General features: G+C 48.9%; 4 protein-coding genes across 4 annotated transcripts; 3 read left to right on the forward strand and 1 right to left on the reverse strand.

The window, feature by feature from the left end:
- Nucleotides 1-36973: 36973 nt before the first annotated feature.
- On the reverse strand, nucleotides 36974-40172 carry LOC128722156 (sodium channel and clathrin linker 1-like). The gene is made up of 5 exons (XM_053815997.1): nucleotides 39879-40172; nucleotides 39506-39776; nucleotides 38833-39368; nucleotides 38636-38700; nucleotides 36974-37238 (listed from the first exon to the last, which is right to left on the reverse strand). The coding sequence occupies exons 1-5, from the start codon at nucleotides 40170-40172 to the stop codon at nucleotides 36974-36976; spliced, it is 1431 nt and encodes a 476-aa protein (XP_053671972.1).
- Nucleotides 40173-40571: 399 nt separating this feature from the next.
- LOC128720828 (protein chibby homolog 1) lies at nucleotides 40572-40925 on the forward strand. The gene has a single exon (XM_053814525.1). The coding sequence runs from the start codon at nucleotides 40572-40574 to the stop codon at nucleotides 40923-40925; it is 354 nt and encodes a 117-aa protein (XP_053670500.1).
- Nucleotides 40926-53166: 12241 nt separating this feature from the next.
- LOC128722166 (fibroblast growth factor receptor-like 1) lies at nucleotides 53167-54929 on the forward strand. The gene is made up of 4 exons (XM_053816008.1): nucleotides 53167-53281; nucleotides 53381-53490; nucleotides 53555-53786; nucleotides 53852-54929. Exons 1-4 carry the CDS (start codon nucleotides 53167-53169, stop codon nucleotides 54493-54495), a joined length of 1101 nt encoding a protein of 366 aa, XP_053671983.1. The 3' UTR covers nucleotides 54496-54929.
- LOC128722176 (uncharacterized) lies at nucleotides 54908-59868 on the forward strand. Its single transcript, XM_053816020.1, has 6 exons — nucleotides 54908-54928; nucleotides 55783-55875; nucleotides 56334-57276; nucleotides 57448-59186; nucleotides 59271-59495; nucleotides 59566-59868. Exons 1-6 carry the CDS (start codon nucleotides 54908-54910, stop codon nucleotides 59644-59646), a joined length of 3102 nt encoding a protein of 1033 aa, XP_053671995.1. The 3' UTR covers nucleotides 59647-59868.
- The last annotated feature ends 2121 nt before the right edge of the window (nucleotides 59869-61989 follow it).

Consider the following 61989-nt stretch of genomic DNA (forward strand, 5'->3'; position numbering starts at 1 on the left):
GCAAAACACCAGCAAGGTTGCATGTTAGCGAAACTTCCATTCGTCGAAAAGCATTGGAGGTCGTTAGTTATGGCCTTCTGTAATTTTTTTCTTAAGCTTTTTTTGTGCTAATTTTCATCCAAAAGCCGTCCTAGTTTAACGTACGAAAAATATCTCCTCTTCTCCTGCGGCCTAACTCACTCTACGCTGCACTTAGTGCCCTTCAAATGCCCGAATGCAACTGCACAGGCAGGCGTGCTTTTGAATGTGCATTTGGCGCATCTAACCTTCACGAAACCAATCAATACCATATGCCAATTTCGAGCGACCCAAACATGGGCTACTCTCAATTGACCGACCTGCTCATATCAGCTTGCATCGTGACCGACCGGCCTCTGGATCGATGCTTCGCGACCTTTCGGATTTAGGAGAAATTCCCCCATCATCACAAAAAGCAATCCATCGGTGGCAGGTAATTTCGGCAAAAAGTTAAGTAATGAACCAAAATTGGCAATAACAAAACCCGCGAAAAACCGTGGGGTCGCGTCTCCAGCGGCCAGCGGCCGGGGGAAAAAGTTTTTCCGTCACGGTTTTACAAAGCACGCTCCCGACATAGTTTCATTTTCGTGTTTCGAAAGTCATCAAACCGTGCTGTTTTGGTGCCGGAAAAGCATCTGCTATCGCAGGGGAAGCCCGCTTTTCGCACATCGATCCGTGCGATTCCTGGGAGTTCCTGGAGGTCCTTGGAGAGGAAGATTCGTGGGAAACGCAAACAAATGGGCCGACCGTAATGAAGCGAACAACGAGCCCGCGCGTGTGGCCCGAAATGTAATTTATCGCTCGGGAAAACGATTTCGAGCGAATTGTAATTTACGGTGCGGATCGATGATCGTGGCCGCTTCGCCGGTCGGTGCTTTTTGTTTGTGTGTCCGACGCGAGTCCGGAAGTGTACAGCCGATCGAATGGCGTTGTTGAAAATGTGACTGTTTAAAACGGCTCATTCAACTTTGCTTCAACGGCCACTTCCATTAGCTCGCATGGGAATGGGAGCCCAAAAAGGTCCCGCTTCCACAGGATAATCTCCCTAGAAGCGTTTAGCAACAGCTTTAGAAACAATTGCTGGTTTTCCTTTCCTTCGTGCCACAGCTTTTCTCGTAACTCAACGTCCCGGAAAACGTCCCTTGGCGTAATGTTGTAAGGTGCCATTTCCACCACCACAAGAGGAGTAAAAGCAAAAAGAAAAGGCGTTCCGATCCCTGTTGCTGCCAGCATCGCCTTGAAGTGATGTAGCATCGGTAGAAAACTGGCATCGTCATTCGATTCCATCAACCAAATAAAGGCAAACTGGAAACACCATTGCCTAACCACCGGAACGGTGAAAAACCACCACCCGGGGCGAATGAAAATCAATCATTTTCAATTTTCATTTCATTACATTCTCGTGGCCACGAGGCGGACTAATGGAAGGGCGCCCACCTAAGGGACTTCAGGCTTGTTTCACATGTGCGCCTAATGTTTGCCGTCCTGCCCGGACGTGGGGTCCTACTCTGTGGGGTTGGCGCTTTCGGTTTCATCATTGCACCACACAACCCGAACCCAAAAAAGGCACGCTGTGGGTGATTTTTCGAAATCGAACTCCACACAACCGCGCACACAATGACCGCAACGTCCGCATCATCATGTACGATAAATTCCCCTTCGGTTACAGATTGTATTGTTGTCCTTTGGGGCTAGAACGGGAGAGCAGAGAGAGAGAGAGAGAAAATTGTGCCACCAGCTCGGATACATTCCCGTGCCACCGATGTGCCATTCCAGCGAATCCGGCGAAATTAAGTTTGCTGCTTTCGAGCGACCTTTTGGCCACTTTTCCCAGCGATTGCCACAAGCAAAAAGAAAAAAACGATTGCGCCGATGGCATCGAAACCACCGGACACAGTGTACACCGTGGCTTCCCAGATGGCCCGTTATCGGACTCGGTTCGGTTGCAACCGTATGAAAAATGTTGTAAAATGCATAGCCCGGACACCACCACCGAAATGGCACACGGACAATGTACGGCACACCGAACGCGTGGGAGTTTGTGGGCTGTTTCTAGTCGCTGCAAGAACAAAAAATAAGACCGATCACAGAAAGGTACGGATGGCAAACGGCCGAATTATTCCGGTGGTTTTTTTTTTGCTGTTGCTACATCTATTTCCCTTGCTTGCTCTGTCGTTACATGGAAGTGAAAGATTTATCGCTCTAAACGGTATCTTGAAGCCCGATTCGAACCGGTGCAGCTCGCCTCAGCATAAATGGGATAAGAAATGTCCAAAGTACGTCATCTATCTGGCTGTCGCAACCACAGCCAGAGGCTACGGAAGTTGTGGTAGCTGCAGCAAATCCTACGACGTGCGATGCACCAGCAAGATGCATGGGATGCAGGCCATGCACAGATCTGCACAACCGGAACGACGTCATAGGGCTGTGGCTGGGCAAAAAAACATTGAATAATCGTGTTTGAAGCCTGAAGATGAAACACAAATTCACTCCTTTTCGGTTATGGAACAAACAAAAAGGAGCTGGTTCACAAATTTCCATATTTTTAAGGACCGTTAAAGGGTTTATTTTATCGATTTTTACACAACATGTCTATTAGCAAAAATCTTCCAAATAAAATCATTTAAAACCCCGCCTTACGTCAATTAGGTAGCAACCCAAAGGATACCAGGTGTTCCTTTGAAACGAAGCCCATGTGAGCTTTACCTTCTATCCCACACCTCGTTACACACAAGTAGGCTATGGAAAGGGATCGTACGAACGCATGGCTACCCAGAATCAATACCCACCAATCACCAAAGAGCCTTGGCCTGTTGAGGGTGTAGTAGCCTACTCGAATTTCACCAGCCCGTAACGACAGCAAGAGCTTTTAATCAACGCGTTGAATATCAATCACGTCAACACACACACCTCCGTGTGTGGGAAGCGTTGCTAAATTAGCCCACTAGGTGTCGCTAAGCCGACACTAAGCGAAAACCTTCACGCGTTAAACTGCGTGCGTGCGATTTAATTCGGGAGCACAACGTTCCTTTTCGAGCGAGCTCAATGCGGCTTCCTTTCAAGTGGCTGATTAGAGCCTGCACGACCCCCCCACTTGAGATGTGAACTCGCGTAAACAAAATCGTGCCAATTTTACGCGTGGAACATCACCCGCGGGTTTGGTTGGTTCATTCATCAGACCCGCAACGGCACCCGTCGGTCGTAAATGGAAAGTTTTGCGCTCGCTCCGAAATAGGTGCAAAAGTTTTCCCATCCTTCTGCCACCGTGGAAAGCCACCGGAACGCTTTCCACCCGGGCAAACAGCAATCAGTGAACGGAATTCACTGAGCATAATTATACGAGCGGCCAAACTAAATAATACCCATCCCATCCCGTGCCGTTCCGTCCCGACCCGGCTACCATGCGTACGGTAATGGAATAATCAACGGCGAATTAAGCGAGTTTTCTTCATAATCGCTCCCGCTAGCATGCTGCGGCCCGGTCGCGGGCGTAAGAATTAAAATCCCACCGGCAGCCGGGTACTTGCCGGTTGGGAAAAAGCCCAACTCACCGGCGATTGCGTCTAACCTCGGGAATTCGCCGATTAGAGCTTCCTTAGCTCCTGCGAGGGAGCGAACCACGCTTTCCCAGGACGTGCTCGACCAGATTTCTGCGTCCCGAACTCGGACAGTCGTTAATAACTGGTAATGAATTTTCTTACGAAATTAATTAAGATCGTAAAGCGAAGCACCCACTCCGTCCGAGATTGCCTTCCACGGTTGCTGCACTCGCGCGTCGCTAAATGTGCTCTCGTGAAACGTTCCTTGCGTATCCTGGCGGATGACGGTGGCTTTAGAGGATGGACGATGCATCCGAGACCGAAACCGAGTAAATGGGTAAACGGGAAAGTCACCCATTGGGACAAACCCAGGTGCCAGGAACGCTTGGCAAACAACCTGGAAGATTCTGGCCGCACTTGGACTTGGAATGATATTCAAATATTTAATATGCACTTCTGCAGTTTTCATTCTCCACTCAGGGACGGCCAGTGTTTAAGTTAGATTTACGAATTCCGCTCTTCGACTGTGTGTGAGGACCTGTTTTTTTGTTATTTTCGTTCATGACTTTACCCAACCGAATATCAATTTCATGCACATCATCTCCAGTACATGTTTATTCAATGATTTTGCTTAACAAAACCGCGAACAATAAATAAGTAAAAATACAACCACACGGACAATGTTCAGTGATGTTTGCTCGCGCTCCAAATAGTTCGTATCCTCCTGAATATAGTTTTAAACGTTTGTTTTACCTTCTGCAATCAATAGCTTAAAATGGATGATCTTACGAGTAAGCATGTTTTAAATGGAATATGATATTTGATCCTGTGGATGGTAATGTTATGATAAACCAATAAACTCCAAATAGATAAACCTATCAACTCGAATTTACTTTTCAAAACGAAAGTAATGCTCTTATTCCTACGTAAACAGCCGAAGATGAACCATATTTAGATCTACTAAGCAAGGGTTACCATAACGCTAACTGAAAACGATTTAATTTTATGCAATGCAATAAAATTGCGTCGGTTCCAGACGCTGCAGAACCGACGCACCCAACGCGCAATGGTTTGTGGCCGTATGCTTTCGCGCCGTACTAAACGCCATTATCCACTGACTTAACCGAAAACCCAACCCATTTAGCGCAAAGTTCCCGTGCCGCTCGTTACGTCAACCTGGGGTGGGTGGTTGAAGAAAAAAAACCACAATAACCCCTCCCAGACGTTCGCTCGACTTCGAAACGCCATCAAACGATGGCAAAAACAAGCGATGACGGTGATCGCTCCCCTTTTCCCGAGATCATTTCCCGCACTAATTGAAGATGCAAGCACCCGTCCCGGGGATTACCAACCGGGAGGGTTGTTAAACCCTCCGATGGAACGATTATGTGATTTTCTGTTAACGCGATGTTCTGGCGTGGGCTCTCAGGGGGAGAGAGAGAGAGAGAGAGAGAGAAAAACATCGTCCGGTCCGTTTCGAATTCGCCTTCGTTTAATTACTTCGCACATTTAATGTGCACACGAAACCGAAAGCCCACCGTAGCATGCTGACCTTCGGCGTGTCTTGTTCGCGCAAAACTGCTCTCTTAAACGGCCGGTCGACCTTTCACCCGGTTTCAGGTGCTGGTCAGTGGCACAAAACGCCGCGCAAAACGCCCATTAACATTCATGACCTTTTTCGCCTCCCCTTTGGCTCAATGGCTCCCAATGGCATGGATTTGTCGATAACACACTTTTCCCGGCGAGCTTTAGCGACTTGCGAATGGAGTTGCGTACTGTTTACCTTCCCATGCCGCTCAATTATTCTTTCAATAGATCAACAAACCATCCCCATCCGCGGGTGTTGACTTAAAAAAAACCGCCGAAACAAATGCACACCATTTAACAGCGTTTGGGGGTAGTAAACGTGTCCGGTTCCGAGCACGCTAACCCAGCGAATGCGGCTCCGTTAAGCCGGTCTCACTGCCCAACAGCAAAACGGGGCAGCTCGGGATAAGTTTGGCCGCTGGTTTCCGAGTTTGCATGCACCGTTCCATTCCGGCAATGGACCGAGTGTCCTTATTAGGCGGAATTAACTAAGCCGCAACGAGCGACGCGAGCAGCACGCGAACCAACGGCCAACCCGATTTGGCCACGACGACGAGATGGAAAGCCAGTGCAGCATCTAATCTAATATGTGCCCCCACGCCATCCACCCACCCCTGCTTTCCACCCGGACGCCCTCCTCCCAAAAGGGTGGTAAATGCAATTGTAAATCGCTGGCATGCTATGCCGCGTCGATTTGCATACCCGAGCCCCCTCGATGGATGGGCGATGTGGAACGAAAGCGTGTCACGCGAAGGTTGCCACCCCATCCCGTGGCCAACGGGTTGACCGGCCCGGTTAAGGTTGAGTCATTTCACCGGCCAAGAGCCGGAGCCGGAGTCGGAACCGGAGCCGAGAGTGATTGCATTAGCCGGTGGAAGGTGATGGCGCTGCGTCTTAATTTGACTCGAGGCAATTTATCGGACGAATAATTAGTTTTCTTTTCTTTTTTCTCTCTCTCGGGGGTTCCCGGTTACGCTTAAAGCTTCACGTCACCAAAAGGGTGCCTGCCCGTGGTCGACGTCGGTTCAAAAGCCGGTCGCACTCGCTGTTTAATCGATAACGGTTCACGCTGCCAGCTGGGGCCACACAATGAGAGAGAGAGAGAGAGAGAGAGAGAGAGAGAGAGAGAAAGACACCGCTGCCGGATGCGTTCCTGTGGGGCACCCAGTTTGAACCTGGGTCGTGGGGGAGCCTGGTAAAACGGGCAACAGCAAAAAAAGAACCGGAAAAGGAGCCGCGCGGTTGGGCATGTTTTGCATTCTTTTACGGAAACAGCGCCGTGATTCGCGGCACGAGAACGGAGAACGTGTGCGAACGAACGAACGGGTGCAGCTGCAACGAAACGGTCACCGGTCGGGACCGGTGGAGTGCACATTCCTCGCAAGTCGTCTGGAAAGCGAGACAAGCGAGAGGTACGTTGAAAAGTTGCTCGAGGGAAAATGCGAAAATGTGGAACGTTGGAATGGCACCGAGACGCTGGCGAGCTGCGAACTCGATGCAGCTCGGAAGGAAAAGCATAAACGCATTTCAGCGCACAAATTAGAAAATGTTGCATAACACGCTTTTGAGCGATCGTGAAAATGGCAACAACAACAAAAAACCTCCCAGATAGACATCATCCGATAGCTCGAGAAGGCCATCGCGGCTTTTCCAAACACCAACCGAAAGTAGTGCACTCTGAAAAGGGTTAAAATTAGCACATTCCAACCCTCCACCCCGGGGCAGTCCGAGTGGCACACTTCTCTCGACCTGCTGACCCACTTGCTTCCACGCGCCCTTTCGAGAGCACGTGGCCGTTTTTTTTTTCAATTAAACTTTCATCACACCCACGCGCGATGTGGCCATTTCAGCACAAACATCTCTGTGATGCATCTTTCCAACCACCCTCCCCGGGACACATCAACCACAGCGGCGAACGTGCGGCGCCATTCAGCGGGCATCGGGAACAGAATTAAATAAATAATCTGCCACATGAAATCGGCGCGCCGAACGAACTTCCTCCTGTTTATTTATCGATTTTATAGCGCCCTGCAACATCGCCGCGCACCGACGCCATTTCCCGCCGGCTATCCCTTCAAGCGCGCGTTTGACGCACCATTTTCATTGGCTAATTGCGAGGGTGGAAAACTGGGTGAAGAAAAGAAAAACGAAGCGCAAAAAAACCACCGCAAGCTCCGTATCGTGTGTCACGCATCCGGAGCGGCGGTGGATGAAGTTTACATTGCTGGTTGCGTAAACAACCGGCGTGCTTCGATGAGGAAAAGCTGTCCTGACAGCACGAAGTGACAGGCGGTCGGCAACGCGCGATGCCAAGGTCCTAGCAGGCGGCGTCAATGAAACGTACGTGGGTCCAGTACTTTCCGGCGCAACACCCTCAAAGTGGCCGTGCCCTTCGCTTCGCTTGTGGCTTTGTTAGTTTGTGTTATTTTCTGCAGCTTGCTGGTGGAAAAAAAGCCCTATAAAAAGGGTGGCGAGTTATTAGTGACACTCTGTTTCCGAGTTCCCAATTGCGCATCATTACAAACGGGCAAGGCAAAGGCATGCAATCAAGTTTCGTTGGCGTAAAGGTGGCAATCTAAATACTCCTACACAAGAATAATAAGCGAAAAATTCGTAAACTCACCTAACGCAAACCTAACGATCGATATTCATCAGCAAACTAATGGTTACTTACTTCGAAAAGCATAACGAGCGGGAAGCAAAACGAAACGATTCTGCAACTCGAAACCCAGTATTGAAAAGCACCAATAAGTACCACGAATCGAACAATAACGACCGGACGCATTTCAATGGCCGTGAACCACCCACGCAAAACCTGCACCGCTAATAAGATCCACTCGCCGTGAGCCGATTTCGATTGGGTTTTTGGGCACCATAATTCATCGATCCATCATCCGCGCCACGGGTGTAGGCCGTTTATCTCCATTATTGCGATTGCTCGAAACCATCTCATCAGCGGGTGCCACGCTTATTGAGTTCTCTATCTCCGCGTGTCCTCGTAAAAGGATCACACTCGTACGATCGGCAACCGGGCGTTCGACCGGCGCGAAGTTAATTGAATTTATCGGGGCGTCTGGCGCGCAGTTTCGCGATAAAAACAAAATGTACTCCTTCTTTTTTTTTTGATTGGGCAGACTTCTGCTGTGCGGGGATTATCGCGGATGCCACAGCGGATAACGTCGTGTTTCGTTTTTTTTTGTGTGTGTTTTTCCTTTACATTTCCATTTTCCTCTCGCTCTGCACACGCCGCGTGTTATCTTTGTGCAGTCTACCGTGGGATGGAAAATTCGGTGAACATGTTTGCGATATAATTTATGCGAATTCAATTACAAATCGACCAAACCAACAAAAAAAACCCCGAGCTCTGTGGGAGTCTTCTCCGTGCACAGGACAACCATGCTAAATGGGCACCCGGCGATCAAATCCAGTGGCACGAATCGAAAAAGCAACGCTCGATTCACTCGATAAGTACGCCATAACCATCCCGAAGAACCGATTTGTCACACGCCTTTCCATTTCCGCCCGAAAACAGGCCAGCGATACGTCTTGGCCCTTCGATCCATCATCGATCAATCATCTGACAGGGGCGAAAAAGAAAATGCACGCCGGCCGGTTTATAACGCGTGTCCACACGATCAGCCATCGTCGTCAACTGTCGCCGCCATTTTGGCATGCGAGAGAGAGAAAGAGAGCAAGAAACGAATATTGCTCCATTCCGATACGAAACCGAGGTAGCGAGAAAAATGTGCCACTTTGTTTGGGTGTCCACAAAAAGGGGGAAAATTCAATTATGAAGTTGTTTTCCCGGTGTTTGGCGAATTCCACAATGGCCCTTCGTTCGTCCCCAGGCTACGAGCGAAGCTCCGGTTGCCCGTGTGCTGACTGTGGTGAGGTCCCATAAACGGTTTATGCAAATGTACATCACGCGTTTATAGCGTGGTGTTGAATGCGACTCGGAACGGATCATAACTTTAACCACCAAAGGAGCGTACAGTGCCGGTCACATGATGACGGTTCTCGGGCACCCGGAAAAGTCGTCAGTTTCCATAGCAACGTGAAGGATGAGCGAGAAACTTACACAAATCGCCCACTCGACGAACGCTGGCTGTGTTTATTATCTCCCGGTGTATGCGATTCGTAGTGAAAAATGGCCATAAAAACGCGTCTACGCCTTCTTTCACCAGATTTGCTGCGAAAACCCTCGCCAGGAGACGGTTCGTTTGCGCACCACTGTCCGTCCGTGGTACGTCCACGTGGTGCGCACGGAAGCAGTGCGTGCTAAACCCAGCCGATGAATAGGCAATTTGTTGGTTTATGAGAATTTTACCACCTTGTAATGTCATGCAAATCAGAGTTTGAATACATTACAGGGCCCGGTACGGGTGGCCGTTTCGCTCGTGGTGTCGCCGATGGCGCTAGCCCACCCGAAGGCGTCGTACGAAATATGAACATGAGCCAGCTCGGTTGCGCCGGACCCTGATGCCACCGATCCCGAGGGCCAACCCAACCCGGCTGCAATCGAGCCCGATGGCATGGAAACCCTTTTAGCGTCGATACGGTGATGTATGAGGGTACTTCGGTGCGTTACCGGCGAGGATTCAACGAGCAACTTCACGCTGTAACAGGAACAACAAGAACGGTAATACAACGTGAAGGAAGACAGCTCGTGAGTCGAGAAGCTTCTTTGGTTTGAAAAGCGTCCGATTTGTCGTGACACCTCGGAGCTGCAAAGTAGCATTATGTGAGAAAGGAGACTTCCCGCCTTAGCTATAGTTGCTCATAGAAAATCAATACTCACATGCACAAATAAAACGTGTCGAATGTGACGAGCAGTGAGATACACTGAAAGAAGAAAACAAGCTTGATTAATGTTTGCTAGTAACAAAAAAAACCTCTTTTCCACCTTCTACGATAAGAGTAATATGTTAGTAAAATTTGCAATCAGTGCACTGGTGTTGTTTGAAGTAAACTTTTGATCCTATTTTACGTGCAGCTCATAAAGCAACGAAATATTCCCCTGTCGCTCTGCAACAAAATATGAAAATATTACCCACCATCCCCGGGGCAAATCCTTGAAGCCTTGCTCGGAAAGCTCGGCAGGATCACGCAGTCACTCGTAAAATTTCCCCCACCATCGACGCGGCCAGTTTAATTTCTCATTTAGCGGTCGTCATGGGCAGCTAAGCCAAGCGGCTCTAGCACCGAGTTTATGGCTTCCTCGCCATCGCAACCACACACTTTTTATCCGGTCCCCCTTTTGTCCCGTAAAAAGCTTCGCGGTAACAAATTTACAACCGTTTTATCTTTCAATCGGTCTCATTAAAATTAAATCAAAGCCAATCCGTTCAAGCCAACAGGCTCTAATAACCGATGGAACGTGGGGAACGAGCTTAAGCCGTGGGTTCGGGACGGAGATATGACCATAACTTTATTGCAAGGGAGCGAGTGAGCGAGAAATAGATAGAGAGAGAGAGGAAGCGTTTAAAATGTATGCGGGAAATTAAAAGAAAAAAAGGGAGCCCAGCAACACCTAGACGGGGCAGCAGAAAATACCCTCGGATGGACTGTATTACGCCCGGCACGTGTCAATGGCAAATTCATCGCTCCCTCACTGGCTGGTCAACTGGTCGCTTTTTAAGCCCATTTCCACCCACCAAGCCATCTCGTGAAAAGCCTCCTTTCACTGCACATGGCAAGCGAGGGAAAACTTCTCGAATTCCAGTGTGTCTTTCACACCCGCGTTGCTGCGCGATGATGGAGCGAAAGAGAGCGAGTGAGAGAGAGAGAGAAAGAAAAGTGGGAAAAAAAACAGAACCACCGGTGTTGATGTTGAGCACGATTATAAAAATTAATAATCAGCACAAAGCGTGTGCGAAGAAGAGAAGCGCGAAGTGAACGTCCCTGTGCGGACGCAACATCGTTAGGGCACTCGAAGCGGTGTCCTTGGGCCACCTCAAACCCACCCACTGGCATGAAGAAAAAAAAAAGGGACACACTTGAAATAGACACGGAAGCGCACGCGGGAAAGGAAAAGCCCCTTGGGGCGATGGCACCGTGCTAAGGATGGTGGCTTACAGGAGGAAGACAACCGAAAAGAAACGCGAAGGAATGCCTTCCGGTAATAAATTGAAAAACTTTGTCCCCGCCCGGTCCCGTTGTGCAGGAGCGTGGCGCTTTTCCGGCGGTAAGAGCAGGTACGTGCGAAGAAAGCTAATTTTTTTTGCTTCCTTTTCACTCTCTCTCTCTCTCTCTCTTTTTCTCACTATCTCTTTTTTGTTCTCAATCGTCCCTTCGATGTGCGGCACGCTAACGGTGAAAACCAGCCTACTTGGCTCAGCTGCACCCTCAAGCTGGCGGATATTCCTTGAGGGATTAGGTGAAATGAGAAGCCCGCGCGAAAGCGAGAGAGATGAAAAAAAAATGGACGCATCCCCAGTAGGCGCCCCCGGTAAGATGAGCGCATAAATAAAGCATCCCCTTTTGCATCCTTTGCAGGTACGATGGACGTCTTTGCAGCAACACAAATGCGCCCCATCGCTGTCTTTGTCGCACGGGCAAGTTTGACAGCTGTGACAGGGTGCGCTTCATAAATACAACCATGATGAAGATGATGAATATTTATGGGCACCATTTTGGGCGGGAAGGTGATCCTTTGCTGCACAAGTAACCAGTGTGAACAATACCGAGAGTAAGCCAAGTCGGTCCTATTTCAAATCGCCTACAAATGCATACGTTCTGGAGTGCGTGTGTGTGTATGTGTCTGTGTTTGTTTCAACAAACAGGATCAATCGTCTCAGCTTCCAGAGATGTCTCTGGAGCATCTTTTTTTTGTGTAGGTGTTCCATTGCATGTCGTGCTCATTTTCCGGCCCTTCGTGCTGGAATTGTTCCTTCCAGGAGCAATCACAATTCACGATTCATTTATCACTTGCAGAAGCAGTAAGAGAAAAAAGTATGAGGAAATCAGATTGCCTTTGAAAATTTCGAAACCACCACGCGATATTCCGTCACTCCACGAAAACGTACTGCATTTTTAGCTCCAACGGTGCTTACATCTCCCTCCGGTGGGAAAAGCATTAATCACGCTGGATTTATGCTTTGTTGCCGGGTGCTCTCATTTATTTCCTCATCTCATCCGCCCCAGGACTCAAACAAAAAAAAAGGGTGAAAGAAAATGACACACCCCCCCCCCCTCCATCCCTCCGCTTAGCTGCGTCTCGTTTCGTGCTTCGCTCTAATCCGCGTCACTGTTAATCTCTTCCCGTGCGGTTAATGGATGATAATCGCGGGACCTCGCGAATGTCCTCCGCCGATGCTGGTGGCTAATGTGTTGATGGCGTTGATGGGGAGATCTTCTTTTCTCGATTTTTTTATCCGTTTTTCGAAAATGGGTTTTGAGTTTGTTTTATTCGACTGCGACTCGATCTCTCGCGTTCCCCTTTTGTTCGGGGCCCCGTCATTTGCGATTCATCAATCTCGTTTTAAATTCGTCCTTTTAAAAATGCCCCCTACTCGCCCCAGAAACCTCATCGCCTGCCACAATAAAGAATGAAATAAAATTTTATTCGAACAGCGGTTGCGTTATAAAACGTTTCACACGCCCACTCGCTCGCGTTTTGATCGCTTTTCTTTGCGCGACGAAACGCGCACCCTTTTTTTGGGCACTTTTCGAGGGTTGGTTGGGAAAATGTGCAAATAAACACCGCCCGAAACCGGTGCCAGCTGTGAACATCGGTCCGGATCGAGGGCCATGGAATTATAAACTTCGTTGTGGACCGCTCACTCTCTCTCTCTCTCTCTCTCTCTCTCTCTCTCTCTCTCTTGGTTTTTCACTTGCAACCCGGAGATCAACGGACCGGGGAATTAGGCTTCTCGTACAACCGAAAGGATAATCCACCCGGGGCCGGGCATGAATCTAAAGCCGTTCGTCCTAAGCGCGCCCGACCGATTTCCCGGGTTACCCGTTAAAATTTACACCGCACCCGGCCCAAACGTAACCGGGAACTTAATGCGAAATGTGCCACGGTGAATAAAAGCGATAATTTAAAATATGCAAGGGGCTCGGCGTGGGAGGGGGGGGGGGAGGGGGGAGGGAGAAGAAACAAAAAAAACATTAGCACAAACCAAGCGCAATTCGTTTACGCAGGGTGACGAGCGAAATGGTCCAAATGGGGGGCCGGAAAATAAAGGACATCCCGTGTTGGCTCGCTGAAATCGACGAAAGGTTGCTCGCGCGCGAATTAATCGCGAAAGCTATTAATTTCCCTTCTGCTTTCCGTGCGCGTGCAGCTCCCAGCCATGCGGTCGGTGAGTTTTCAGATTAAAAAGCCCCATTTTTGCTCCAGTGCACACGAAAAAAAAAACAGAACGGCCCTTGAGGTTTTTTCGGTGACCGGCAAAACACAAACACGAAAAAACAATGGCACACTCGAACGTAGACATCAAAACGTGCTGTTGTTGGGTGCGAGCATGTGAGGCTTTCTTTTGAATTAAAGCCATTTAAAGCGAAACTCCCAAACCCTGTTTTGAGTGAGACTGTAGAAGAGCATCTTAAAAGCGGAAACTGGCAGCCATGCATGCGAAACAAGGATCATTGTCCAACGTTGACTATTTATAAGGATCTTCTGCCCGTTGGTAGTGAAAAGAAGAGAGAAAAAAACCAAACACCTACCCGCCGATGGATAGATGAATGAAATTTTCTACTTCAAGGAGCGAATTGTGGGGGGCATCTTTTATCCCACCGTAAAGAATGGCCCACAGAATTGCACCCTTTTTACCTGTTCGTCCTTGTGAGACATGAGCTACCTGAGCCCCGGAGGGGGGAAGGCATCCTTCCGAAACGAACCGTTCATTTGCAAGCCCGGTCCCGTGTTCGGGACCATTCCGACCCTTCCTTGGCTTTTTATTCCGTTCGCTTTGAGCCGATTGTGCATTTTTTCATCGAACGGCGAGCCAGTCGATTGACCAACACCGGGTGGCAAGGACGCCCCGTGTCGGACGGTACCGTTTCACGTTTCATATTTTTGCTAGCAAATGCGCAAATGCCATCGATTCACGGCTGCGGAATCCCTTCGCGATGCGTTGGCGTGATAAAAGTTGAAAAGAAAACTTTCGGACGTTCCGGGACGGACCCTCATCCGTGACGGAATCGCCGGCCCGCGGGACAATGGTGAGAGAGCGTGCAAGTGAGAGAGAGAGAGAGAGAGTGTGTGTGTGAGGGAAAAGAAACGAACAGGATTTAGGACTTTTGTCAAACGAAATTTGTCCGTTCGTTCGTGTCCCGTCTAAAGGACCATTCCGCGTAAGCTGCTGCTGTGCTGTGGCATTGCTTGCTCTCTCTTTTTTGCTGTCGTTCTTTGGGTCTTCAGTTTCGAGGTCCTTTTTTCTCCTTTTACCCACGCCGGTGGAGGGCTCAGTCACCAAGTTCTGTCGTTGAGATAACGGCAAACAAACTGGCACTTGCGGAAAGTATGCGAATCGTCGTGTCCTGCCTTATCGCGCTTTGTCACGTGCCAATAGTCATTCGAAGGGTTACGATAACTCGTCACCCTGGAAAAGTTGAACTGATACCCGAAAGGCAGGAATAAGCGCCCGAATGATGAATCTGTTATACTTTCCGAAAAGCATTCGAGGGGCAAAACTCCTCCAAGTCTACTCCACACTCAAAGCTAGCAAAATAAAGCTACACCTTCACAAGCGTAGCTGCAGATCAACTTTCCTCGAGTACTTTCCCCGAAAGGGGTTTTCCTTCAAAACTCGTTCGTTTCGTGGGCTGAAAATGCATGCCCATGCTCAGCAACATCCATCAATTTAGCCCCAATTCGTGCAACTAGCCGTTTTTTGTTCGTTTCCTCGCAAACAAACGCATTCGGCGGTACGATGACCCAAGCGAAACAAACAGTAGCTGATGGACCACGTGTTTCATAGTCTTTGAAATTCTCACCACCACGCGCCCATCGGAAACAACGTAATCGACCGCCCACAATGGGAAAAACCCATCAACGATCCTTGCACCCGTTGCACGAAGCGAACGTGTCGTTGCATATTGCCGCAACCCATTCAAGCCATTCGAGCCTCCAACGATGAAGACCACACCGGACCGATCCAATACATCCGATAAACTCCGTTCCAACGTTCACCCCGGACTCGGTTCCAAGCGAGAGGCACTTTAATGCATCCTTAATTGCATCGTTGTCCCAAAATGCACTCTACAGTGCGCACCCCGCGAATGGGGTGTGACCCAATTCGGGTGGAAAGTTTGTGATGCCCTCCGAAATTGCGCCCAAAATTGCAGCTGCAGTTCCGAGAGGACGTTCGAGTGCTGCGTCCTCGAACCAACCGTTCCCGTTTGGTCGTTGAACTCGTAACCGGGTACGGATGCGTTCCAGCGCCATTTCACATCCGAAAGGGACCCCCAGAAAGGACGAACATGATGCCGGGAGTGCGCCACGTGCCACGTACACAAACAACAACCCCCAGTTCGGTATGGTGCAGAAAATGGATCCACTTTACCTTGGCCCGGGGTGGCTTTGCAGGCGGCAACAACAATTACCGACTGTGACCGACGGTCGCCCATCCGGGCTGGGTTGTGGAAAGCACAAAAACACCCTCACCGCGGTGCCTGGAGGATGAAAATTACACACCATCGTTTGCGTGCGAACGTTCAATTGCACCCGCTAACGTGGGACGCGTGGAACGATGCCAGGGACGTTTCGTGGATCCTTCAGGCAACTACCGGGAATCGTGGCCGTTCGCGTTAACCTGGTCGGTGTTCGGCATGGGTTCAGGACATCGAATGAATGGTGCAGTAAAAACACACGCCTTTCCCGTGTTGTTCCATCGGCAAAGACGCATTACATTGGCCGCATAATTTTCTCACGCTCGGCACCTCGGCATAGGGAAGCAAATTCAATTGTGAACATGGTGTTGCCTGAGACCTGAGTCACGAATGACTTTTCAGAGCAGCAAAGTAAGCGCCATTGCCATTTAATGCCATCGTGTGTATTGAAATCTCACCGCCTGCTAGGATGCAAGGATGCCGCCGTCAGTTGAGGGTTGAATCTCGGAATGAAAATGCCAAGAAAAAAAGAGCCTTTCGCAATTTACAAATCCATTCCCGAGCAGTAGTGTTTGCTGATGAAAGGAAAATAAATCCTCCCAGCGCACAGACACACAGACGCATTCAATCGTTTGGTTGTGTAAACAATCGCTGTGCAGTTTACAGTTAACAACCCGTGAGTGAAACCCATCACGCGGCATGTCGATGGTGATGAAAACAAAAAAAAACAACACGGCAACCTGAATAGAGGGGAAAATTTTGCGTGCAGGTGTCAAGTGCATCGGATCGGCAATTACGACCCACTTCACTAGCTCCTGGAAACCGAAAAGCCCCTCAATTGTGTGCAATTACGTTTGCGTTCGATTGATGTACGTACGCCACGGTGCAGGCCATTTGTGCAAAAGCGAAGCACCTGGCCTTTTTTTCTTTCCTTTTTTTATTGATGCGTCTGTTCCTTATCACCAACTAGATGGGTGGGTTTTGGGTTTGGGCTTATCATAGGGTTCAGCTGAAAGCTGAACCTTTCGCAGGCAGGCGTTTTCGTCGCTGCACGTGCATGGTCATGCAATTGCTCACTGCGGACCGTGCGGATCGTAATCGTTTAATCATACGGCTGCGAACGGTCGTGATGATACGGTAGCGCGGGAATTTCCGGGGCTCATCCAGCGAACAGCCAATCGAGGCTGGACGTATAATTATCTAATCATTTTTCAATCATCTTATTTTCCAACCCGGCTGGCTTGTGGCCGCAGCAACGCACTAACGATGCGGAAGCCAATCGAGAGAGAGAGAGATAGCTGGCCTTAGGAAGAATAAATACCTAATCGTTGGCATCGTACAGCTAAAAAGAATGGTCATCTAGCGTGTTTGTTTTCCAAACAAACAGTACATCAATGGCAGAATGCGGTGGCAGCTCAAAACTGGTGTTGCAATCTCGCCCATGTGCGGAAGCGGAAAACACTTGACTTTTCTATCGCGTTTCATCCACCCCTACTCAATCTGCTCTCGCACAGTGAATTAACTATCATGGCCACGGTACGTCCAGCTGCTTTTCCTGCTCCGATCTAATCGCTGACAGTCATCCGTCACGAAAAGAGTGCTTCAGTTCGCGCGGTGTGTGGAGAATTTACATTTGCATTTGTGAACAAACACATCGAAAAAAAAAACAAAAACATGCATCTCACCCAGCAGAGACATCGAACCCGACTCCGGTACAATGATGTCACCCACGTGATTGATCCACTTCCCCCCATTCCGGACGCTGAAAGCTTCCGCTGCATCCCGCGCACCACAAACAATGGCACATTAATTCAATGGAATGATGCCCACCCCCGGCACACATACGTTCGCACCCGCGGATGCATTTTGGTTGGTGCCGAAGCGAAACAGACCAACGGTGCACCCGGAATGGCGGTTCGCGCGATGGCCTCGTTGGCCATTGTTTGCCGCGCGTTTTCCCGTGGTTTCGCACTTCACGCGCTCGGTGCAGTTTTCACCCACCGAAATGACATTCCCACCAGCCGGGTGGTAGACCCGGGATGCGCGCCTCGGCGGCACTCGACGGGTGCGCTTCAAGTGCCATTCTAATTTTTCCCCCATCGGTTGCGAGCGGATTTTGCATCGCACGGCGCCGATGCAAATGTTCCATTTTCCAATCCAATTATGTTACTCAGCAGCAGTGCAGTTTCTGCATGTCTGTATGTCGTCGGTACCATACGCCCTGGAAAACGGAACGGATGCTGAGATCGTACCCATGCAGGGCACGCGAATGCATCCGCAAATGTTCCGCGGGATTGGAAATGCCGGTATCGTCGTGCTGGTTTTATCGAAATTGCGATACCAAGTGCCTCGGTGGCCTAGTATCGGCCTGGAAATGGGTCAAGAACTCGAAATGCTGTTTTGTTTCCGTTGTGCGGTATAACACAGCACAGCACAAGGCATGCATCGTGTACCCTGCGACATATAAACATATTGCAGGTATATAAATTAAGTTCTTCCCAAAACAAAGACATCATTTTACAGCCAATTTGAACCCAGCTTATCCAAGGCCTGTAGCATAGATGGTTTAATTAAAAACCATTTATCTCAAAAATTGCTAACATTTCACCAAGAATTAATCAAATTGGTAACAAAAAAAAACCATGCAAAGTGCATATTAAATAAATAGCTCATTTCAACTGATCTATGGATGGTGGTGCTCATGATAAAAAAAAACTTACAAGCGATTATAACGCCGCTCAACTCAACGTACGAATTTCTCATTAATCCACCGCTAACAGTCACGAGATCGGCTTTGAGTGTCGATTATGCAACTGGATTTTTGTTACTGCATTTATAAATGGTGACACAGCAAAGCAAAAATCAATTCTCTTTCATCCGTCCACAAACGGGTGCGCAGGTTAAGCAACCCAACAGCGCACAACCCATTGCGATCCGTCCGCAGATGATACCACTTTGCATATAATATTTCATTCCGCTTCCGGCTTTTTGCGCTTTGCCGGCAATTAAGCGCAAAAAAACCCACTGCACGCAGTGCAGCAAATGCACTTCACCACCATCGCCGATGCATGGAAGGGAAAACAAAAACGCACCGAAGCCCTCGTTCAGCGACTGTCGAATCTGAACAAAATACGCTCAATTTGAGCGCAAAAAAAAACAAATGTGCCCGCTAGCTACCGAAGCGATGTTGGGTCGGAAAAGCGACTAAACACACACAGACACACGCTTCTGATGGACCCATTCCGAGGGCAGTGTAAATAAAACAGATTCGTTGATCAGCGGAATCAGAGCAAAAATCCCGTTCAATTGAAGCGAGCAGTTATTTTCGCATAAACCCATCCGCGTTTGAGCGTTGTTGCAAATGTGAGCCGAGTGATTTTTGTTTGTTTGTTACTTACGCCCTCGTTTTTTTTCTGGCTGTTCAATATCGACACAAATGCACCACAAAACGGGCTGCCATTTTTCACCCATTAAGGTCTTCCGCACGAAGTAAAAAAAAAGGCCACCCTGTAAAGGTCCTTATCTTCGAGCGCTTGTCAGCCGCGAGACAGAATCCTGATGATGGCCATTGGCGTCATGTTTTCAGCCATTTTTCCTCACCCACAGGGCCGCAGTCAGAACCGCACCGTCACGAGGGGTTTATCAATTTGAAAATGGGAAATTCGCCCCGCACGCAATCAAATGAGCAGTTTACTTCCGGCAAAGCAATCAATAAAAGTGACCCTCGATATGGTGAGCGACCACTCACGCGACCGCAAATCAATTTTCAATCAACCAGGCCTCGGCAGGGGGGTTCTCCGCGGTAGGGCGCCTCACGCCTCACCACCACGCCAGTGCCAGTGAAAGTGACACCTGCCTGCGACAAAGAGCAAATTATGTGCGCCCATTCCCAAAAGCCGAGGAAAAGCTGGTTCCCGGTAGTAAGTGGATGCGCACGGTGGAAAACCTACCCAGGCCATTGCCAAGGCAATAGTCCAATCATCCAACCATCTTGCGGCCGGTTCTCGGAACGTTTCGGCCATCGTTAAATCAATTCGAAGATCTGCTTCCGCTTCGGTTCCTTTGCGATCGCCGCGAGAAAAAGAAAAAACAGCGCCCCCTACCGTCGGGTCAGCGTACCATTTTGTAATCTACCTTTTGCCAGTTCCAGTGGCAATTTATAAATATACATTTATAATCCTCCCCAACCCCCTGCCACGCTGGCCCGCACGGGGTCAGCGGATTGTGCAGGATTAATGCCATTTTCCACATCGCAATGGTGCGCTGCTCGTAATGGAAAACGATACCGTCCACCGCACCGACAGGCCGCTCGAGCAACGGAAATAATGATGGAAAATGAAATATGAGTTAATTGGGGTTTTTCTCAATTGAAAACCCCCGGTTTTGCCCGGTGAGCGATCGAGCTATGCAAATAAGCGTCGCGTTGACCTGAAGGACGCCGCAAGCCGGCGCGAAGCTGTCGTCATTATCTCGCGTTTCGTTTCCATTTTTGGGAAAACGGTCGCCATTGATCGCCGGGACACATCGCTGGGTTGGCGTAATGTAGCAACCAGACCAACCGGGGGCACACATCGCACATCGAAAGTGGTCGTCTAACTTTTACGTTCACTATCCCGGACGAACGGCAAAGCACCCGACGAGCAAAGTGGGTGACAGCAAATGTTGTAGAATGTCATGTCACCCACGTTTTGGGGTGACGCCAAAAAACACTTGCTTTTAAAATGCAAATTTTGAATATTTACAACAGCTAGCATTCTTAAATATTAAATTCGTGATCAAACAGAAATACGAATGCACGTAAAGAAATAACAAAAAACAAAATTACAATACTTAGAACGTGAAGAATTAGAGTCGGTGCAACCGTGCAAAGTGAGTGGAATTCTGTGGAATTTCATAAAAATTTCACGAAATTGATTGAACCAACCATTTGATGGGCAATTACCGCAGGATATACACGGTTGCACGAAAGCTTCTCTGCGTGCCATTACGCCTATTTAAAGACCACCGCCAACCGCTGCTGATTATGCGGCCAATCGTTGAGCTGAGTGTCGATTACACGCCCCGTGGAGAATCGATAGTTTACTCTCTAAACAGCGTATTGATTAAACTCCCCCCCCCCCGGTGGCATGGTTTTACGCCCATCGTTTACGACGCAATTCGGGAACCCCGTCGGTGGGCAGCATTAAGCAGATGAATTTCAGGCAGATGATATCGACAACCGGAATGGCTTGAATTGGTGTTTAAATTGTGCGCAACCAGCTCAAGGACCAAGCGCATAGTTTGTCCAGCGTGAAGTGATTATTCCACCAAACGCACTTCAAAACGCACCAATGGAGCAAGGGGTTTGCTCATTAGTGGGCAATTTTAGTGCAACCGGAGGGCCATTATAAGCGTAACCGCAAAAGTGCGCCATAGACAACGGTGCTCGGTGAACCGCTCGGTAAGATGTGATGCAGTTTGCTTGCGCAAATCGATTCTCGCCCGAAAACCACCTTCGGAGCGTTCGGAAATCCAAAAAAAACCATAAGGAATCCAAAACCCCCCATTCAGAAACGGCGATAATGACCCGGTTGTGTTTCCGAGCCGCGTCATTATATTTTCGCCTAAAATTGAATAAATCTTGTCCACCCCGGTGCCTACGTCACGCGAAACCACCAGGTGGCCCCCACCCCCCCACCCAAGAAAGGATAACTCCACACCGCCGTTAGGGTGAGTTTCCCCTTGGCCTCAAAACCTCAGCCCGCTAATGGACAGTAACGGTGACGATAATTACTGCCATTAGTGAAAGCCTTTCACTCCGCAACGAATCAGATCTAGTAGCCGGGGGGTTTAGATCCGCTCATTTGATGGAGAAAAAAAGAGAGAGAGAAAAGACACCCGCCTCGCGGTGGCCATTTATCACCCACGGCCGATTTCCGGACCGATTCCCTCGGCCCAGTGACGGTGACAAATCACGGCCCCGCCAATGGTTCCACTTTTCACCGCGCAAAAGCACCGAGTGCGTCCATTTTGTACTCATTCGTTGGGTTCAACCCTGCGTTGCGTTCTTTTATGGGCCACGAAAAATATGATCCTTCACGTTGCCACGGCACGGGTGGGGTGTGATTAGTCCACCTCTCGCGGTGACCTTCGCGCAGGACCTCAGCAGGACCTTCCCGATTTGGGGGAGGGGATTTTATGGTGCCCCCCCCATTTGACGTGCCACAGACGGAAGAGTGGGTGGGACGGGATCGCAATCACCATTACCGGCACCCGGCGTGGTTGGTGTCTTTGCGTTCGCGCAACGCAAGGCGTTTCGGTTTCATCATCATTATCTGCCGGCAGTGGCAGTGCGCCCGCTTTTGTACTCGCGCCATAGGCATCCTTTTTCTTTTCTTTTCGCTCGCTGTTGGTCGAGCTGGTTATTAACGGTGAGTGAAAAATTGCTCCCTTTCATTTCTGGCCTCTATACACGCGCACAAACTCGCTTAGGTTGCCGCAAAAACAACCGTTCCCTTTCGAGCACTATCGATTGCTTTTTGTTTCTTTTTTTTTTTTGGTTCTCAGGCTCTCGGACGTGTCATTGGGCTTTTCACACGCCTAACACGCTTGTGAGACTCATCCACAGCTCATGCTGAACATGACCCAAGCGTCGGTTTGCATTTTCCAACCGTACCAGCGACAGGGCCGGTTGCAATGCGCCGGTTGGACTGGGTCAGTTATTAGCAGGCTCGGTATAAATCCGCACCGTATTGACAGCATAATTACCCACCCGGACCGGGTGTGCTTGCGTGTGTGTATGTGTGTGGAAAATTGACCCAAAAACCAGCGGCAACCCGCTGTGAAATGTGACCCGAGCGACGGGGTTCGCGACGGGGTTGACTTCATCAGCATGGTCCTCGGTCCGGGTGCATATTAATTATGACCGAATTCAACCATTCGTGCATCAATCATTCACGCCACAAACGCAGCGGGACCGCGCACACATGGCGCACGTGCGGTGAAAAATCGATCCAGCTCGTACGGTTCGAACCCTGAAAGGATCTTCCCGAAAGCCCGAAAAATGTTGCGCCAAACTGCAAAACCGCCAAGGCATGGGAGCTTTTCGCGACGTGTTTGCTTTAAATGAAAGTGGGTGAGTTTTGTTTCATTTTCCGGTGCCATGCCACGAGGATGGGAAGATGTAGCACGAGGATAGCAGCTGGCAAGTATCGGCGACGAAAAGGGGACACTTTGAACCCACTGATCCTGTCGAGCTCGAGCTCGTAGCAAGTGTTGGTCTGCGAAAACCCACGCAACCGTTTCGCCTCCGGGTTTGTGTGATGTGCCCCGTTAAAAGCGCTCGTTTACGTTTGTGTGTTCCGCTGTACGATTGTAGCGACTGCTCGCGTCCTTCGGGCGTCCTTAACGAACGGAAAACTTTTGCCCACTGTGAGGCTGTGAGACAAATGCCGGTGATATGCAAGGATACGTGCACGGATTGTTTTTCGGCAGCCACACGGCACAACCAGTTCGAGTTTAATCGCAATTTTCAGCCCGGTTTTCAACCCGTGCGTTATCCCTCACTTCAGCCTCAGTTGCGTTGGAGATTGTTAAAGCTAAAAAAAAATAAAACAACCCGCACAAGCTCACCTGTACGAACGAGCGGTTGCTTCGTGGCGCAACCCAACCGTGGTCAATTAATTCCCATGCCCTGAAGCCAGAACCGAGGGCCACCGTTAATCCTCTCCCGGTCTTAATCCACCCAAAACAGGGCCGTCCTTCGCCGCACCGCAGGCTATTATTAATGAGATGTCATTTTTTTTTGCTGGTGTCTCGGCTCCCACCTTCCCAACTCTTTCCCTTCCACCCGCAAGGATAATGCAGCCGAACATGTAGCAACACGAGCTCCCTGTGTGCTGTGTGCAAACAAGTTGCAATAATTCATTTGAAATTGGATTTCTTTTCTCTTTTTTTTTATTCGTTTTTTCCTCCCAACACCGAGCCATGAATGTGGAACGTGGGAAAGGAAAATCACTCCGGTGGAACACCCGGAAACGCTCCGGTACCGCGGTTCCCGTGCCCCAGGTGGCGTGCAACGTCATCTAGGGTGATGTATTATTACTTCTTTTTCTTTGCTTATTTCCCGCCCCCCCTGATCTTCTTCCGCCCTGATGTCTACGGACCGGTACTAGCTCAAATCGCATGTCCTGCACCAGCACAAACATGCTGAATAATGTCGGCACGTCCGCGCGCGCCCAACCGCACGCCTTGTACTAAGCTCTAAGCGCCTCGGTACTCCAAAATGGATGCAATTTATAAGCGCCCTGATCGTGACACAAACTATTACCCCCCTTTGAGCTGGGCACTTTTGGGGTGGGATTTGGGAACGGCACCAGCTGAGCCACCGCGCGGGCAAAGGGCTGCCTTCGTTAAGCAAATACGGTACCAAAGCGGAACCGGAACACCACAACCGTTATGCTATCATTACGCCGCCGCCGACGCCGCCCCTGAATGGCACACGTGGTTTAGTGGAATCCTTACGGCTGCCCTTTTGGGGCAGGTCCCGAGCCGAAAGGTAAACATTACCCTCGGTGCAACACCGCAAGGACATTCCGGCAATTAGGGTTGGGTGGGTGATGACGATGCGATCGAAGCTCCCCCGAAAGCTCGCCCGGAAAAGTCCTTTTTTTTTTGGGGGTCATTTACCTGGTTCTTGTCCCGCGCGTGGCCGTTACGTCAGCTCGCTTGCTTAAGGACCTGTGGGTGGTGTGAATAATGCGCCTTGCCAATAGCCGCCGGGTACGCTAATTTTTCGCCACAGCACGTGTCCGCATGCGTCCACCATTGTGTCCTTTTCTTCGCACTGTCGTCGAAAATAAACACCACGGACCACGGACAAACACACACACACACACACACACACGCACACTGGTCGTGCACCTGCAAGGGAGCGAATCTCGAATCACCCTCTCGCTGGTTCGTCTTCCCGAGGGACACAATTTTACGTCACGCAAAACAATCTCAAAAATCTCGAACCATCCAAAACCCAGCCCGGTGGGCTTTTCCTTCGCTTTTTCCTTCACCGCACGTGCGTACGCGCTCGTGACTTTTCCATGCTTTCCATGCCCGCGCTCGTACGAGGATGAACGAAATCGATCTCCCCCCGATCGCTGGTTGGCGGGTTTGTTTTCTTTTATTTCATTTCTTTCTTTTATGGGTTTTTTTGTTGGTGTGTTTTCCGCGATTTTTCGCCCTTTTCGCGGCGTTGTGTCCCCCAACACGCGTACGCTTTTGCTGCGAATCGCGAGGTGCGAAAATCCACCCACCAATGCCAATTCAGCGCAGGCACTCCAACCGTGCTTAATCCTATCCACCGGGATATTGCGGATTTGGATCCCTTTCTGCTGCGGATGCTACTCCTCGCACCTTCTCGTGCCTTCTCGCTCACTCACGCGCGCGCACCCGTCCCGTTCACATATGGCATCCTTTGATGGTTTTCAGCCATCGCGAAATTTCTTCACACATGCACATACACACGCACACATACACACACCACTGGGGGTTGGTTTTTGTTTTCACCACCGTTTCTTTTTTTTTGGGCTTTTTCTTTTGTCTCCTGTCATCACCCCCACCACAGGTGGAGAAAGCCACTTTCCACCACCGTTTCGGTGCCTCCACCTCTTAACCCGTGGAGCCGCTGTTGCTGACCTACGCCTAACGCTGACGGTGGGTTCGCGCACGCACGCACCAAACCGCACAGGGAAGCGACTTTCGTCTGGCGACGAGAGCAAACGATAACTGAGATGAAAACCCGCGGTGGGAAAACTCGCTTCGCAACCCGAGACACGAGACACGGGAAAGCTCGTGCTTCCGCAATCGCAACGGTGCGCGCTCGGGCGCTTCTCCTCCCGGGGAAAACCGGGAAAACACCCGCACCCGAACGCGGTCACTCACCACGCATCGTGAGTGACCGGGCCGGGGAGAGGAAATTCCAACCCACCCGGAGGGTTGAATTTGCATGCTCACGCGTGACACTCGTCGTGGCTCATTTTCTCACCACCGGTGGTTCGTGGTGAGCGCGAGAGCGTGAGAGCGTGAGAGTGTGAGAGCGTGAGAGACTACCGCTCCGGTGAGTGTCACTCACAGGCGTGAGCTCACCAAGTGAGCGGTGAGAAACGGCTCGAGAATGAAAGTGCGTGCGTGAAAAATGAATCGCAGATAGCGAGGGAAATTCACGTACCTTCGACAAGAAGAGCCGCTCGCGGACGCATAATTACTAAAGGCTTGTACCACCGACGGAACATGGTATTTTTTTTGTTTCATCGCTCATCGCCAACAAAGCGGCCCATCGAAAGGCGTGCTGTTTAATTAACCCGACCGACGCGGGGCTATAAATAAGCACATCGTTCGCCATTTATTGTCGTTCGTAATCGAACCCCATTTCCCGTAAGTCAGCATATGCAAGTTTTCGCTTGATTTATTGGTCGACCCCCCCGGGGTGGCCAGCTTCTACGGCTGGCCACAGCTGCCCGAAACACCGTACGTTGCGTTGGCCTATGGAAAATCCCCCAACACGAAAACCAGATGCTTCGTTGCGTTCTACCGAAAACAAAAACCCGCTCCGAAAATCAACATGCACTATGTTCTCGAGTGCAAAACACTACTCGGCCAGCTGCCCGAGCCGGTTTCAACGCAACACCAGACGAAACAAGACAAACCCGAATCGATCGAATCCCGGAAAAACGGGCCCTTGGGCCGAGAGGTACTAAAGAAAATAAACGGATGGGCTGAGAAAATATCTTATGCAGCGCTGGCATACCGGACGATGAGGATGCGTGGACGCGGGCAACCGGGACTCCCCTTTTTCCGGCCGTTTTCCCCAGGACCGTACGCAACGATTTATATCCACTATCCGGCCTCCCCTTGCTCGTGTGCCTTTTTTTCTTCTTCTTCTTCTATTCAATCCGTCGATTCAATCCCTCCGAGAGCACGTCTTCATTTCCCATGTGGTGTTCCTTCTGTTTCTTTTTTTGTGCCTCCTGTTTTGTTCACCACGTCTTTTCGGGACACCGGTACCGGCGGGCAAGCACTCCACACCTCCCTCTTTTTCCACCCAAATGACCCCTGGCCCCGGCCGGAGTCGGCTTCAAAGTGAAACATTAATGCGATCGGACCGATTCGGCACCGGTTTCCACCCCTACACCGAGCACAGTAATTCGTTTTAATGGCGAATCGCGATCGAGTGGGAGGCTATTTTTATACCGACACTCGCCAAATTACGTGTACACATTCCCGGGCTCATCGAATCCCGGGGAGAAGAGGTAGCCAGGTGACCCGCGTACGCCACGATCAAACGCGAGCCAGTATAGGGGAAATCGATTTTCCTCGCCACGAGAATAACTTCATCCCGAGCTCGTTATGGAAATGCAAACAGCGCATCCCGCCACGTACGCCACCAATTGCGCACGAACTGGAACGGGGGCCTACTCCGGGGGCCGGGTTGGGTATTTAAAGGGCCCATTTTCCCATGGCCCCTTCGTGGAAAGGAGCTTCAAGCGAAATGCGTCAATATCGATCTGTGTATTGAGCGAGACCACGCACGAGGACCAATTTGTCAGCACTGGCCATGATCTTAACGATCCGTCTTACCGTGGCCAGATTGTGACCAGTCAATTTGTCGCTGTGTCGGTCAATTTTTCTTTCGCTCTCCATTATTTTATTTGCCTTCTCTGCGCGCGACCAGTCGCCCTCAATCGATCGATAGACGTGCCCGGACGATGGCGAATGAAACCACAGCCGTTCCGGGTGGGATAAGGCGTAAGACCGGTATGGTTAGGTTTAATTTAATTATTTATCCACTCCATCGCTCTCCTCCGATGGTTCAATCGGTTCTCGGCTAGTTTCCAGCAATCCGACGTGTGTTTGCCGCTTTCATTCCGATAGACGTACTCGTGCGTCGTGTTTTCCGGCCTCAGCTTCCTGGCTTTGCGCTATTGATTTCCCGTTAATACACCCGCTGCTCGAAGGGTAGAACCACCCCCACGCGATCTTGATATCATTTTTCTTCCGTCGCTTAGCCATCGCTGCTCCCTCAAAGGCTCGGCATAAACACTCGCTAAGCCGATTAGCAGCTGGCGAACCGAGAGACATTGCGTCACACATAAAGCGGGAAAAGATGCGCCCTAATGATGGAACGGAAAAAAAAGCCCAAACAAGTATAAAAGTCCTATCCTATGCGCCGCGCGCAAAGTTTTCTCATATCCGCGGAACCACGCGGGCGACTGACACGGGAGGAAAAAAATCGGCCACGCGGGAAACGCCAGGGGATTCTGCATGCGGCACATGCCTTTGCCTCCGGCGGGACCTGCCGGTATCGATGTTGGGCAAACTTTTTTTGTTCACAACCTCCCCGTTTATTGTTGTAATAAACCCATTCATTGCGCAAGAAAAACAACCCACAACCCACGAGGGCTGGTACGGTTCGGTTGGGTGCCCGTTCGAATCTCTCTCTTCACCGAGGTCACACGGTGAACGGCTGCAAAAGCGCTGCTTTGGGGCGTCTTTTCGTGTTTGAGGTGGAATATTTATGCTGTACACTTATTATCAGTCTTTCGGGCGGGCTTGCACAGAACTGATGCTGCAGGAATAAGCCTGTTTGAATCGATACTTCAAGGTGCATTCGATTTTCATTATATTCAATTCAAATTCTGGTGGTTTTCTTACAGCATAACAAAATGTGTAACTTCCTTTTTCCTTCTTTCATTTGTGCCAAACATCTGAAAAAGAGCAACGATGCATGGTAATTTCTATGACAAATGAAACTGTCGCAAATATATTCCAAGAAACTAATAAATGATTCACATACATACACCCAATAATCGGTAAAAGATAAAAAATAGAAAAGAATAGAAGAAAATGTTACGTTTGATATTTATGGTTAATAATTTTTGGTCCTTTTTTTGCATCGTGTCTCATTTTTCTGTCAAACTAATCCGTCTATGTTAACGTTTCCAATTTTTTCTAATATCAAAAATGATTGTTTGGCTCGCTTGAGATATAGAACTGACCGATCGCTGCATTAACCAACCGATTGAAAGTATCACAAAACAACGTCATTTTATTCGTAGCACTCGTTTAACATAATGTGTCCCCCACGAGCCGCCGTGATGGATGTGGTCAACCCGATCGCTGCTATTCTTCTATCGGGAAGGATTGTCACCAAAATGAAGCACCATACGCGCACATATCCGCTACGAATGTAACAGCGGGATAGACAGCAAAAAAAAGGAGACACACGCACACAAAAATCTCATCAATAATGCATTTAATCTCTTCGCGGTCTCTAATATTGAGCTAGCCCGAATGCTTGGCCCGCTTTGCCCTCTGTTGCTCTCCCCCTCCAAACTGATTGCTTCCATATTTTATTACCATTTTCTTTCCCGTTTTCTTCTTCCTGCTTCGCTCGGCACTCCCATACCCGGCTCTAGGTCAACAATTCTCTTCACTGCCACACCCGTTTGGCGTGGGAGATTTAACAACCAGCTTGCCCGAAGCTTACCATGCGGTTCAACCGACATAACGCTGCTGGCGTCTGTCTTCTCCCGAGCTGGCGGTAAGTGGACGATGACGTACGTTTCTGGCATCTCCCTCCGTCGGTCTCTCTTTGCCTAAGCCGAGGATTTTCACGCACAACCTAGACGCCCCCACTTCCCGGGGGGGTGGGACGCGAGTACGATCCTCCCAGCGTTCGATGGCATCGGTTGATTATGATTGATGGATGGATCACTTTCGCTGTCACTGACGTGTTGTTTCATTTTTTATCAGCCTCCCACCGCCCGCATTCGCTAAAAAACTCTTTACCGCGTGTGTGCGGTTTTTGTTGTTCCCGTCGTTTTTTTTTTCATCGCTTCCTTCCCCCGATCATCCTTACCGGCGCTTTTATTGATCATCCCTCGCTCCAGGAAAAAAACAAAAACCTCCCTTAACAAGCCCACGCGCGGTTTACTCGAGCCAGCTTGGGTGGAAAATGTTTGCGGGATTTAAAAGTCCTTCATCATTGGCGCGCCCGGTGCAGAGCGATCCTTTGTCTGGTGAACTTTCCGCGCGAAGCAACCAAAATTTTTCAACCGACGTAAGCGCGTCCTTCACGATGTAAGAGCGCATTGTTACAACGCGTACCGTTCACGATTCGAGCAACTGTTTTAAGCCCTCAAATAACTATTCATTTCGCTGTTTCCAAGAAGTGGAAAACGGCGCTAGGAACGTTTTCCCCCCATCGTTACTGCAACACAAAAGGCGACGGCTGGTGGCTGTTCGCGCGTACGCGAAACTTCCGTGGAAAACTATGAAGCAGCAGCACTTGCTCCAGGATGCCCCCAAGTCATGCACCCAACCCTACCAGCGCCCGACTGGAACGGCTGGAACGACTAGAACGGTACCTTCGCGGAAAACGCAGTAACACATTCTGCGAACAAAAAGTTTATCAATTTCGCGGTATTTTTGCTTTCCACCGCCTCCCGCCGGGGGTGGTTTTTGCCGTCTTTATGAACGTGTCGTTTATCAAAAAAAAAAGAAGATAAAAACGCCCCATGCACCGATGGCCCCTGCACATTTTAAAATTCATGAAAGCGGCATCCTTTAGCGTTGCTCCGTTTTGCAAGCGCCCAAGGATGGTCGATGGGAGATTCTCCTGCTGTGCCGGTGTTGGTACGGCGTGCATTGCTTTTATCGGGATTTGCGATCGAGTTATGATTCCACCGACGAGCGTTCTCCGAGCAACGATTCTGCAAACACCACGCAGGAGCTATTTAAAATGGTGTAAAGCGATGACGATACTCGTTTTTGTGTTGCATTATATTTTTTCTTGAGCCCCCGTCGTCTGCCTGATTACCCGAAATGCATACACGGGTGAAATGCTTAACTCTTTAGAATGGGAATTATTTTCAGCTCCGTCAAGGTGGCGAACATTTAAACCCGACCTTTTGAATGAAACATAGCCTTGTAACGTACAAAAAGGCCCGAACGTAAAAATTAAACTAATTATAACAGCTCTTTCCTACACATTGGATTTGTGCTTTTGCATTACAGCTTTTGCTGAGCGCGAGAACAATAAACAGCATTCCGCTTGTAATGAGATTAGGCATTTTATTCGCTAATCATGTTCTCGAAGCAATTTATTTTTCCCATTAGTTTGTGAGGCGATACAATTTTGTCGGTACAAAAACATGAATCGATGTATCCGCACTTTGTAAGAGATATTTTAAAGATTTATCAGATTTACCTATGATATTTTAAAGACCCGTTCTCAGATTTACCTTGGTGCAAGCAGCCATTTTTAAACGTGCGATGCACCAGCTCGAGATGAAGCTGTGTGATTGCGGTGTTGCTAGGGTAACGGCTCGAGTTGCAGCGGTCAAAGTGTGCGGTGAGCCAGGGCCACCGCAAATCCTTACTTCTCAAACGATGGTGGTGGTCGAATGCAAAAGCCCTTAAGGATACAAATGCTCAGCAATATGTCTCAAATTAGCCTAGTGAAGCAGAACAAGCAATAAAGTTTCATCGGGGAAGTTCACTTGCACCGTTCTTCCCAAAAAATCACCATGAACAAAGAGCGATGAAGCCCACCGCAAACCGACTCGAGCAGATTTGTATAAATCACGCAGCGTTCAAGCAACATTAACTATGGATCACTATAAAAAAAAAGTTTTCCAAAATACATTCCACACAGCCACCCTTCGGTTGGGTAACATTTCAGCTTAAAGAATCCTCTCCACCAGACGTTGAGGCCAGTTTGATTGCTGCTGGAAGTAATTACTTTTGGGCTTCATCACCCCCAAACACGTGCTCCAACTACGCTTCCATTTGCAGCCTTTGCCGGCCGAACTTTGCCATCATTAAAATCTAATAGCCAATTTAGCTCTCGATCCGAACCCGTTGCCATCCTTTTCGCAGTCTCCCTTCCCGATCGGTTACTCCCCGCAGTGGGTGAAAGCTTATTCCTGGCATCAAGCGTTCGCCTGGTCCTTTACGGAAACTTTCACCCTCAACCACATATTGACCACAAATAGCACCGGCTTCGGGCGCTCTGATGATGTAATATATGAAGCGTTTTTTTCTCGCTCTCTCTTTCTCTCTCTCCCCCTTTCCCTTTTTTACATCAGTTTTCCCCCATGGTATTGGAAAATCGAAGCGGCCGCCGGGAGCGAGAGCGAGCTTCCGTGCAATGATTGTTAATTCAATGCACATAATCTGTAAACTTTCAGTGCGCCATCGTCCCCGCCTCGTGGGAAGGATCTTGATCCGCATCCCGAGTGCACGCGGTGCAGTGTGCATGCATCGTAACCCAACAGCACCAACAGGGGTCCAGAAAAGCAGAAAGGCACTCGTTCCAAAGCGCCGAAGGGGTTGATTGTAAATTCCACGCCGTCGCACGAAAGTTTGACTTCGCAGAAGGATGTCCTTTCTTCCCACCGGAAGTTGCGATCACCTACTCCACCTCGACAATTGGGTTAGCCTGGAAGGCGTCCCGTCCGTTGGTGTTCGCTAGATACCAGTTGATTCACCGTATGAAACGGTATCCTCGGGCTAGGATGGTTTGATCCCCACCGTTTCCCAAATGGGGAAAACCGTGATCCCGCATCGTCGTCGGCTGGTGCCGTGTAATACTAGGGATCCTTTGACGCTTCCCATCGGCATCGGCTGCGAATGTCGAAAGCTGCGACCGCAGCACGGGTGCGGGACCCAAACAAACATAGATTACCTTCGAGTGCAATTCATTCCACTTTCACTCCCGGGAGTGAAGCGGCGAGGCGATGAACAAATATTTACCGGAACCGGAAGTACCGCTCTCGCTCCCCTGGGAAGGCAATTTTCTTTGCATCATCGCATCGAACAGTGGAGATTTTTCACCTCCAGGACCGCTCGGAATGGTGCTTCATATTCGTCTCACCACGCGCCAAGGATGCTCGAATCCAGTTCAGTTACGTTTCAACTAATGGCTTACTATAGATTCAACTAATACGCCGCAAACCGGTTCGGATAGCGAGAGAAAAGAATGACGCATACTAACTCACATTATTGCAATTCCTTTGCCATCAATAAGTGTTTTCCACACAGTCTGTTGTCACGAGCATCTCTCAAAAGGTCGCTAGTAAACATTTCACACGTATATAACAACTAAAACAATCATAAAATCGACACACGGCGTCAAAAAAAGAGCTTACTTTTGTAATTCCGAAACACCTAATCCGCGCTCTCGAATGGGAAGTATCACCATACGAGGTGTTTTCCCTCTTTCTTTTCCTTTCATTTTCTCCAAATAAACCTGCTTTCGTTGTCACTTTATGCCCCACGCCGCCGTGTTTGTCGTCTTCTCTCCTTAACCTAGCGAATGCATTCCCGCAGAAGCGGTGCATTTTCGAAGACGCTGCAAAGAGCTTTGAAAATTGTATTCCTTTCGATTGAGAAACTAATTCGCCATACAACACAAACCAAATCGATTTGTGGCGATTCCACCTGAACCCATCGCATGTTGCACATCCGGTTGCACAATGGTCTCCCGAGCGTATATTTCCCGCTTGGATGCCATCGTCAACGCCGTGCAGCTGCAGGAAAAGCACACACACACACACACCGAAATGGGAATCGATCGAATTTACGGCAGCACGACGGTGGCCCGGTGGTGCATTAAAAGTGCACCGGTTGAAATTTATCAGACCACCAGCTCGCTGTCCCATTTTCCGTCGTTTCGTTCGTTTGTGTCCTTCCGCTTTTCCTGGCAGCTCCCTCGAGGGTTGCCTGAACGTTACATCTAACGTTTCTCGCATCCTTTCTCGCAGCAGGATACGTTTCAACGCGCGATCCTGCGAGATGCGAAAGCACTGACAACTCTTGGGCCGGTTTCCCTTGGCACGATCCGGGCGAAACTCCCATTTTGCCCTACTCGCCAACCGACCGGCTAAACTTCTTGACCCACACGGTTACTACTGGTTTGCCAGTTGCGGTTTTCAGAAAGTGAGCAGATTTTGAGGCATCCGTTCCAAGGACTTCTTCCTCCCCCCGTGTGGCTGAACGTTAGGATGAGTCCCCAAAGGATGAGTCGAGGCATTCATTTCTCACTGTCTGATCGCTCTTAAACCATCCGTCCACCCGATCCATCCACCGGTTGGGATGGGTTTAAACTACACACGCACCGTGTCCTGGGTCCGCAGTTGGTGCCTGGCACCAAATGTCTAAAGTTTTAATTAGTTTCTGTCCTCGATTTATGCGCTCACTGGGACGGTGACCGGTGCGGTCAAGTTCACGAGCCACACGAGCCTCCGGGTCACATTTATGAGTGTTCTTTCTCGGTGCAGTGTCTTTTTCGGGTGTTGGGAGAAGGTTTAAATGTCCGTTCCAGAACGCATCGCACATTTTATTAGCAGTTTAATCGGTGATCCTTCCCTTCATTTTGTGCTTTTTTCTTTGTCGTTTACTACCACCCGAACGTGGGTAGTGAAAAGTGACCGATTCATTGGGTTTTCCTTCAAACAAACTTATCCACTCTCGCAGTCTGATTCCCGTTTACACGCCCAACAGAATTACTCCTCACCAAATGCTTATGCATCGCTTTCAGTAACGTCGTGCAAAATGGGCGAAGCGATCGCCGTTGCGGCACGGAAACATTTGTCCACTTCATGCGATCACACTGGCGGTTTTTCTGTCAGCTTTCAGCCAGTTCTAACGGCACCATCATTTCTCTTGCTCGTAAATTCATTTCACCACGTCCCAATCCAACCGCCCACTTCCTCCATTTTGTTCGCGAAATATTTCATACCATGACACTGTCCGGGTGCCGCCGTTCAACCGTGCCCTGGTTGACCCAAAGATTTGCACCCCCCGAATGCAAGCACGGACGTGAAGCACTTTGTGGAGCAAGTTTTGTGATGCCAAGCGACGTGTAGTATCGTGTTTGCTTCCTTTGGATGCTGCTGCTTGCTTTTTTTTTGCAATGCATTCTGCAAGTTCAATTGCCCTTTCCGGTTCGAAACAACACCGCAGCATCGTGTGGTGAAAGCGAAGACACGATGTGATAAGTTTTCGCCTCCCTTTGCGAAGGCACACGAAAGCGATGGGAATGTTGGAGGCAACAGCAGCACGAGATATTTTCCTTCTCTTTTCGAATTCGCTCGCAGCACGCGATACATTTCGGTGGTACTGACGTGTTTGCAGGTAAAGAGGCGCTCTGTTAAATTGCCGGCTGGCGGGTTGCTTTCTTTTCTTCGCCGGTGTAAAGTTACACGTTCGGACGGTATTGGTTGCGCTTGTTCACTGTGCTTCACCGATTATGCCACAATTACTTTAGTTAGTTAGTTTTTTCTTTACAAAACGTAAAGCAGCGCTTTCGGCAATAGCCAATCAGTAAGTGTGTGTATAAACAAGCCAAAAGTTTAAAGAAATGCACCGTAAAGAGTAACTATAGTTACCGGATGCCCTTGCTGCCGATAGATGGCCCCCTTACCGGTAGAAACTCCCTTTTGTGGTGAGATTATTCCCAGCATCCCCAGTCAACCGTCAGCACACCGGGACTCTGCTGCAGCAGAAACCATTCCCGCGAGAAACCTTACCGTACGTTGGTGCATAGTCAACGTCACGCGCCGTTTCCAGCTCGGGGAGCATCTTGGAAACAATTAAATTGACTGCTCACTAGCACCCAGGATAGTTGACGGGTGGATTAGTGCACGAGTTCCGTGCTGACTGTGGCAAGACGCGACTCTTGACGCTCCAAAAACCATAGCCCCCCATGGGAGCTATTTCCACCGTCGCGTATCCTGGCGGACGAATAAAACCATCTCCCCCACCGGGAGACACTGGGTGAGGTTCCCTTCTAAACCCTTCAAACGCCCCCTTCCTTTTCATCTGCCCTCACTCGATAGGGAAAGTTTTTGCGGGACTGCACCCGAGAAGGTCTGCGCTTGTGCAGCTAACGTTATTATTCAACCTCTTTTACTGGCGGTGCAATGGGCTGCGATTAAGTGATCCTATAAATTGTGCCACCCGCAACGCAAAGTTGGTTGAGAATTAATGTGCAGCGTAGCGCCAGTGGCAATAGGGGCGTGTGCACGAGAAAATGCTGCGATAAACAATTCGAGCACTGGCCGGGAAGCTCGAATCTTCGTCGGCACCAGTCGGTTACGTTGCATCGAGCCATGAGCAAAGTAAGCCATGGCCAAAACGTCATGTAGTCCTTTGCGACGAAACGCGTCAATTTTGAGAGCCTGTTTTACAACTGCTAAAACTCAGATTGTTGTGATCATTTTCAATATCCCGAGTGTCAAAAAAAAACTCCTACACACAAAAAGGTAAGCACATTTCTCCACAATGACGAACACAAGCACCTTTACGAAAGGGATTTACTTTTATTCATCACGATCATAATATAACCTTCTCATATCCGTAAATCATTTCCAGCAGCGCACTCATAAACCCCAAAAGCACCGCTAACGCGTAGGTAAAACTTTTACTTTTACGTCGCAGTTACAACTCGCATGATGGCATCCCAACGGGGGAATATCGGCCGTCCTCTCGACACTAACTTTTCGCAACTTTTATTGATGAATCATCACTCCCTCGCGCTCGAACTCATCTTCTGTCCGTTTTTGGCAGTGGCAGTTTTTTCTTTCCTACTTCCGAACGGTCCCGTTTCCCGTTTAAGCGTATCGTTATCGCGCCGCATCAAAGCGTACGGTTACGGCACCGGAGCGGCCATCGCTTCGATCGGATCGCATTAGCACTCATCATTCCGGAAAGTTCGTCGAGAGTGCTGTTGCTGCTGCTGCTGCGGGAAGCTTTCAGATTCGTCCGTGCCAGAAAATCTCATTACGACGCTGATTACGCTTAATTATGGCCCAGCCGGATCGATCCAGAACCGACCGCCATGGCTTCAGCCTGCGGGGGCATATCTGTGCCCCGGGTTGCTTGAAACAATTCCGCAACAACTTTTCCCGACCGGCTGGGCCGCACCGCCAGCATTGATGGATTCCGGGTGTATCTCCGCATAGGTGGGTTTCGATGTCGTGCTGGGTTTTTGGTTTCTCTCACACGTTAAAGGAAACCCGGCAGCGGATGGAAACATTTCCGTGATGCTGTCGAGAGCCGTTAGTGCCGTAAATTTGGCATCGTTAAAGCTTCCCTGCTGGGAGCCAAGTTTGTCCTAGTTTCCGTGTGTGTGTGCTCACGTTCGCGTTCGGAGCAGCCGCTAGAGGGCACTAATGGAACCCAGCCACCGCACCTTCACCGGGAGCTGCGAGCGGTTGAGCAGAGTATGCTCAGGGTCACGCAGCCAGGTCAGCAGCATCCGACTGGGCGCCTCCATCGGATGCCATTTCCACGCCAGCGACGACCGGAGACGGCGCCATTAATAGCTGATCCTTTAATTGATTGTTTTCCGCCGACAGCTTGCAATTTTCTCGCTGCATCGTTTCGATCTTGCGCCGCAACTCGTCGGTCACCGCGAGCATCTCGCGTTTCCAGCGCTCCTTCAGCTGCTCGTTGTTGGCTAGCAAACGCTGCAGGTCCTCCTCGCGGGCACTGCACGCCCTATCACGCGGACCACATACCGAGCGGCACGGGAACGCGAAGCGATAATTACAAATGAAACAAAAGAAAACAGCGATGTGAAGCGTGTAACGATCAACCCCAGACACATCCGGCGCAATGGGATGGAAGATGGAAAGCGAACGCAAACGCAATGCACCCCTGAGAGCGTGTGTTTGCTTTTCCTTCTCGCTTGTGGAGCGGTGAGGGAAAAAGCAAACCATTGCCCGGGAAAACCTCCGAACGGACTAAGTAAGACATTTTTCCCTGCGTCTAATCGGAAAACCGCATCCAAGTGGGAAGCAAGGCCTTGGAACGAAATGCCAACAGTTTCTCGGAACTGCAGCACTTTGTTTGAGCCAACACAATTGATGGAGTCCTTAGGAAGGACCGAGCGAATGGGCCACTTGTACTAATCCCGATAACTGTGCGTCCGGATGATGCAGGCAACCTCCTGCGGTGCTAATGTTTATCCTGTAGTATCGAGCGATCGTTATTTGCCCAAGCGGTTTCAAGAGCTGTCCACGTGAGATCTATCAACGCGCCCGGCATATGTGCGTATTTGCTTTTAATTTCCCATCGTGCTGTTTTATGGGTGGTTGTTGCTGAGGATGTAGCAATTCCTCTGCGGCGTTCCATTCGAACAGCATCCCATTACGTTGTAATACGCATAGTATGTAATACGTATGATATGTGGAAGCATTCGTGATCAAAACTAGGAAAAACAGAGCATTTCTTATTCAAGCTGCTTATCTGAAGCTGCGAATTAACTGCATGATTCTTCGCATCTAATTGAATTGAAGCAACAACGTTCGTTTCGCTCAATCATTCCAAAAACGAATGTACCAATGCAACTTAAAAAAACATGTAACGCCAATAATATACATGATCGTGAATGCGAACACAATGTCTTTCCAAACAATCGGACATAAACAAATTATATGTTAGAGAACTTATTATTCTTGAAATTGTCTCCTAAACATCAATTATCACAGACCTTATTTCCAGTTAGTATTGGTATTCAAAAAAGAGAGCCTCAAAAAATTAAAGCTCCCAAAAGTATTACAATACTCCCCTTTTTTGATTGCTTCAATTCTTGGCCACCTCAATGGATGCAATGCAGTGCTTCACACAAACTCCGCTTCCGGGTCAGCGATTTTCCGACGTCACCAGTCAACGGCAAATGCTGCGAATTGTGCTTGCTGGTGGAAAATCGTTTCCTTTCGTACTCCGGGTTGCCTTTACCTTGCAACCCCCATTTGCTTTGCTCATTAACAAACGATAATGGAAAATATGAAGCAGCGCAGTCGCACACACACACCGCAATGTGGGGCGCAACACGGAGAAAAAGATTAGCGAACCAATTTCCTTCCATGCGGTTCGAGCACCCACCCACTCACCTATTGGTTTCCTTTTCCTTGGCCATCGTTTGCTGAAGTGCTTCCATCTTGAGCTCCATTTCGATCTGGGTAATGCGAGATGCAAGAACGAAAGAAGCAAAAGAAAAGCGCGATGTGAATGTGGTACCAGTTCCATCTCGCTCTGCCACACCGGCACGAAAAATGCCACCCGAAATGTCCCCCAATTTCCCACTTACAATCATCTTGGAAGCCGCCCGCAGGTCCGTGTCGAGGTTTTGGTTCGTTTTGAGCAGCGTTCGAAACTTTTCCTCCACCGTACGGGCTCGTGACTCCGCTTGCCCGGTGCGTGCCGCTTGCATCTCAAGAGCGGTTCGGGTTTGCTCAAGGACACGCTCGAGATCCGTGATCCTTCGTTCGTACCCACCCCGCAGCCCGCCGATCTCGTGCTCCACCTTACGTGCGGCTTCTTCCATCACCTGCCCAATGGTGGTGGCCAAAAAGTCGCACTCTTCGCGTGCGTCCTGTTCCCGCCGCACGATGCTGTCCTTCTCCGCGATGGCACTGTCCGCGAGCTGTAGGGCTTCCTGTACCTTCGAGAGGGCCAACTGCTCCCGGTTCATGTGCTGCCGGGCGAGGGCAGCCGCCGTATCGAGCAACGTCTCCAACTCCGATTTGTCCCGCATCGTACGCTCGAGTTCCGTCCGGAGTTGGCCTTCACTTGTCCGCAACTCGTCGATTGTCTTCGCAAGTGCTTCCGTTTCACGGCGTTGCGCTGTTTGAGAGTGGGGTGAATGAAAAGAAAACCCATCCATCCCGCACGAGATGAAAAGTGACACCGGAAAAAAGAGAAGCCAAAGCAGACGTTTGCGCACGTGTGGAAATCCCGCGGTATATTTGCATAACGCCTACCTTGTGCGGTTTCCTCGAGTGTTCCGACGCGTTCCACGGACGCCTGATGTTCCTGCTGGAGGCGCTGATTTTCTGCCGTTTTCCCGTCCAGAGCCGCGCGAACGCCGGCCAGATTCTGCTCGAGCAGCTGCAGTGCGGCCGTGTAGCGCTGCTGCTCTTCTAGTATACTTTTAGGCTGTTTCAGTTGCCGCCTGTACTGGTGGATTTCGAGCTCCAGAATACGGATGGTGCGTTGCGAGCTTTGCCACAGCTTCTCGAACGTTTCCTTTTCCTGCACCGATGGGGTGTATGTGTGTGTAAAAAAGGATTCTACGTTGAAACACTGCCAGGGGTTTATAGTGCTACTCGAAGCTACCTAAGAGCCGGAACGAACCTCCTTGACCAGGTGAATTTGATTCTGCTGGTTCCGGATCACCTCGTCGCTGACTCGTTTGTAATCCGGCTCGGAAAACTCCTCCTGGATGGGTCTTACAGGTGCGCCAAGAATTGGGCTGCCTCGCTCGGGTTCGAGCTGTTGCTGCAGGGACGCCCGGACACGCTCGTACTCTTGCCGGTGGGAGCGAATCTCCTGCTCGATGCCACGACACAGTTCGTTTATGTGCACCGGGAAATCACATTTTTCACGACCCTTCTCACGTGCGGTGGGATCCGGCACACCAACCGACATCACATTGGGGATGATTGGGTGATTGCTTTTCCTTGCGCTGCTTCTGCGAAATTGGCTAGGCCCTTGATTTGAATCTCAATTCACGTCGCAAAACAAGACAGAGCTCCACTTCGCTGCTGCAGCGTTTTTCTGTATCGTTGGTGGCGTTTCCTTGGCAACGGAAGCGAAGCCACATGGGGTACGGTTGCGAAGCGCGTTGCCACCAACAAACGCGCGTCAAATCAACCCCTTCGAAGGGGTGCATCAACCATACAACCGGGCTGACAGCTGTCAAACGTGCTGCGTCGTGTGAATAAAGGTGCAAGGCAGCGAAACGTGCGTGAGTTGAAAGAATCATCAAATTTGTCTTGCATTCGTGCGCCAACACACACACACACACACACACACACACACACCGGGATGCCAATTTTCCAGAAGAAGTTCGCACCAAAGATTGCGCCACCGCGAGGCCAACGTCTCAACATCGGTTGCCCGCCACCGGCGGAGGATTTGGACGACTTCCGGTCCATCTCGCTGAATCTGGTCGACAAGCAGCTGTGCTTCATCGATGGCATCTGGATGAATGGACTGAAGCCTACGGCGGGCTCCGCATCAGCAGGCATAAGCGGCCACAGCACCGACGACGTGTTGCGCATGAAACGTCGCCTGAAAACGCTCGAGCAAGAGAACAACATGCTGCAGGTGAAGCTGGATGTGCTGGTGGATCTGTTGACGGAAAATGTGATCGCACTGAACGAGGCTAAGAACCAATAATGGGACGCCACGTTCGACGGGACAGGCGGCGAATTGTGGATAATTAAAAATGTCGCACCGTGCGCTTGTAAAGCTTCGTTGTTTGTGCGGGCATGTTTTTAACGTACACGAGCTAGAATGATTCTAAATATTAGCCATTTTCACAGAAACAGCATGCACAAGAGTTTTTTAGGTTGCTTTTCGAAAGCTTTCTGCTTGCTTTAAAACGAGTATTGATTATAATAAATCGCCCTTGCGGACAAAACAAACAAAGTACAATTTTAATAAGAAAAGCTCATTGAATAAATAGGCTGTTGTACATAAATTGCTTGTTAGCAATGGAATATCAACGATTTATGACGCTTTTTGCCTTCACTATCTGAATTATCCTTACGTAAGTTAACGCGAATAATTTTTAAATTCTACACCATGGTTCATCGGCTCGTCGGATATCCTTCCGACTGCATGTTCTGCACTGTGTTGCTATAGGGAATGTCTCAGAATGTCTATCTAAACGCTGGGAATACACCGACCAAGGGTAAATATTTCCCATTTCTTTTTTGCTTAAAACACAAGCTCATGACCAACATGGGATGTTACGTTCCGTCCATTTTGCGTCTCACAAAAGCGTTCATGATCGGAATGGAAACACTTTCCCATGGTGGTTAAAAACAAAGCGTCAGTATACCCAGTAACCACCACCAAACAACAGGTCGGCCACAGGAGAACGTAACCGTTTGCAACGAGCATAGTAAAATGAAAGAGAAAAAACCACGGCCTCGTGGAAAGTCTCACCGTAAGGCCGCCAAAAAATGACCGCAGAGTAAATTCCGCTTAGCGAAGCTGGCAAAATTCCTGTGTGTGTGATGACGGGTGGATGGGGAAATCGTTTGTGCTACATTCAGCCGGGAAAAAAACTCCACGCCGAGAACAGCCGGCTATAAATACATAAAGGCCTTCCACAGGGCACGCTGGGGAGCAAAAATCCCGCTTTCAGTGATGGAAAACAACGCACCAAAACGCACCTAACTGTGCCGCCGGTGACCGGAAGGCATCGGTGGGCTAACGCCGGGAAATCGTTTCACCGGAGCGTGCCGGAGTATATCCCTTTTGTAGTAATTTATTTTTCATCCGCAACCAGCCAGGATTTCCCGCGGCAGTTAGGGCGCCGCAACCGCAAGGAAAACCAGACGCAACGTACCCGGTGGCTCGCTGTTCTATGCTTTCCGGTCTGGTGCTTTCGCAAAAAAAAAATTTAAATAAAACACAATACGCCGTCCAGCTAGAGCTGGATCACACGTGTGTGTGCTTTTTTTTCCGCTCTCAAAAACCAGTTCCATGCCATACTTTATTCACGCCGTCCATTTTGGTCTGCTTTTATGGCTTCAATCGAATGGGGAAGCTCAGTTAAAAAAAAAGGTGCAATGTTTGACGCTTTCACTTCAGTGCTCCCGAATACCCAAATCGGTAGGTGGAAAATGTGCCTCCAAAATGGGTAGAACCACACACATATCAAACGCCATCCTAGCGGGTGTTTTTACAAATGTTGGGCTGACTTGAATTTAACTTCCTTATTTTTTTCGAACAACTCTCACTTGATAAAGAGCCCGTGGCATTCGTTCACAAATGCACCTGTTGGAAACTGGTCGAGCACCCGCTAAAGAGATTTTTCTGACAGCGAGTTTTTCCAACCACTGCCGACGCCCCACGTAGCGAGGTTTTTCTGCCGGAAAAACGCGCACCTACGGCGGGATGCTTCGTTCAGCTTCCCTATCGTAAATTGCGCTCTCCAACAAAAGGGGTGGAAAAATAACATTTTCCTCCACTATGCAAATCCATCGTAGTGCAGGTGCCAAAGAAAGATACCACGTATGCAAGGATGCTGCAAGGAAACCCCAAACTCAATCACGAATCCCGCGCACAGTGCAGTGCAATGAGAAAACCCAAAAACGGACAGAAAACTGGAATCACACCGCTGGTGAAGCTGCTGAAGCGGATATTATCAATTCGCGTTAGCAACCAGCTGCTACGCAGCAGAAGTAACCAAAACGAGGTCGGATGTAATCTCGCGACGGCTTCGGTGTCAGCGGAATTGCTTTCGGGAAGTGCAGCGAATCCAGTGAAGTGCATTAGAAGAAGTTGAGCGTTGTGGCTCGTGTTGGAGATGATTCCCGAAACTCGGCGCATTGCAGGGATTGAAATGCAACTTTAAATCACTCGCTTTTCGATGCATAATTGCATAACGATGTTTTCGGCGCCACTGAGCTTTAGCTTTGAATATGCTTTTAATCATTATCGACTGTTTATAGGACATCTTTTTCACCGTAAAAAGGACGATTTTTGTCTGCCTGCTGAGTGCATCTCTCCCAACGAACGGCATTCCCGCGAGCGTTGGAATTTCATTAGTAACATTCTCTCAAAAGTGCCTTTCCAATCGAAACCCCCACGACGGTTGCCATCCAGATCGCTGCGTTTTCGTTCTTACCGCAAAAAGACCCCAAACAGCACCAGCATGCATGTTCCGACCGATTCCACCGACTGGTCGCCTGAATGCCTTTCTGCCTGTTACCGGGAAATCCAACCACTCGGTACGGACTGTGAGAACACTTAATACCAACGCCAGCATGACGGCTCGGGTTTTTCCTCGCCTTTTTTTCCCCACATCAACTGTTCCCCTAACGAAGGCTCTTTGATGCCGCGGAAATTGCACAGGACGCACCGCGGACGAAATGTCAGCTGCAGGAGCCTTTTCTCAAGCCAGACGCGCCGTCCCGCCGGTCAAGGACAATGCTGAATGGCCATAATCTCATTCCCAAGCCGTAGTCCGTAGTCCCCCCCCCCCCCCGGCCCTGGTGAGATCTGAAAAGCCTGCGCCTAAACCCCAACCAACAGGCAACCGATAATCAGAGCCTGGGGATTCCTTTATCTAGCCGTTTTCAACCGATGCCGCTGGCATGACGGGCAGCATCGGGAAGCCGTTTTTTGGCCCGTTCCGCCGCCAAGGTCACAACTTCCAAGCGACTATTCGGCATCTTTGGCCACCCAACGTGCCCACCCGTTGTTGCGCTCACACCACGGAGAGTAGTGGTCCAAACGGTTCACGGCAAACGGGCGCCATTTAAAGATAACGACGCCGTGCTTGAGTATTAATCTTTTTACTGCACGCTATTCGGGTGCGAATTATTGTCAGTCGGCAGCGATGGCGCTGTCAGCAGCAACGCGAAAGACAGATGGAAAAATGGCGCGCCGGTGATAATCGAAACACGCCGGAAGGCGGAAAGTAGGGATGGTTTATGACTCATTTGGAATGTTTACAGCAGAAAAACGGCACGGAATTGAAGCATGGGAAATCGGGCACGGTTCGAATTTGCATAACAAATCGGCGCGTTTCGCTGGACGGCAGTATAGCAGCAAATGCGTGTAATACCTACGAAGTAAAGCAGCGCGATTACGCGGCTCTAAGTGGAATGGGAGGGAAGGGGAGGAGGCTCTAAAACGCGGGAAAACTGACGTCAACAACGTGACGCAATGCTTGCTCATTTTCCTTTCATCGCGTTATCCCCATTGTGCTAGGATTCAGGATTTAATACTTTTATTATCCATACTTTATTTAGCCATGTTTCTAAAGCAAGACAATTCTTAGTTCACATTATTCAACGAAAAACAGACTCTCGGCTTTGTGTTTGATGTATGATTACGTCATTACGATAATAAAAATACCCAGCATAATAATAAGAGTACAATAAGAGTATACAAATTGTCTCAGCTATATCATGGTTATTGAGCTCAGCTATATAATTGTTTAGTGCAACATTTTGTTGATTGTTTTAAAATGGTATTCAAACTTGAGTGGCATTCATAATGACGTGATATGTTTAAAATTGCTTTTTAAATTCCATCATTACCTATCGGCCAAAATACAACAAACTTGCGATTCCCAGTAAAGTAACAGTAAAGCAACTGACGTCACTGATACCACAACGCATTCTTAATCCCTGCAATGTGCGAACCTTTGGCAAATATTGGCATTCATACAGAATTGAAAATAAAAAAAAATCAGATTTGCAATAAAAAACACACATTCCCAAAAGCAACACCTCCTTTTACCACGCGCGAAAATTCACCCCAACCCCCACGGTGCGTGTTTGTGTGCGCGACCGATCGCATACGGTGTTTACATTTTTCCTCGCACTCGCACGCTAGTGACGCATCGCGCTCCGTACATGCGCGCCATCGCTGCCCACACGGTCGAACGAGATATTATTTATCTGGCCGGAAAATCATCGCAAGCGGACGCCCAGTAGCTTAGTGTGTACGAGCCCCGAGCGCACTTGGCCACAGGTGGGTGAACTTACGCTCCGTCCGGTACGGTGGTGGCGAAGGAAGAAGCTACGTACGCACGCGATGGAAAGGTGGGGCTTTCCAGTCAATAACAATAAAGTGCGCGATACGGTGTGTTTACACGTTTCTCAGTCTAATTTTAACCGTCGACCCGTGCGGACATCACGCGCTCATACAAACACGCCCGTGGGACACACGCGATTGTTGAACCCCTTGGGCAGCAGGCTGTCGGTGTTTAATCCGCCTACTAAGGCCGCGTAATGGCGTGTCTCCACGCAGCGTGTCGTTTCGTTCAACGCTAACCTTCTCAGCTCCTTAGCTTCTTACTACGAACGGGCAAGGCCTACTACGAGCGCTGTTTGTCGCTTGAAACGTCAAGCGCAAGGTGACATCTGCATCCATTGGATGCAAATGAGTGATGCAAATTCTGCAGTGTGTGTGATAAAGGCGCGGAAAAGCGTGGAAAAGCAGGATACGGACTGCTGGTGCGTAATGTTGCTGTGAAATTTCCGCCACGCCACATTAACGCTTCGATCGTCAGCAAGTGTACTTGTCGTCTCGTAATAGTGGATTTGTTCGGTTTGGTCGCATAAATACGAATACAACGTCTTGCTGGGGATGCGTTCTTTCGGTGCTCGCGTATAGAGGAAAAATCGTGGCCCTGACCGGTTTCTGGTGATATTTCGCGCTTGTCAGATGCCTCCGATAGGGCCCAGCGAGATCGCCGATCAAACGGAAGCCCTCGACAAGCACCGAACAATGTACGCCGAACGTCTGGCGCGGGAAAAGAAGCACCATTAGCTGGAAAGCATAAAGAATCCACCCTTCGAGGTGCCCTTATCGTGACCGCGACCAGACCACACAGAGCTAGGTTGCTCGCGAAATATCGTGGCACGTTCGGTAGGTATGTATCAGAAGACCGTGTTGATTTTTTGATACCTTGCTGGGTTGATTTTGGTACACCGCTTATCAGCTAAGTGGGCGCGACAGTGCGTGTGTGTGTGTGTGTGGGAGAGAGAGGTTGCCGATGTGCCCTTATCAATCGGTCCCGATATCGCCCGCTCGCTGGTGGGTTGCGCTTCCTATCAACGAAGGTGTTTACCTTTGGCTTGGGAGGATCACGTCCTGGGGCTCGCTAAGCCTGGCGCAATAAAATTTAATGAAGCGTCGTGCACGGCCGTTTGTAGGTTAAATTGAATAGACTCGCTGCGGATTGTGGTTTATTTATTTTCTATTGCATACCCTTGGTCATCCGATAGCAGGGCTATCTAATAGTGGCCGCACTTCCCGGTCGGCTCAACGGACGACGCTGCCAATGAAACACTTTAGAGCTATTTTGTGGGCAATCGACAGCTTTGTATGTGGCATCGAGGGCACCATTTTTACCTCATGTACACATGCCTCTATACATGCCTGTTACTGGACGTTTAGCGTTGATTTTCAAATCGCGATTTCTGGGGAAATCAATTAATTCAGTTTTCGAAGTTACTAAGTTGAAAAGTTTTATTATTTGTTTAGATTATAAAGCGAGCTGGGCTATTCTGAATAAGCGCTTGAATTATAGTTGGTTTGAAAAAGAAATCAAATCACAAAAACAGTAGTAAAATCTTATTTGTAGCATAAGAACATAGCACAGTGTTTAATGTTCTAACAATTCGCTTAAAGATAAGACCGCTTTTCGATTGGGAAACTGTTACTTCTTCGCATATGATCACTTTATACCGATTTTTGCAGATATTTGCTACATGTACGGTCTGTAAATGATCATTCGTGCAATGCTGATGCTAAGAAGTGAAACCATAAAGTTATTGAATCACGATATCATGCTTCCTAAAAATTAAACAAAACGAAAAATGATAACAACGTGACATAAATGTTCCTTAACAAACACTGATGGTGCCGTTTTCTTAACCCCGCTTTTTATCATGCTCCACCCACACAAGAAGGCTCGAGAAGGTTCACCGAAAATATGCTCCACGCATGTAGCACACACATTGCCTAGGGCGCGCCAGGACACATTACATCCCCCGTTTCAACCACAAATCCACGCCCAGATATCGCCGTTTATTTGCCATCATGAAGCAATTCCATTTTCGCTTTCAAAGGCAAACTTCACCGTGATCTGTCTTCGTTTTTTTTTTTGCTCTCTTCGTCGTCACTTCATTCTCAACAACTTCTGGCCTAATGGTAACATATTTCAGCAGCTTTCGCTGATTACGCTTCTGCGAGCATAGGGATGGATGTGGGAAAACTTGCACCCCACACTCTGGGAACCGATTCGAGGGCGTTTTTTCATGTTTCTCTCGAAGGCCCATCGGGCTGGAAGGACTGTAGAGAAGGAGGTGAAGACAAAAAAAATCGAATAGGGAAACGCTCCGAATGGATCCGATCTTGGGCTGGAGTATCGTCTGCAACTGACAACTCATATCCTTCCAGGCCAGCTAGTCGGTGCATCCGGTTGAATGCAAGCATTTCCAGCCTGTGGCACAAGCAATCCACAACAATAAATGCACATAATTAAATAAATTAAAGTTTGCACAAACGCAACACACTGTAACGCCCGGGGGCGCCCTGTTGCAGGGAAAAGCGCCACTGTTCTACCTCCCCCCCAATGCCTTTCACCGAAATGCACTTCCCGGTGCATAATGCAACACTCACTTGCGTCTGCATCCCGATCGGAGTGCAACTTTTGGTTCCTCAAAGCTAGAAGCGAACCATACCCGGCTGGTGGCATGAATGAACGGGAGCTTACGAGAGACAGAGAGAGAGAGAGAGAGAGAGAGAAAATGGCAACTATTTAACTTCAGCCATTATGCAGCTGACATTTCACCGGCTTGCGCTTGGCTTCTTTGCCGCCGCTCCTGCCACGCAGGAAAGTTTCTTAATATCAATTATTAATTACTTCGTCTCCATTCGCTGCTCAAACTGTTGCGCATGGTTTGGAGAAAATGCCGGTACGATTACAATGTGTAAACTCCGATCTTTGGGTAAACGGGAAATAATGAAACGGAATAAACTATGCTTTGCAACTGATTAAAGCGCACTTTCGTTGGCTTCCGTTTGGAATGGTGTGTCGTCTGAGGGGGGCTTTTTTTGTCATCCAACCAGAATTGTTCCTCCGCCTTTAGCGCATCGTGGCCTTTTGCTTCGGCACGCAAAAAGTTTCCTGCGTAAACCATTCTAGTGGCTGGGATGTGAGCTTTGAGCTGGGGAATTTCGCTGCGGAAAGTTTAACCCGACAATGTTAACTTTTCTTCGTGTGTGTGTGTGTGTGTTTGTGCCTTCTGTTTGATGAGCTTGGTAGAATGAAAGTCATTCATTGCATTGCACTATTGAAAGCAAACTGATATATGCCCCTAAACGAAAGTTATGGTAATAATCGCGAAAAACGGGAGAGGTTTTCCACGATAAATAGAGAGCAAGGTAATGTTTCGCGTGAGCAAGCTTAACGAACGCCTGCAAGCAAATGCGAAACACTGCCATGTTAATGGCTGCTTTATTCCAGGTACGCGAAATGGGACAATTCGAAGCTGGTTGCTATAAATAATTCATTCATAAGAGCCATCGCCGCGGAACGAACGGCGAATGGAACGAATTACGAATCCTAATCCGACACTACCCACTCCGGCAGGCGAAGAAGGTCCTCGTGACATTCGTCCTTTTCGTCCCTTCGCAGCCTTCCAGCTCGAGCCTTAAGCGGCTTAAGGCGACACCGACCGACCAGCCTTACGGTGGGCTTGTGGGCGTTAACCAACAAAGAAAAAACGCTACACCACCGAAAATGGCAATCAGGGCACCGGCCCTAAATGAGCCAAGCGGCAGATTAGAAATCATACAAATTTTCCACCCACTCGCGCCCACCGCCGGGGCTCTAAGGGAGCTTGGGAAATTTAAATTTTCTGTGCTCGCAAAAAAGGCGCATCACAGGAAAAGCCACGTTCCGAGTTTCCCGCCACCATCGGCCTCGTCCTTGGGGCAAAACTTTCTCCCGCATCGATGTTTACACAATCGGGTCCTGCGGTTCCGGTTCCCCCTGCTTCCGTCCCGCACGGTTGGCCATTTCGATCGGCGGTTAAATTAGCTAATTCCAATCTTACAACGTTCACCGAACCGCAACCTGAGAGGAAAACTCTCACCAGCCCCACCCCGATGCGATGGATTCCGATGCTCGTCCTTTGCACTTTGGCAATGAATCAGCCTGCCAAGGAGCGGGACCGGGAAAGTCCTGCACCGCCCGGCCGTGGAAAACATCTCAACCAACCTGCTTTCCACTTCGGCTGCTCCCGCCCGTTGGTGGTCTGGAAGCTAAACATTTAAGAAACTTGTTATCCAACTTCCAGCAGGGGTCTGGCTTGGTTGCATTTACGGTTGCCGGTTGCCGGGGGGTCCGAAAGCGAGGAAGAGATCTCGCCCCCAACCCCCTCCCCACCCCCCCCCCCTCCCACGGGTGTCATCGGAAGCGGCGAAATATCTACATGTTTGCGCCGCATAAAGGCGAAATTACGCCTCCAGCTGTTTCGCGTGAATCGAATCGTTTTGGGGGAGTTGGTGATTTATATTTTTCCTTTCACTCGTGCGATAGCGCGGGGAAAATATGGAAAACACACGCCCCTCCCAGCATCCAGCAGGTCGTGCAGGTCGAGCTGGGGGACAGCTGGAAGCATATCAAACATCTTTCTCCACACGTTCCCGGGAGCTTTCTTTTCTTCTTTCATTCACCGCTTTCTTTGCTGCTAGTGACATTCCTTCCATCGTCGGTCGGTCGGTCGAGGGCCTTGGCGATGAATAGTTTCAGGTCGCAATAAATTTTCCATGGAATCGTATCATGCAGCAGAAAGAGAAAAAGTTTACTTATCTGCGAAGGAATCCATGGGCGGGGGCCTGGTTTGTTCCTGTGCTTTCGGAAGGCGCGCTAACTCAGCTTACACGGTGCAAAAAGCTCGCTTTGTCTTTGTCGCTTAGTAGGCGCTGGATTACAAAGAAACGAAGGGCGCGCTTGCTGAGATGTTGCCGAGGGAATTTTTTCTTCTGGAGGGAATGGAATATCACTCCTTGTCTGCTGGGTAATTACCTATATTAAAAGCCATGCTACAAAAGCCTTACTCTGAAACCAGCTTTCCGTTGCAAACATAAAAACATAGCAAAAGGACATAGTAACACAATGTAACATTTATTTATTTTTGTTAAGAATACAGTGGGTCTTATAAGATTCTCTTTCTTTCTCTCTATATCTCTCTCTCTCTCTCTCTCTTTCAGTCTATCTCGTGTTCTCTTTGACTCTGATATAACCGTTCTAGTTTAGGTACCCTACCAGACTCTTACCAGTCGATAGAAAGCGCATTTAAAAGCAATCAAGGGCAAAGCGCTGGCTAACATCATCTTTTACCGGGCAAATGGCTTTCTACAAACGATTTAAGAGCCAACATTTTGACAACCAGAGATTAGCCAATAGCTCTGCCAACACCAAAGCAAAAGAGTGCACCACAAGTGCATCGGTGCATCTAAGAAACTCGTTCGTTCGTTCATACTTCTGCATTAAATTTATGCCAGCCCCTTCTTAACTCATCGCTAAGCAGCCCCAACGACCCCATCCATTCCAATGGCCAATAAGACGAAGAACAGAATCCCGCTCCCTGGCCGCCTTCTCATATCCTTTCTTATCCACCATCAACCTGCAGCCGGCCGAAATAATGCAAACGAAAGTGGTTTCTTGCGCGTTCTTATCATTTGTCTTCCGTGTCCGCGCCGGTTTCGTTGTGTGCTTAAGCTTCGCTTTTCCGCGCGGCTAACTACCGGCCCCGGAACCTAGCTGGCACGCGGAAAATCCCACCCAGCGCGCGAAAAGCTTGCGAATTCGTATAAGTAATGATTCGCACCGTGCAGAAGCTTCCGTTCGCGAAAGCAGTGTAGGGTTCGGCTGAAGTGAACCGAACAAGTGTTTGATTTATGGGCCACCAGCCCAACTAGTTCAAGTGCAAGCAAAACAAACCCCCGCTTGTCTGTATCCACCCCACCCAGATCGCCCGCAGCACCTGACGGTGATTTCCCGAATGGATCCCTGGAAAATGGACGGTGAGGTGAAAAGAAAATCCCGGAAAAGTGCGACCACTTGCGTCCACTGTGTCGGAGCTCTCGCTGTCTCGGAACCGGGGCCCGGACTGGCCAAAGTGGGTACAGGGGGAAAATGTCATTTCAAATGAATTTACTCGCAGTGTTTGAATGAGAAATAATAGTGCTTATGGAGCTGTAGGATTGCTTCGCCAGGCTTTCTTCAGCTGTTCGGTCGAGCGAAATGTTTCTTATGAAAATGACAAACACGTATCGCACAGTTGCTACTTTTAGCACAAATCCCGAGAAACCATTTTCCATTAATCGTGCCGCCGCTTTTAAGGCTTAGCTTTTCTAGGACTTAAATTTATGCAGATTATAATTTTATCATTATTAAGTCCCGCGTAACTGGAACTAATTTCAATTAGCATTGGTGATAACGCACCTTGTTGAATTTTGTTACAACATTGTGCCAGCTAGCCGTGCTCATTTAGCATCCTGTTTGTAGCACTCCATGTCACTTAACAAACCCCGATAACTTAGCTTCAACAGAGAACGGATGTTCAGCGTACCTGAAGATGAAATATTATCGCCCCTTGCAAGGGTCGTCCCGTACCAACGGTAGATCGATGCCATCAAACACGCTCAACCCCCGGTCGCAAAAAGGTTCGCAAATCATTCACCGGCACGCGACAGGAGCGTTACAACGCGAAAAGTTCGCCGTCCTTTGTCTGCGTTCCGGGAAAAGAAGCGAACCGTTCCATGATGGAACCGTCATCCGAACTTGAGGCAAATATTGAACAATAATTCTACAACCGATAGCAGTCGTTTCAAACAGTCCATCGTGGTGATCTCGAGGCGATTGTACCGAGAGTCAACGGCCGTTTGCTCCTCTTCGTTGGGTTCGCTTTGGTTGTCGAGCTTCATGTTTCTGTACATCGCGGAAATGGGAGGGAATGTAAAATTAATTTATATTTTACATCGTTCAGAGAGGAAGAGAAGCGTAGTACGACAAGCATGGCGATCGAGCTGTTTTAAATAAATACAGATCTTGCATATTTAGATAACGGTATCGTTAAGCTACAAGCAGCTTCTCAAAATGGTTCCCGCGTTAGGCACTAAATAAACTAAGAAAATAAAATCCAAAACAAATGGTCAAAGCAAATATGAGCGAGTATGTGAGCAGATGTTTGAACAGAGCAAGACCAGTAGCGAAGAGCTTGTACCAACAAACTATTTCCACGTAGCGAAATAACCTCGCTTCGGGGTGAAATCAGTCCTGCTGCTGGAGAACGGTTCCTTCTCCGGGGAAATGTTATTTTTATTTTCTTTTTCCCCCCCCCCCTTTTTTCGCATCACCCACCCACCGGGCACGGCGGTGAGGGTGTACTTATTTGTTTACTTTCACCAACCGACGATGATGGAGTGATAAATGGATTTTTACATATTTTGATTACTCACCTGCCAGCTCGAGAAGAACGTTCGCACACGCGCCAGCAGCAGGCGAATAACGCGGGCGGCAAGATTTACGCCAACCGTCCGTGTCGGCCACTTTCCGGGGCCGATTTTCCGACCAATTTTCCACAGCGAACCTTGTTGTGGCCGGGGGTGCCGTGCAGGAAACGTGCACATTTTCACCACTCGCTAATGGATAGATGGAATGCCCCCGGTGTCGGTGCGTTTGTGCGGTCGGTTGCTATGGTTGCTATGTTTCCCGCTGTTTTGTTGTTGTTGTTGTTGTTCTTTTTCCATTCACTAACACACGCTTCGCTATGATGTTGCAGAGAATACTTGCCTGTGAGATCGCTTTCACGATCGCTGCCGATGCCAACATGCCTAGCCTTCATGTGGAATTCGCTCGTGTGGCGCAACCATGAACCGGATGCGGGAAAATCCCCGTACGCTGCCCGTCGGTGCAGTTATCCTGTTGGTGCTGTTGCATGTGCATCCTTCGAGCACTTTTAGCAGGTCCTCGTACGTGGAAGAAAGTACGTATCAACACAACCCCGAACGATGCCTTGGATGCGGTTTAGGACCGCATTCCGAAAGCGAAAACTCTCAAATCTCTTCTTGTTTTTTTTTCCCAGTACCGAAACTGCAACAATGCACCGCCGGTGATGAAACGCGGCTTATGTGCGGCATCAAGGAGCATCACGCGGATCACCTGAACGCCTCCATCGTGCGGTGGTTCTTTAAGGTAGGTAAAAGCCTTCGTCAGAAGCAAACCCACGCTCACATCTGTGTCATCTGCGTGTCCCCAGCCATGTGGTGGTGCCTTTCAACAACCAACCTGCAGCAATCGAGCACTGCTGGATGCAATCGACTGGTATCCGCTCGAATGCGGCGATAGATCCTGCCGGGTAACGTTAATCATACGTAACGCAACGGAAGCGAACGCGGGGCTGTATCGGTGCATGATTCATCCGTATCGGGTCGACAACCACACGCAGCTGGACATTACGCTTGTGCGCACATTCGAGCTGGTCGTGACGGGTAAATTTTTTTTTTGTGTCTGTTGCACTGTAACGCTTGCTAACGCGTCCATTTCGCTCACGCAGAGTGGCAACTGGACCAGTCGATTCCGGCACCGGAACTGCTGGACAATCTGCCCGCCAACACGACGGGCACCGTTGGTGCGCAGATTGTGCTGCAGTGTCGGGTGTACAGCAGGGAGCCACCCACTATTATGTGGTTCCGGCGGCTTAACAGGCGGCTCGGTGAGCACAGTTTCAACCAGAACCAGTCGATCCGATACCTGGAGAACTTCTACGAGCTGTTGCCGTCGGCGGGCGAAAAGCAGCTGTCGCATGATGTTTACCTCAGCAAACTGATCCTGCACAATGCATCCGAACGTGACATTGGCATCTACGTGTGTGTGGGCATTAACTATGTCGGCGTTAGCATGGCCGATGCGTACGTTAATCTGGTGCACGCGGATGGGACACCGGTTGAGCCGGGAGGCGTGCGTTACGCGGAGCTGTTGGTGCTGTTTTTGATTCCGATCGGGTTGGCGCTGGTGCCACTGCTGGTTTGGCTTTTGGTGAGTGTGTTGAGGGCGAAGTCCTACGCCGAGCGGAAGTCTCTCGTACAGATGGCCCCGGTGGTTGTGGGTGAGTCGAGCCCGCTGACGCCGACAGCCGGGGAAATGGGACTTGTCCGGGACGACGATCTGCAGGTGTATGTGAAGGTCGATGTGGTTTAGCTGAAACGGGTTTCGAGGAGGCAGCTCGAGTGTGTATATACTTAGCGGTAATGGTTAATGAAAAATGCATCATGCTTCTCGAGGAACAACTGCATCGTGGGGCGGGAAATGTTTGATAAAAAATGGCAAAGAAAACTGTACTACTGCAGCTACTTGAAGGAGCTCTTATTTATTCGGATTTATGTACAGATCTTAGTATTTACGAAGCTATGCTATTAAGCTAGTGTTATATGTCGAAACTATTATAAAACGTGTAAAATCTGGATAAATTTCCATGGAAGCAATGCAGCGTCTTTATAAAGTGTAAAAAAGCCATTACAAATTTAAAAAATACTAAATTACATCCATATAATTACAAGGTTACCTAATTTAACAAATCTACCACGCTGTTAATTTCAAATTTTTGATTGCCATGAGGAGATCATCGTCCCAGGTAAATTTTGTAATTTAAACTGTACCGAAAAGAACAAAATTTCTTTAAAAACTTTATACGGATTTCATGAACAAGTGGCTACTACTAAATACCAAAAATTTACTGCCAGCAAGGATTTCCAACTGTTTTTCTGTTCTTGGATTGCATGATATTCAAATGATGACAATCGAGCAGTTGCACAAAATAATTCGAACAGTTCGTTACGATGTGGAGTGTCAAACCTTACGCTGTAAACATGTTGGTTGGCATTATTCAAGCTTCCACTGTTTACCCGTGCATTCGCAGGAACGCGTACCATAACAGTTTATTTTATACGCATTTTATATCGGTTAAATTACGTTTTATTTGTTATTGCTATATATTGAAGTTTGACAAAGACTCAGACAAGGGAGGGAGTAGTTTTGTGTTATCAAAAGCCGCGGTGAATTCCTCAAGAGGAAGCGTCTATTCGTAGTCTCTTTTCGGTGCGTAATTAATGTTTTTAAGTGAAACTTGCCCGTTTACAAATGCCGCCAACGGGCAAAATCACGGTGGACAGTGATACCTCACTGCCAACCAGGCGAAATTCTACGCGTGTACGGTCGTTAGCAAACAGCTCTCGAAAAGATGAAACATTGCCATCGTCAATCACTACTCGGCGGTCGATGAAAACTTTGATGAAACACAAAAACTCACCCGCTGCTCCGGTAGATTTGCGTCATGAATTTCGACACATTTTGAAGGACTGTAAAGTGGTTCTAGTTAACGCTGTATCTCAGCGTAGACAAAAAGGTGTGTCGTTTTTATTTTCTTCGTTCTACATCTCATCCACCAGCGAACGCAAATGTTAACTCTTGTTTCTACTCTTATTGCAGATCACCCCGCATTTTACACCGCAACCCGTGACGCATTATCTGGAAAACATCCTGTACAGCTCAAAGCTGCGGCAGAGACCGAACTGGGGAAACGTGTGACGGTACGTAGGAAAACGGAACAAACGGATAGCAATGGAAATAAAATAAAACACCCTACCGATACTCAACGACACACCACTCACGGTGTTGAAAGCGATCATCATTCGATTATTGAAATACACGATTCAATAGAAGAACTGATCGGCGTGAGCAACAAGCGCAACACGAAAAGCGTTGCAGCCGTCCCGATTGCTGAACAAACGCGTGTAAAACCGCATAATGACATTTTAAAAACCCCGCACCAGATTGATCTCACAGCAGCGCCTGTACAACGCATTTCAACGCGCAGATCCTCTCGTGCTCATAACAACAGAGATGTTTCTTATGCAAATCCCGACCGGGTTCCCATAGAAACGAATACAATAGAAACCGAATTGGACGCCGTCGTTTCGAAGGAAATAGAACCGGTTGTTCCGATTAGGCATGCTCAAAGCATCTGCGAAAATGTGCAGTCATCACATCAAACCACACCTTGGTCAGTTGCTGTGGGACGCGAATGTTCTGCCTTCAAAACACTCATCATTTCGAACAAACGCATCGCTCCAGCAATATCGGAATTCGGGCTGAAAAAATTAAAGTATCCAAACTTGAGCTCTGCTCAAGAACCAAAACCCCCACAGCGAATCTCGGCCACTGCAAACAGTCGTAAGAGCGATGACGTCCCGGTACACCGTCCATCGATCATCGAACAAAAATCAACAAAATTCAAACCGGCTGCCGTACCCCCTGACCCGATCATTGAAGTACCGGAATCCCCAGTAGCCAGAGAAGTGCCTCTTCCGGTTGTTCCGGAAAGCGATACAGTTAATGATGCCTCCAGAAATTGCAATTTGCCTTTGCCATTGATCGCCATCGAAGAGGAAGACGTGGAGAAGGAAAACGTGAACGACTTTATATCGAATTCCCAATCCAGCGGTACGGAACAGTCGTCTAAATTAAGGCAAAAGAATCCTCCACTAAACCAACTACCGAAGGTATTGACAAAATCAAAACCTGTCGCAAGAGAAGCACCTATTCCTGGTGTTGTTCCATTCAAGGACACGATTTACAGTGCTTCCAAAAATTGCACACCATCTTTGCCATTGATCGCCATTGAAGAGGAAGACGTGGAGAAGGAAAACGTGTACGACTTCATATCAAATTCCCAGTCCAGTGATATGGAACAGCCGTCGAAATTGAAACAAAAGAAAAATCCTAAAAAGAAGCAACCGAAAGGATCGGTTAAACCCAAGCCAAAACAGCAAAAACATGCCATTGGTAATCCTTTCGGATGCAGTGGCGTTCGGTTGAAACATTTGATCAAAAAAATTGGTGGTGGTCCGGTCAAACCGCCCGCAGTCGTTGATTACGTGATCAATTTGGAAATACCCAACACTCCACCGAAGCCTACGGCGGGTAGGGTTGCGCACCGAAAAGACAACGATCGAGATCTACCGTGGGAAGATGATCTTCCACCTGTTGACGTTAGACATTCAGTTGTTCATCGTTCCATCAGCGACCGACATTCGGCGGTGGATGGTTTGCAAGGAGTAACTTCTCGTAAGCGACTGCTTACTTCCACCCCAGCCGTTACATCCAACCTTGCGGAAAATGCGAACCGACCGTCACCGTGGCGAGTGCAGGACGACACGATCATTCCCAGGACTAGTTACGCACCACGCAACAAACAGATGCTTCCATCGTACGAGAGCTTCAGTGTAGAACCGTCCGGCACCGAACGTGGAAAATCACTTCCCCAGAGCGCGTCGATCGAGGATTTGGAATTAGCGACCTCACAAACAACTCCATCGGTCGCTGGTGAGGATGCGATAATCACTGACAGTGACTTCCGGCAGGTCGAGAAGATGTACAACGAGCTAAAGGCGGTGAGCGATATGAGCGAAAAATTGATCACAGCGATGCGCAAGCACAAAACCTCATCCAACGCCAAGCAGCGGGACCGGCGTGTGTACGAAACGAGCATGCATCAGGCGTGCCAGAAGCTGAAGAAGTGGTACGATCATTCGATGAAGTCTTTCAACCATTCGATCCGCATCATCCAGAACATCGAACGTGTCACGAATCGGTCGGTGGGGCCGTCGCCGCTAACTCTCGAGCAGCAGCGTACGGTGGAGAAATTCAACCAGAGTTCTGACCACTTCCGCTTGATGGTCGACGAGCTGCAGGCGGCCGTCAACGATTCCGATCGTCGTCCTCGTTCGTCGTCGAAGGGCACGGAAAAAGAACCGAACCCGAAAATTTGCCCGAAACCCGTAATAGATGTCGTTCCAGGCCGGAAGCGTAGCATGAACGACTCCGATCGGGAAAATCGACCTCCAGCTGTAGCTCCGTCAGCCACGCAGACGATGGTGCGATCTGGCACCGGATACATTACGACGATGGCGCACAAAAGCAACACTGCGAGTGCGAAAACCCCAGCAGACGTCGTGTTGCTTCCGGATCGCGGTAAGGGAGCGACCCGGAACCCGTTGATTGCGCTCAATTTTGTACCCCTTGCGCAACATGACAGCCCGCTGATGTCCCCACTGGCCAAGGAGCCGGTTTTGGTGGCTACCAGCGTGAACCGGGAAAAGCGCTTCGTCCCGAGAGAGCTGCTGTACGACAAAGAGAACGAATCGATCGTCCCGAAAGACCCGCTGTGTGACAAAGCGAACGAATCGATCTTGGCGATCGATTCTCACGTCGAAACACGATCGCCACCGGGTGCCGTTGAAGTCGCTCCCCAGAAGCGGGTGGAGAAATCTCCAGAAAGTAGCGTAGTGGAGTTAAACGATGAAACGATGAACGCACCCAAGAACAAAAGTATAAGCAAAGACAACGAAACCCTGTGCGAAAATGACACGTCGAACGACGATTACTTTGGCTTCGATTCGCAAGAGTACGTGGAAAGCTCGTTGCCCCAGATCACGCTGCCGAATCCGTTGAACATTTCGAGCGATACGCTTCACCAACGGCTCGACAATGTACGAAAATTGCTTCCCAAGCAGCCTCTGTTACGACATCGGCCCGTCACACGGCCACGGAACAGTGGTCCAACGCGATTGCCGTTGAGAATGCCGCGAGTTTTCACCAGTCCCACCAAACGGCCGTACACGTTGCCCGAGTTTGTGGCCTCGACGCCTCGACCCGAGACCGTCGGTGCACCGGGTGGGTCTTCAGCTGGTGGGGGCGAGGTGGATACGGTCGCGGTACCGGATGTTTCCGCAATCGGTCAAACGATGACGGAAGATGATCCCCCAGCGGTCGATCAACCGGAAGTGGTTCTGTTCGACACCCCGGACGCCCCGAAATGGAAGTCGAATTCCGTGAGTCATTAGCAGCAGATGCCAACGGTGGTTGTGTGACATCGTCCTTTTAACATCCTTTGCTACTTGCTTTTATCGTCTTAGGTTCTACATCGAACGTATGCGCGCGTGCCCAGGCGAAGGAAGAAAAACATTTATCTGCTCAACCTGGGTTTGGACGATGACGACGACGAGGAAGTCGATGACGATGCCGGCAATGCCTCGGATGATTCGCAGAACCAGTGGTCGGATGCAGAAGGGATCGCCGCGAAACGGAAGAAGAAAAAGAAGAAGAATAAACCACGCCGTCCGCCAGTCCCCGTGGAGCAGGTTCGTGTGTTGCCCTGCTATCGAGTGTTGCAATAAATTAATTCGTTCTTCTCTTTTTTCACTCCCGCAGACGGAGGAATTTCAGAACTTTGTCGAATCGTTCAACAGCATGTGCGACGAGGTCGACCGCTACGATATGATTATCGAATAATCACCGGCTGGAGCGTGGACACGCTTGATGCGCTCCACGACGCTGCTGCAGATGCGTTTTTGTTTTTTGACAGTCACCTTTACATTCTCACTGGTTCTCTTATTTTATATGCTAGTTATTTCCCAAGGGAATATAATGTCTGCCTGTTTATTTTTATGAATATACTTTTTATTTCCTGTAAGGACGGAACTCTGCTAATATCATAATTTACTATCATTTTAACACACCACGGTCTGTATATCGAAAAGACCTTGCGTATTAATGCTTATAAACTTAGTTCACCCAATGATTGTAACATTGGTGTCTATGGTTTTCAATAAAAATGATTTCAAAACAAAAAACTTGCCTATCATCCCGTTTTACTTACCTGATTTCTAGCTGGATGCATACTGCTCAAAGCACAAATCACGCATTTAACAGGTTTCTACTTGCAATTTTGTTTTATTTTATTATACACTACATTCTTCTCGTTATAGGTTCGCTATCAATTACATTGAAATAAAAGGAATTGTTCACGATATCGCTACATACTATTTCTTTTTCTCTCTCTCTCTCTCTCTCTCTCTCTCTCTCTCTCTCTCTCTCTTTCTCTGTTGCTGTATTAATTCATGTGTCTCCTTCGCTTTTGGTTTCACGCACAACTGGAGGTTGTTTATTTTTCTTTCTTCCTTTTACTGTTGTTAAACTAAACCAATTGCAATAAATAATACCTAACACACTAGCTGCACGCAATCACACGTGGAAAGGGGGTTTCGTTGAAGATTTCTCCTCCAAACCAAACGTGTGCGAGTTCTCCATAGAGAACGAAAAGAAAACATCTGTATCCTTGTTAACACAATCACGCATTCACATGGGGGATCCGGATCCAGGTTGCCCCGTCCGTACGCTTTGTGCATCCCTTGTCTACCCGAAGGCCACGACAGGGTTGTTGGGTCACGACAGGGTGCAGCGCACCCCTCAGGGCATCCCCGGATGAGGACTTGGGATGGGGGAATAAATTAATCCTGCCAACTGCTCGATTCGCCTCGACTATTTCTAACCGCTTACGTTTGTTTGCCTGGCGTTCCTGAATAATCGTTTTGCATTTCTTGCGCAGAAAACTAAAACTCGACTAGAATCATTAAGTATATATGCATCGTTCCGGAATCCGGCATCCGGGAAACGCTTCGTTTTTGTTTTCCCCCGTAGTACACCTCCATTGAGCTCTTTCAGTGCCGCGGGCGCGATTGCCATCCCATAAGACTTGTGGCAGGGTGCGCCCCAAAACTCGTTCCTCGCGGTCCACATTCCATCGTATGCCCACCCCCGCTAAGCCTTATGCCAACTATATATTGCTGTGGCCACTCCTGCGCACATCCTTGGCGCGGGTCGGGTCCTCTAAATAGTTCGTATTGGGTATGTAATTGGCTGAGATATAGCTTGCTTCTACTAACGGCATGCATTTTAAAAATAACGACTTGCTTTCCTGTGTGATTTTTTTGTTTGTTTCATCAACTTAGAGTCTAATTAGAGGTGAATGTTTTTCTTTTCTTTTTTTTTGTTGTTTATCATCAATTGGTTGACTTCAGGTTGTTGCATTATTTTTGTTTTTTTTTAATGCTATCGATTACATTAAGTGGTGTGGGAGGAGTTTGTTATTCCATACTTTGCTGTAACGTGCTTAATTTGCGCCTCACATTTCTTATATATCCCTTTCCGACAGCTAATCTGCCATGCAACCCTTGCGTAGGGTCTTTATCTTGGTATATATCGTCAACCTCCCACTCAGTGTATTTCCTTTCGCTACACTACTCACGGCGCTCGGAGATTACGGCTTAAATAAATCCATACCACTGGCTGGCACTTATCCTTCCCCAAAAAGGCAGTTGGCGAGTCATCTCGCGAGTTGCTCGCGGCACGCTAAAAAACTATTGGATTGCAAAACAATCGAAATCAAAAACACAACCATCTTTACGCTTTCGGTGAGGTGTTTTTTTTGTTTTTGGGGTGTACACAAAAATAGATTGTCATGGCGTAAAAGTATATAATACCTATGCTAGCAGCGTGCGTAATGTAAGCAAAAAAATGAAAAGAATAGATAACACAAAACAATAACTTTAACAGTACATTTGTCTACTGTTTTCTTAAACCACGATTCGAGGTTTTTCTATAACAAAAAAAAAGTAATCAGTCAACCCATGCCACCGCCAGGGATCGTATGAGTACGTGTTAAAGCATCTCGGTATACTGGCAAACCGATATAAAATCTGGCAGAAAGTTTCGTTTGTTCGTAAAAAAAATGTACAGATATACGTATATAAATCGATAAACCGCAATACAAAGAGTCAATTTTGGGCCAGGGAT

This window comes from Anopheles nili, chromosome 2 (assembly GCF_943737925.1).
Source record: "Anopheles nili chromosome 2, idAnoNiliSN_F5_01, whole genome shotgun sequence".
Lineage (NCBI taxonomy): Eukaryota > Metazoa > Arthropoda > Insecta > Diptera > Culicidae > Anopheles > Anopheles nili.

Coding starts and splice junctions, on each gene's coding strand:
- LOC128722176 (XM_053816020.1), top strand. CDS start 54,908: ATGAGGAGATCATCGTCCCAG. Junction 57,277..57,447: donor TCCACCGAAGCCTACGGCGG/GTAGGGTTGCGC, acceptor CTTCCACCCCAG/CCGTTACATCCAACCTTGCG. Junction 59,187..59,270: donor CGAAATGGAAGTCGAATTCC/GTGAGTCATTAG, acceptor TTATCGTCTTAG/GTTCTACATCGAACGTATGC.
- LOC128722156 (XM_053815997.1), bottom strand. CDS start 40,172: ATGTCGGTTGGTGTGCCGGATCCCACCGCACGTGAGAAGGGTCGTGAA. Junction 39,777..39,878: donor AAATTCACCTGGTCAAGGAG/GTTCGTTCCGGC, acceptor CCATCGGTGCAG/GAAAAGGAAACGTTCGAGAA. Junction 39,369..39,505: donor ACTCGAGGAAACCGCACAAG/GTAGGCGTTATG, acceptor ACTCTCAAACAG/CGCAACGCCGTGAAACGGAA.
- LOC128720828 (XM_053814525.1), top strand. CDS start 40,572: ATGCCAATTTTCCAGAAGAAGTTCGCACCAAAGATTGCGCCACCGCGA.
- LOC128722166 (XM_053816008.1), top strand. CDS start 53,167: ATGAACCGGATGCGGGAAAATCCCCGTACGCTGCCCGTCGGTGCAGTT. Junction 53,491..53,554: donor TCGTGCGGTGGTTCTTTAAG/GTAGGTAAAAGC, acceptor GCGTGTCCCCAG/CCATGTGGTGGTGCCTTTCA. Junction 53,787..53,851: donor ATTCGAGCTGGTCGTGACGG/GTAAATTTTTTT, acceptor TCGCTCACGCAG/AGTGGCAACTGGACCAGTCG.